The sequence below is a fragment of the Nerophis ophidion genome, linkage group LG08, assembly GCF_033978795.1.
Source record: "Nerophis ophidion isolate RoL-2023_Sa linkage group LG08, RoL_Noph_v1.0, whole genome shotgun sequence".
Lineage (NCBI taxonomy): Eukaryota > Metazoa > Chordata > Actinopteri > Syngnathiformes > Syngnathidae > Nerophis > Nerophis ophidion.
In genome coordinates this window covers 64475298-64547386 of record NC_084618.1, presented here as the reverse complement: position 1 = coordinate 64547386, position 72089 = coordinate 64475298, and the positions used below count along the sequence as shown (strand labels likewise).

Genomic DNA, 72089 nt, shown 5'->3' with positions numbered 1-72089 from the left:
TTGAATGACTCTTACCATAATATGTTACGTTAACATACCAGGCACCTTCTCAGTTGGTTATTTATGCGTCATATAACGTACACTTATTCAGCCTGTTGTTCACTATTCTTTATTTATTTTAAATTGCCTTTCAAATGTTTATTCTTGGTGTTGGGTTTTATCAAATAAATTTCCCCAAAAAATGCGACTTATACTCCAGTGCGACTTATATATGTTTTTTTCCTTCTTCATTATGCATTTTCGGCAGGTGCGACGTACACTCCGGAGCGACTTATACTCCGAAAAATACGGTACTCTTTGGCGTGCAAAGGTTCAGGAGTACAAGAGTTGTTTGACACAAATACAGTGATGTATTTCTAAGCTATTTAGAATAAGTAATCCTGTAAAACGCAATATAATTATTTTTTTTACTGGAATACAATTTTTTTTAATGTGTGGCGGATATAAATGAGGGTAGCGTTCATGCTTTTCACTGGACAATACACTTAAGGGTTGCGTCCCTTCAGTAAGCAAAATAAAGAGTGCATTCCAATAATTTGCAGAATATATGATGATTACCAGAACGCCCTCAATACTGTGAGGATAAAATGCAAAAATAATCACTAGCACATGCAGTGCGAAGACTAAAACTGCTCTGCGGGTGCTATTTTTGGGAGGATAACATGCAAAAATAATCACTAGCACATGCAGTGCGAAGACTAAAATCTGCATGCAAACTGCCACAGTTTCTTACGCACATGTGACAGTGAGAAAGGCGGGGATCACGCTGCAATGACAGCTCTCCCGTCCAAAGGCAAAACCTAGTAACTCACTTCTAGCTGATTTTGAGAAAACAAAGGAAAACCAATCTATCTTGATGCTGTCTTACAAAGATCTACAAATTCATCAAACGTATAGATGTTTTCTTGAGCTTTCATTTTCTTGCCGATTGAGCCATGGATTGAATCTGCTCTCATGAACGTGTGCCCTTTCTCCAGATATTTTATCACAATCTCGGGTGGGCCCCATTCTGCGTTTGCACATTAGGCAAGAGCCGTGTACAGCGTCCAGTTTTTATTTTGACCTCCACAGTTATCTGCCCAAAAGAGTATGCAAGGGGAAGAATCAAGAACAATACATTTAATGAAGGTGTTTGCAACGTCCTGGGCCAATCTTCCAAATATCCACTCGTGCCATAATATCACATAATCAGGTTGACCGTCGGCCCCCATTCGTGCAAATGTCTCATTAAAGACAATAAGGTTACTGACAAAGAAGCTCCAATTGGTCCCTTGAGATACTAGGTTTTTCTGTTGTATCTCCGCGGTTATGTGGTAGTTGCTAGGTCCTGCCATGCGCGTAACAGCTTGCTTACGGAACAAATTACAATATCGCATACACTAATGTGAAGCATATCACCTAGGAACTCCAAAATTATTATCAGCTCAGTTTTGACCAAAATTGAGTTACTGGGTTTTGCCTTTGGACGGGAGAGCTGAACAGAGAAGCCTTTGTCATACATGTGCATGTCAACATATTTTAGAAAAAAAACATATAATTGTATCATTTCATAGCTGCTAAATGACTTAAGGGGCAAATAAAAAATAATTAAGTTAGATGTCGTTTGGTTTATGCCGGTGTTCATTTAGGAAATAAGATATTTCCTATATGAAAAAAAATCTTGCATGTTCTTGTGTTTAAGTGCCTTGTGTTATTGCCGATTTATTATTTATTATTATTACTGTTTTTTTGTAATACTATCCGATTATTGCAACAGTGTAACTCCGACATACCTTTTCACTCGCCATATCTGACTTATTGTGTGAAAATATGGGGAAATAACTACAAAAGTATACTTCATTCATTATTGGTGTTACAAAAAAAATAAGTTAAAATAATACATAATGTTGGATATAGAGAACATACAAACCCTTTATTCATTGAATCAAAAATACTGAATTTCCATGACATAGTGAGTTTGCCAGCAGTTAAAATTATGTACAAAGCAAACTGTAACCTGCTACCCAAAAATATACAGCAATTATTCTCAACAAAAGAGGATAAATATAATCTTGGAGAAAAATGTAATTTAAAACATTTGTACGCACGTACAACACTTAAGACGTTTAGTATAACAGTATGTGGAATTAAATTACGGAATGGATTAAGCAAACAATGTACTAATATGAACCACTTCAAGAACTCTTCAAACTTAAAGTGTTTACAAAGTACAAAGGAGAAGAACCATGATAAACATTCTGAATTGATTTCATCCATCCATTCATTTTTTAGATAATCCTATTCATCTCACCATATGAAATATAACTTACTTCACCGAGAATTATTTATTTATTTTCATTGTTATTATTTCTGGAGTATATCGTGAATAAATTGAGAACAGGAAGCGAACAAAAGTTTTAGCAACTGCTATGTAAAAGTAAAGGGGTAGGATTAAATAAGCTCTGCTTCCTCCTACTCCTTTTCAAACATTTTGAATAGAGGAACTGGAAATTGTGATGCATCATGTTGTATGCATGCGTGTCCAAAATAAAATCAAACCCAAACTCATGGACACTTATATTCAATTGAGTAAAGAACGCAAAATCCACTAATGCTGCTATTATAAATACATGCACAGCACGTCTTATGAATTCAACCTTTATATACTGTACCTCATATTCCATGAGGTCATCCAAACAAAACCTTTGCTGCGCATGTGATTGACATACAGTATGCTGCACCCGACATACTGCTGTGACTTGTGTGTATTCAACCTCCATCTTTAGTGCCTTATTTAGTGGCTGTTAAACGCTGTTGCATTGGGATTCCATGTTTAGCGTGTGATGATGCGCCCCAATTTTAGGTCTCGCAAAGCTGACGCTCGAGGTGCGAGGGCGACAAGCTAACGCACTGCCTTTCAAAGTGAGAAGACGATCCCCACGCTGAATCCCCCCTTCGCATATCAAAGTCGGGTCTCGATGCCAGAGGGATGCCATCCGTAGTCCCGTCACTCAGCTTCATCCACAGGGGGTTGCTGCTCTTGAAAGCTATCACAGCCACACGCCAGGGCTCGAACCCCCTTGAGGCAGTTACCACAACAGCAAACACTCACACTGAAGCAGCAGTAAGGAAGTATTGTGTTTATACTGACAACCGCCCTGAGGTTGGATAGGTTGTGGGTTCAAACCCTGGCTGAGTCATACCAAATACTATAAAAAGGGGCATCAAGGGTTGAAATTGGGGGTTAAATCACCAAAAAATATTCCCGGGCGCGGCACTGCTGCTGTCCACTGCTCCTCACTGCTCCCCTCACCTTCCAGGGGGTGATCAAGGGGATGGGTCAAAAGCAGAGGAGAAACTTCACCACACCTAGTGTGTGTGTCCGTTGTGTCCTGAGCAAGACACTTCACCCTTGCTCCTGATGGGTGCTGGTTGGCGCCTTGCATGGCAGCTCCCTCCATCAGTGTGTGAATGTGTGTGTGAATGGGTAAATATGGAAGTAGTGTCAAAGCGCTTTGAGTACCTTGAAGGTAGAAAAGCGCTATACAAGTACAACCCATTTATTTATTTTATCATTTATTGAAGAAGGAATGGTTTTGAGGTTATAGAAGCCAAAAGACAATTATTTATTTAAGTACCGTAATTTGCAGACTATAAGCCGCACCAAATTTTTGGACAAATGTTATTTTTTTACACATTTCGTCCTCATCTTACGCTTGTTGTGTGACCTTGTGAAGCGCGTTCTTTGTGGTGGATTTCCATTCCTTGAGGTGGCAGTTTACTTTGGCTTTTGAGCTGCGTCTTGTGCATTTTGCTGTGTCTCCATGACGAGGTTAAGTCCATAATGCGCTAAATGGCCGACTGAATGATTGTGTGTGTGTGTGTGTGTGTGTGTGTGTTTTTCATTTAATATGAACAATTTCATTGGTCCACTGTGACCGATTCAACAATTTCAACTTTTTACCCCAGGCTGTAAGACTTATTACTGGACTGTCCACCATCCCCACCTACACACCAACATCTAAGTCACCTGTCAAGTTGAGATGAGGGTCTTTAATTTGACCTGCTGTCATACTCTGTTTCAAAGTGTCAACATGTGCTCATTGTTTCTTTACCATTATTGCTATGTTGTCTAATACCATTGTTGGTATTTTGTCTTTTACCATTGTTTGTATGTTCATTCTTTCTACATAGTTGGTAAAAATGTGGTAATTCCACTATGGTACAACATTTGTATAATCCTTAAACAACGTAACAGTGAAACTTTATGTATTAATCACTGAATTGAGAACTGGGGGGGTGGGATTGGATAAGTTATTTCTTTCCAGTCCCTTTCAGGCAAAACTGGACCATCATGCTTACATACTGTACATTACCTTTTGCATTATATTAATTTATATTATTTAGTGTTGTCAACCTTGTACTTTTTTTATGTCATTGCCTGAAATAAGTGAATAGAAAAAAAAATAAAGTGGAAACTGAATGAACTTGACTGTTTTGTATCTGATTTTATTTATATTTATTAGTTAGCTGTGGGGGTTCACGGTGGAAGAGGGGTTAGTGCGTCTGCTTCACAATACGAAGGTCCTGAGTAGTCCTGGGTTCAATCCCAGGCTCGAGATCTTTCTGTGTGGAGTTTGCATGTTCTCCCCGTGAATGTGTGGGTTCCCTCCGGGTACTCCGGCTTCCTCCCACTTCCAAAGACATGCACCCGGGGATAGGTTGATTGGCAACACTAAATTGGCCCTAGTGTGTGACTGTGAGTGTGAATGTTGTCTGTCTATCTGTGTTGGCCCTGTGATGAGGTGGCGACTTGTCCAGGGTGTACACCGCCTTCTGCCCGATTGTAGCTGAGATAAGCACCAGTGCCCCCCGCGACCCCGAAGGGAATAAGCGGTAGAAAATGGATGGATGGATAGTTAGCTGTGATAGTTGGATTTCATTATGATATATTCTATTTTATTAATGTTTTCATTCACGCTGTAGTCACTGACTGAGAAACAGAGTTGTGTTCCTTTGAGTATGTAAATGTATATTTATTTGACTTTTACATTTCGTTGCTATGATGCACTGAAGGCAGATGAATATTGTTATCATGGAAAAATCCATAAATTAGCTGCAACATTGAATAAAGCGTGAGAAAAAGTAGCAGTTTATACTGAAGTGAATTACATTTACATAGCGCTTTTTCTCTAGTGACTCAAAGCGCTTTTACATTAACAAAGACATTATCTCCATCTAAGCAACATTTGCACCAGCGTGGGTGACACCAGGGTCAAGGTGGGTGAAGTGCCTAGGATGGCAGAAGTTGGATTCGAACCAGGAACCCTCAAGTTTCTGTACCATCTAAGCCACATCACCCGTAAATCATGCCCGTTAATCGTGTATGTTTTGTTTTGTTTTTTCCCACAAAAAAAATATGTATTCTCAATAAAGTCATATACATGCATTTAGTTAAATTCAGGTTTAAATCGAATTGTATATACATTATTTCACATTTAAAAAATAAAAACAAAAAAAATTCCCCAATATTTCAGGGAGTTTTCAACCTAACTGTATAAAAAAATATTAGAAAAAATACTGTGGACTCATTTTTATAAGGATGACAGAAGGCAGAATATTTGAAAAATAAATATTTACTTAGATTATAATAAAGTCATGATACATTTAACAACGCACACACATCAATATATAATTCCAGAAAGCAATCTCATGTATACAATATAGAAAAAATATTCATCCAAAGCAGGGTTTCCCAAGGACTTGATAATTTTTTTTTTTTAATTTTTTTTAATCTTCTATTCTTTTCTGCCCCCCCCCCCCCCTCCCCCCCTGTTTACCTGTATGTCATCTTTTTTGTAAGGGGCGCTGGAAGCCGGCAGACCCGTCAGCGATCCTGTTCTGTCTCCCTGTAATGTTTTTCTGATCTTGAATGGGATTGTGCTGAAAATTGTAATTTTCCTGAAGGAACTCTCCTGACGGAATAAATAAAGTACTATCTAATCTAATCTAATCTAATCATTGCGGTAACATTAGCCAAACGCATGACAACCATGGTTAACTAAAATAAACATCCATCACATCTTTTGTTCATACATTTGTTCTTGTACAAATGTCTCTAATATGACATTAGTGTTATAAAATAAATAAATATACCCCCAGTCATTTAGAGAATCATATACTACAGCATTTTTGCTTTGACATTTCACCCAGTAGGACCCAATTTGGGTTGGCTTGGAAAACTCAGACCTAAAATGGAAATCTCAGACTCATAATAAACAAAATCATATAAATGTGGCGTTCATTCTGCTTTCTTTAGTAACGTGCATGAAGACTGGATCCCCATCCAGAACCCTGGAATAATCTTCTTCTCGATGTTGGTCTTGACCCTGTAGAGCAGCTTGACCTCCCTGTCGGCGCCCTCTCCGCTCACCACGTAGAAGCTGATGATGCCGGCGGGCTGGTCCACGTACACCCCGATGGTGGAGCAATAAGGGACGTGGTTGATGTCCTTGTTCACGCCGTTAAACCAGATCTGGTAGCGCGTTCCCGCCCAGCCCAGACCCCACGACTCCGCGTTCTCCCCAAGGCCGCTCGGCCCGGAGTTGGCCCTGCGTCCCGCTCCCTCATAGGTGGCGCCGATCACGACCCAGCCGGTGTAGTTCACTTCCCAGTAGGCCCTCATGTTCCAGATGCCCTCTTTGCTCAGCACCTTCACGTAAACGCAGCACCATTAATTCAAGTTGTCCCCACTTTTTGCAGTTTTCAATCTTACCTGTGGCGAGTACTCGTATCTCTCCGGGCGATCCAGGACCGGACAAACCTCATCAAGCCTGCGACGCGCTTTGGAGCCGTTGTCAGAAATCCATAACATCTTGTTGGCAGTTTTATCATCCAAGGACAAATTAATCCAGTCTAGACGGGAGGTAAAGTTGACATTTTGAGCATACAGTGCATCCTCACTTTTTATATTATGTGCTAGAATAATCATGTATATATATATATATATATATATATATATATATATTATCACACAACTTTAGTATACTTAAAGTATGTTGCTATAGTTATTAGCTATTGTGCTTAAGCTGTACTTTTTCTATCTGTGCAAGGACAAAAACTTCTTGTCCGAGGCATGGCCTCAGCCGCAGATGTTATCTTTGTTTTAGCCCGCTAACAGCCAAAGACTTCAAGGCAGATAAGATGACAGCACGCAGAGGAAGCAGAGACAAGGCGAAATCACAAGGCCCCAGCACATTCCGTCACTTATTGTGCGTCCTGGACCTGCTATGCATAATATATGTGCCCACTCCTTTTAGAGGCGGCCTTAGTGGTGTTGACTGTGGAACTCCTGAATAAATAGAGGGACACGGGAGCTGAACCTTAGATTGTAGGGCGAGACTGTGAGTAAGTGTGCAGCTCCATGCGTTATCCTCATGAGCTAAAATGAACTCTGTCTCTGCATGGTTCCTTGCTTCTTGTCTGTTTAATAGATGTCATCAGTGTTTGAACCTGACATTATGTTACAGGCTTATTCCAAAATGGAATAAATTCATTTTCGTACAAACTTGTGGTATCATAGTCAAAAGACTTGAGACTGGAATTTCTGTCAAAGATGCATCTACAAAGTATTGAGCAAAGTCTGTGAATACTTATGTACATGTGTGTTTTTTTTTTTTTTTTTTTTGGTTGTGTGAATTTTTCAAAGCATTCACACATATGGTTTCCTACACCAAAAGTCATCTATTTATCATTCAACTTTTTATTGTTATTCTTCTCCAGATTTTGGGGTGCTCTATCTTCCACATTTTTTACCCGATTCAAACCGTTCGAACTTCAGACTGTTCAGCCTATTTGGGAATTGGGGGTTTTCCCTTGACATATTAAAAAATAATCCCAGATTTCCCAGAACTTCAGGTTTTCTAGGACATTTTTCCCATTCAAAATGAATTGGCCATTTCCACATTTTTCAACCTATTCATACAATTCCACCTTCAACACATTTCATCATTCTGGAAATTAAAAGTAATTTTTTTCAAATTAAAACAAATTCTAGTATTTATCAGAATTCCTGGTTTTCCAAAGCCTTATTTGCACCCTTTTTTCTGGCGACTACTCCTCCCACATATTTCAACCCACTACCATGAATTGATTAACGTGGACCACGATTTAAACAAGTGAAACACTTATTCAGGTGTTACCATTTAGTGGTCAATTGTACAGACTATGTACTGTACTGTGCAATCTACTAATGAAAGTTTTAATCAATCAATCAAAAATCGTTCCACCATCAAAACATTTCTGGAAAATGGAAAACTGGAAAAAAAATCCAGATTTTCCCGAAATTCCATAATACTATTTCTCAATTCAAAAGGTTACTACTTCAACATTTCTCGACCGATTTGGAAAAAAATCCAACACCAACCATTTCAACTCATTTAGACCATTCAAGTTTTTTACCATTTAAAAAAAAAAAAAAAATCCAGATTTTCCCCAAATTCCCTCATACCATTTACTACTTCAACATATCTTGACCGATTTAAACAATTCCAACACCAACCAATTCATGCTCCTAATCATTTTTCAAAAAATCCCGCTTTTCCCAAAATTCCCAAATTTCCAGGACGTTCCATTTGAAATGAATGGGACATTTTTCCCAAGTTGCACAAATCCCACATTTTTCAACCTGTTCAAACCATTCCAACGTTAACACATTCCACTCATCCTGGACATTGAAACCAACACTTTCCCAAGTTACAAACCAAATTCCGGTTTTCCTGGAAATTCAAACTCTTCAACATTCAAACCATTCCAATATTCAAACCATTTCAGTGTTTAAACGATTTCAACATTTAAACTATTTCTACGTTCATCCTACATTTCATTACCATTTCAGTTCAATGTTTGCTCTTCAACATTCAAACCTTTCCAACATTGAAACTATTCTTACATTCATACTACATTCTGTCAACATTTCACTTCAACTTCAGCATTGGAGCCTTCACACGCAATTGCTTTGAGGAAATACCTCTTCTCGTTTTAATGAATTTTCAAAATGTTTAAAAAAAACAAAAACCGTTTCACATTGTCATTATGATATATTGTCTGTAGAATATTGAGGACAAAAATACATGTGTTCCATTTTGGAATAAGGCTGTAACATACCAAAATGTGGAAAAAGTGAATCGCAGTGAATACTTTCTGAATGCAGTGTCAGTCAGTGGAGCCGACAAGAAAAAAAATACCTGAAACAATGCCTTAAAAGTGTTTTGATGTTTCTATCGTTTTGTTTTTGACACTGTAGGTGGAAGTATTGCTACACATCGCCTTCCTGTTCCCCAATACGTGTCCGTCATGAATCTTCAAAGGGTGAGTAGTTAACTTTTAGTTTTACTTCACAGTGTTTAGCTCCACTTTATGCTCGAAGAGGATTGTGAGAATGAGATATTTTTAAGTGTTCTTTTTTTTAAATCCGTAATCATGTTTAAAGCAGCTAATATTTTCCTATGTAGTGTGTCTTCTCCTGATCTTCTTGCTTTTAACTTATGTCTGTTAGTAAACTCTATGCTTCACCTTGAAGGCGCTGGAAGGCCTTATTTGTTTAGAACGAAAAGCTGTATTTCTCTCTGGGCCTGAGGGGCTGTTTTCCCACTAAATAAGCTGACTCTTTTCATTTGAGTTTAGACCGCTTCTTGATGCTGTTATTATCGCATTGTAAGGGCTGGTCTCCTAAAGCTTAAGTAAAACTTGGCCAAGTGCTATTCTGCCTTTTTCCTCAGCATATATGTCATCCAAAAGAATTTGGGATTGACCAGTGTGTTTTATTCCCTGAGAGGAAGACTGGTCGCATGCAACAGGACCTATGAGGAATTTTGTCTTTTCGGACTGTTAGATAATGTTATTAAACAATGTTAAAGCATGTTAGCGTGTGCTTGCATGCAGTTTTGGATTCTATTATTCATTGGGTTTTGCAGTCTTTCTACACCGTGACGTCCCCGCAAGATGTTTGTTCTTATTTGAGCATTAAATAAAGTTCTCCGCCAGATCGGGAGGAGGCTTGCAAAATGTAAACCCAAGCATGTCCTATAAATATTATTTGGAACACAAAGAAGTGTTTTAAATCCAGATTAAAATCATCATATGCCTCCTTTAAATATAACATTTGCTAGTACAGTCAGGAAGGTATTCATATGGTGAGAAGAAGGTGTGGGGGTTGGGTTAATCATTTTGCAATGCAGTCTGCTGAAAATTATGGAAAGCGCTACTCTGCATGGCAACTGATGCTGTGGTCAAAGTGGAAATTTCCACAAAACACATTTTAAGAAATTTAACACTCTACTAAAATGGATAGTGAACCGCCCCAATTTGTCACGTTTCATGTGTCAGGTAAACCGCGACGAATGGGGCCATAGGAATCCCCTGTACATCTGTCAAGGTTTCATGATGGTAGCCATATGACAAAATAAATGAATTCACTTGACATTATTCACTGTGGGACATTTTGTTTTTAAGTTACTTGCCTCTATACGGTTATTTGTATTACTATGGAATTAAACAATGTAAAAAAACAAACAAAAAAAAAACCTTTACATTTCAGAAGTTCTGCTCTTCTTGTTGGCTCTTGGATATTGGGCACATAGGTTGTGACTTTTTCTGTAAAAACACGAAAGAAAACCCAAAAATCAGCACAGTTTATATTGGTATAAAAGTATAGTATAGAGCAGGGGTAGGGAACCTGTGGCTCTAGAGCCAGATGTGACTATTTTGGTGACTGCATCTGGCTCTCAGATAAATCTTAGCTGAAATTTGCTTAACATGATAAGTAATGAATAATTACTCTGGTAATCACAGTGTTAAAAATAACCACGTATCAACACCAGCAAAACGATGCAGCACCAGAAGTCGCATTAATGGTAAGAATCATTTTATTTATTATTAGTTATCTTCCGAATACCAATGTTATTAAAACGAATAAGAGACTTATACTCTAAACATGTTGGTCTTTCTTAAAATTGCATGCATATAGTTGTATTCAGTGTTAAAAAAAAATACTATATGGCTCTCACGGAAATACATTGTAAAATATTTGGCTTTCATGGCTCTCTCAGCTAAAAAAGTTCCCGACCCCTGGTATAGAAAATAGCAGCCAATATAATTACCTGTATTTGTCTTTTCATTCTTGTTTGACTTGATTTTCTTGCCTGAAACGGATAACATTTATAATAAATGCATACACTGTATTATAAGTCATGTATTTTTTTTAACAGACAACACAAGAGCTTCAGATGGAGAAAATAAGGGTAAGTTTTTAAACATACACATTTTATCAAAATTATACATGAGTATGGTAGATACTAATACTTTGGTACCGTTACTAAAATGTATTTGGATACTTTTCGATACTTTTCTAAATAAAGGGGACTACAAAAAATAGCATTATTGGCTTTATTGTAACAAAAAAAATCTTAGGGTACATTAAACATCTATTTGTTATTGCAATCAAATAACAATTTTTGTCCTTAAATAAAATAGTGAACATACAAGACAACTTGTATGCAGTAACAGATTGTGTCATTCCCCGTTCTATTATTTTGTCAAAATGATAAGAGACAAGCTCTAAAAATTGATTATACATCTTCTTGTTCATTTACTGTTAATATGTGGTTATTTTTCGTTTCAACATGTTCTATCTGGGGGCGGCATAGCTCGGTTGGTAGAGTGGCCGTGCCGGCAACTTGAGGGTTTCAGGTTCGATTCCTACTTCAGCCATCCTAGTCACTGCCGTTGTGTCCTTGGGCAAGACACTTTACTTCCCTGCTCCCAGTGCCACCCACACTGGTTTAAATGTAACTTAGATATTGGGCTTCACTATGTAAAGCGATTTGAGTCACTAGAGAAAAAGCGCTGTATAAATGTAATTCACTTCACTTCACATCTACACTTCTGTTAAAATGTAATAATCACTTGTTCTTCATTTGTTTGAAACTTTACATTAGTTTTGGATGATACCACAAATGTAGGTATCGATCCGATACCAAGTATTTACAGGTTCATACATTGGTCATAATTTAATTTCTCATGGGTCCAGGGGTGTATTTCCTGAGTTTATGAATATAATATGAATTAAAAAATAAAAATATTTTGTGACGATAAAAATTTTACTTGGTATCATTACAGTGGAGGTCAGGTGTAGATCCACCCATGGCATTTGTTTGCATTGTGATGCCAGTGAGCTATCATATCCTCCTACAACGTGTAGTGAAGCATGTTTAGCTATTCCTCGTCCTGCAGGGATGATACTTGTAGGAAACATACGTTATTTGTCAGCATGGAGGTGAGGACTAGTGATTTAGAAGATGCTAATGTGGATGGACATTAGCCGCTCTCTATCTAGCTCTCTTAAAACACCTCTTCCTGAGGGCGTTTCAGTTTTATAACTTCACCTTTATCGTTTGTTTTTAAGGCAGAATGCGTCCATTCCCCCCTTTCTGTCTGCACACTGTGTCTGCTTGTATGTACTCGGTGATTGTTTTCTGCCGAACATGCTCCTGTGCTCGTAAAACCAGCAATGATACGGCGTAAAAAAAATTGGACATACATGTTTTGTAGCAACGTTTGACACAAATGTACCAATGGTAAATCCCATGTCTTTTAATTGAGAAACATGATTCTCCTAATGATGAACTCACTAAATTTGAAGATACATTATACATTTAATAATTATTGTCCATGTCCAGTATGGTCAAAGGTTGTATTTCTATATCATCAACGGAAAACATCCAAAAATTTGGATATAACTACCATATTTTTCGGACTATAAGGTGCACTTAAAATCCTTTAATCTTCTCAAAACTCGACAGGTCACCTGATAACCAACCCTGTGCACCTAATGTACGAATAATTTTGGTTGTGCTTACCGACCTTTGAGCTAATTTATTTGCTACATGGTGAAATGATCAGTGTGACCGGTAGATGGCAGTCACACATAGGAGATTGATTGATTGATTGATACTTTTATTAGTATATTGCACAGTACAGTACATATTCCATACAATTGACCACTAAATGGTAACACCCGAATACGTTTTTCAACTTGTTTAAGTCGGGGTCCACGTAAATCAATTCATGGTACGTGAAGATACGTGTAGACTGCAATATGATGGCAGTCCCACATAAGAGATACGTATGACTCAGGTAAACAACAGCAACATTTTATATATTCCATTGAAAATATAGAATATTACACACGGCGCTCAAAAATCGATACAAATATCTTAGTACAACTTTGGTAAGCTATGTAGCCGCACCGCTTGATGGATTGTCGGTGCATTAAACATACGAGCATTATTATGATGTGTGTATAAGGTAAGACATAATGTCTGGCGTTTTGTTTCGCAATATTATGCAAAAGCAACTTTTCTTAACTGCTGATCTGTATTTGGGTCCTGAAAATTTGCACACGTCCGCCTTGGTTGTCCGTTTGTAGTTTATAAGCTTCTTCTTTTTCTCTACCTTCCTGTTATGGGAAATTCATCCTCTGCTGTTGCCATTTCTAATACAAAGTAGTGTAAAGTTCCTACTTAAATATGTCAGTAAACTCGCCATTAAAGTTCTAAAACATACCGGTCTAGTGAGTTTATATAATTCACCCAAGGAACTTTAGTTATTAGAACATTCCAGTCAGATGTTTTTTGTACGGGACACAATTCCGGCGTTGTAATTGCACTAGTGAAGAGATGCTGCTCCGTTATTGATTTGAGTAAAGTCTGAATGTCATTAAATTAGTTAACTCCATCTTTTGACACTTCTTCCACTCCCGTCCTTGCACGCTACACCGCTACAACAAAGATGACGGGATAATCTATGCAACATTTTGAAAGGAGAACCACCATTACATGTTATGTAGACCACAAGAAAGTGTTTTACATTAAGAAAAACATATGAATAATATGACTCCTTTAATGCGCCCTATAATCCGGGACGCCTTTTGTATGAAAATAGACCTGACTAGACCGGCAGTGCGCCTTATAATCCGGCGCGCCCTACGGTCCGGAAAATACGGTAAGTATGTATCTTTAATTTAGCGAGTGTTCTTAGTTAGAAAACAATAAATAATGCGAAACATAGTGCGATAACTGTAATGGGACGTATCGGTCATTAGTACCCCATCATATATCAGTATGAGATGCAGAGTTTGATAGTGTCCTGTACCTTTGCAAGTCTCATGCAGAATGATGGCGGATTTAGGTCTGGCAGGCATCTTGAAGGATGTGTCCGCATTAAGCAGCATTAGAGATGTTCTCGTTGATGCAAAGTGAAGGTGCACGGTGGCACTGTTGGACCTGGCTTTTATACCTCCTAAAGGGTGTCTCAAGCAGACGTTGAGGTCAGTGGAGCAGCTTCTCCACAGCGGGTAAAAGGGGCACCGGAGCCACTTGACATTGACGTACATGTGGATATAGGTGAAGACATACGACACAGGAGGAACTTTGGCAGAAACGTGTTGACAAGTCAGACTGCATGAACAGTAAAAAAAAAAAAAAAATGTAGTCTTACTGTACAGTGCCTGTTTCTAGGGCGGGTCAGCTTCCTTTTTCGTGTGATCAGTTGACACATGAGAAAGAAACGGAGAAGCCCAAAAGCTTCTGCAGTCTGACTTGATTCTAAATTAGACAACCAGGGCAGCCGGCAGGACTGTTGATCTGCGAAATAAAAACTATTTTTGGTTTGAATTTCCGTCTCGTATTTTACAAGCTGCATTATTAAAATAGAACAAATTAACATGCTGGAGTATAAAAATAACTGTGAGGTACAGTATTAGACCCGTGCTTATGATGTAGCAACTATTGAGATCACTAATAACACAAACATTGTCGACTCCCGGCTGTTTAACTTTTTTATTATTTAACCTATTTGTGACCTATCCATGACTTTAGGTGGATCGAATACCCACAAATTGTACTCAAGTAAGAGAACCTTTACTTTAGAATAATATAACTCAAATAAAAGTAACAAGTAATCATCAAAGCAAGTACTTCAGTGAGTGTGTCTGTGTGTGTGTGTGTGTGTGTGTGTGTTCTTGTATTTCTACCCTTCTTGAAACATCAACAAGGAAAATACCTTCAATATGAGGACCGGTGAACAAATTAAGACATAAATCATGGTCCCAATACAGAAAACCATTGCATCTAATGGAGAGCCAAATAGAGTCCGTGAATATTGCTTCAAAGTCAGGATTTTTTGTTGATTTAATGTGCATACAAAAGTAAACATTGACAGGTGCAAAGGCAGCAATATACGATAAAACAAGACGGCAGCTAAAGAAGGACTTCCCTATTCGTCCCCGGAAATCCCCGCCAGGTGAACAGCTGATTTCACAACTTCTGTTGCTGACGTAAGACAACCCGCGTCGTATATGTGACCATAGGATGAACAAATAGACTACAGTACGAAGACTATAGTGGCTATTAGCAGTTAGCTTCTACTGCTGGGTTTCTCAAAGTGCGGCACAGGGGCCATTTTAAAGCACATTACAAAAAAACTATAAAAAAAAGATCTAATTTGCACCCCTGGTGGTTAAAATCTATAAAAATGAGGGTGTGTCGGTTTTAAAAGTGCTCCCCCTCTGGTCAACACTGAAATAACAAGTGTGTGTAAAAAAATTGAAATGCTCCCCCTCTGGCCAACATATGTAATATCAAGTGTGTGTAAGAAATTTAATTTTGCCCCTTTTGCCAAAATTAATAAAAAAAAATAAAAAAAGATATGTATATAAAGACATACTGTATAACTTGAAGTAAATAATGAAGATTAAAAACCAATTACACACGCAAACAAAACAAATAAATAACTAAAAGCTTACTTTTTTATATTTGCATAGTTTGTATGTATTATTAATGATGTAAATACTAATTAATATTCATATACTGTATCTAGAAAGGGTGGTCCTAAAGACATAGGCATTTTTCGGAAGTCTCAAGAAGGTAACAAATACAAGCGTGTGTATGTATGTGTGTGTGTGCGTGCGTGCGTGCCTGCATGCGTGTGTGTGTGTGTGCGTGCGTGCATGCGTAATTTTTACAATTGACTGCAACATGTTTTTTTCTAGTTGGAAGTAGAATTATTGTAGGCTAAAACGTGAACAATTCTACTGACACAGATGACAGCACATGATATAATTGTTCTTTTAACTAGTTTTAAAGCCCAGAATTTTTTAATAATGAATGAGGGAAAAACGGAAATTTTAGTTTTTGGTCCGGCCCTCACTGACTTGGGACCATTGCAAAATTATGTGCGTCCCAAAGTCACCAGCCTTGGCGTCACTATAGACAGCGATTTTAAACTAGACAAACAAGTCAATGGCGTTTTAAAATTGTGTTTTCATCACCTTTGTCTTTTAGTAAAGGTTAAACCGTTTTTATCTTTTAACCTTTTTGAACAAGTCGTGCATGCTTTTATTTCAAGTCGCCTGGACTACTGCAATGCACTGGCATTAGCCAAAAAGCTCTCTCCCGGTTGCAGTTAGTCCAGAACGCGGCAGCACGACTTTTAACCGGGGCCAGGAAACGCCAGCATATAACCCCAATCCTTGAGAGTTTGCACTGGCTCCCTGTTCATTTTAGAATTGATTTTAAAACATTGCTGTTTGTTTTTAAATCTTTACATGGACTGGCACCTCAATATATCTCGGACCTCATCCAAATTTACATCCCTGCACGCGCTCTGAGGTCCGAAAGCCAGTTCCAGCTCGTGGTGCCCAAGACCAGACTTAAGACCAGGGGAGACAGGGCCTTCTCTGTGGTCGGCCCTAAGCTCTGGAACACTCTGCCGCTCCATGTTCAAACTGCTTCCACAGTGGAGTGTTTTAAGTCTCGTCTTAAGACCCACTTTTATTCTTTGGCTTTTAACACTACGTGAGTTGTGTGGTCCTCTGTCCTCTGTTGTCCTCTGTGTTTTTTATACACTTTTATTTTTATTTTACTGTTTTAATTGATTTTACCCTTTAAAATAGTTTTTAATCATATTTGTTTTTATATTGTTTTTATTGGTTTTATTTTTATTAATTTTTTGTTTTATTTAGTCATTGGTGGAGCATAATATTGTTTTTAACATGGCTGTGCAGCACTTTGGAAACGTTATTGTTGTTTAAATGTGCTATATAAATAAAGTGAATTGGATTGGATAAAGAAATCATTGAATATTTTTTGCTTTATTGTCCGACGTTATGTCACTTTTTACAGTCAGTACATTTCTAAATTCTAAATTAGTCAGATTTTTCGAATAATTCAGTGTCTTCCAATTTCACAACTGCATTTGAATTTTTAGTTTCAGCGCTCTTATCGCTATTGCGATTGAGATTTTGGTCATTTCAGATTGTTTAGCTGTGTTAGATGCTTCACGGTGGAAGAAGGGTTAGTGCGTCTGCCTCACAATACGAAGGTCCTGAGTAGTCAGGGTTCAATTCTGTGTGGAGTTTGCATGTTCTCCCCGTGAATGCGTGGGTTCCCTCTGGGTACTCCGGCTTCCTCCCACTTCCAAAGACATGCACCTGGGGATAGGTTGATTGGCAACACTAAATTGTCCCTAGTGTGTGAATGTGAGTGTGAATGTTATCTGTCTATTTGTGTTGGCCCTGTGATGAGTTGGCGACTTGTCCAGGGTGTACTCTGCCTTCCGCCCAATTGTAGCTGAGATAGGCACCAGCGCTCCCCTCAATCCCAAAGGGAATACGCGGTACAAAATGGATGGATGGATGTTAGATGTAAATACAGTAGAATACGATAATGTTACATGCTAATGAGCTAGCGCTAGTAACTTTAAAGATACGAATCTAACAGGTAAGTACAACTTTCCACTGCTTTTTTATGTTGTTGGTAAAGTTTTAATGTGTTTAAAGCAGGGGTCGGCAACCTGCGGCTCCGGAGCCGCATGCGGCTCTTTGACCACTCTGATGTGGCTCAGCCGCATACTTGCCGACCGCCCGGAGAAGTCCGGTAGATTTTCAAATTTCAGTTTCTCTATCAGAAATCTCCTGGGTAAACATTTTTCGATTTTCACCCAGACATCAACTTTGAGGCCGTGCCGTGATGACAATGCCTATAACACCTTTTCTACATGTCATCGCGCCAGGATTTTCACCGTGCTATCTATCTGCATGCCGGTCGGCCGGTCACATATTGGATGCAACCTCTTTCGGAACGCATACGCTACTGCAAGTCATACTTGCTCAACAGCCATACAGGTCACACTGATGGTTGTGATATAAACAACTTTAACACTCTTACTAATATGTGCCACACTGTGAACCCACACCAAACAAGAATGACAAACACATTTTGGGAGAACATCCTCACTATAACACAACATAAACACAACAGAACAAATACCCAGAATAATCCCATGTATCCCTGACTCTTCCGGGCTACATTATGGAGTTAACTGTTTTAATGACATTCAAATCAATAACGGAGCAGCATCCTCTCATCCCGAAACAACAACACAGGAAATGTGTCTGGTGAGAAAACGTCCGACCGGAACTCTCTAATAATTAATGTTCCTTGGGTGAATAATATAAACTCACTATACCGGTATGTTTTAGCGCTTTCATGGCAAGTTTACTGATAGATATAAGTAAGAACTCTACACTACTTTATATTAGAAATGGCAATAGCGGAAGGTGAATGTAACATAACAAGAAGATAGGCTTTTTATTTTTATCTATCAACTACGGTGTCGGCACAGACTAAAAAGGCTGACTAGCACACTTTTTCAGGATTTATACCGATCCAAAATACAGATCAGCAGGTACCAGAAGGTAAGAAAAGTTATTTTTGCATAATAATGCAAAACAAAACGGCAGATAATATATCTTACATTATACACACACCATAATAATACTCGTATGTTGAAGCACATCAAGCGATGCGGCATCAGAGCTTACCAAACTTGTACTAAAACATTTGGATAGATTTTTGAGCGCCGTGTCTAATGTTCTATATCTTCAATGGAACTTAATAAATGTTGGTGTTGTTTACCTGAGTCATATTGCCATCATCGTGCAGTCTACATGTATCACTTATGTTTGACTGACATCTACTGGTCACACTTATCATTACACTATGTACCAAATAAAATTGTTTCAAGGTCGGTAAGCAAAACCAGAAATATTCCGTACATTAAGTGCACCGGGCTATAAGGCTCACTATCAAGTTTTGAGAAAAAAAATTAAAATTTAAGTGCGTCATATAGAAAATACGGGAATAAATATCAAAGATCGTAATTAATCTCAATGTAACAGAGTAATAGGAGCGTTTTCTCTTCTCAAAAATACTCAAGTAAAAGTATGTTATATTAAAACTGCTCGTACAATTCCTCCAAAAAGTTACTTAAGTAAATGTAACCGAGTAAATGTAGTGCGTTACAATCCACCTCCGTCCATGACACTTCCTTGTTGTGCTTGATGCTAAACGCAAAAATAATGCACACAATCAGATCCGTTAGACTTTTTTTATTACTACCACTATCATATGTACAGTACATCCACAACAAACATTTAAAAATGATAATGGAGGAAAAAAACACAGTATACAAAATACAATTAAATCAAACATCAATTAGTTAAGAAAAAAGTATGCAGTGTAATTTGAAAGTTGACACTTTATGCCATACTTGACAAGCTTGCAGGAACTCATTCCACTAACATTATCTATTAACTCTCTTTAGAAATTTAGTAGTCGTTCATCCAAAAAGCGTATGCAGTGTAATATGAAAATAATATGATGAATGTATTTTTTTTTTTTTTCACTTTAAAAGATCATTCCATTTAACTAATATACGCTCTGTGTTAAACATTATCAATAATAGTAATATGCTCTCTGTGTTAAACACTTCTATATCGTATTTTCCGGACTATAAGCCACTGTTTTTTTCCCAAGCTTTGCACCCTGCGGCTTATACGAAGGTGCGACTTATCTATAGATTTTTCTTCGCCCACGGCTAAATTATGGAATGGATTACTCAAATAAATGATACAATGTACTAAAATGATCCACTTCAAGAAACTGTTCAAACTTTAATTATTTACAAAATACGAGGAAGAAGAATCCGTATCCTTTCAAAGGCCTACTGAAACCCACTACTACTGACCAAGCAGTCTGATAGTTTATATATCAATGATGAAATATTAACATTCCAACACATGCCAATACGGCCTGTTTAGTTGACTAAATTGCAATTTTAAATTACCCGCGGAGTTTCTTGTTGAAAAGGTCGCGGAATGATGACGCGGGCGCGTGACGTCACGGACTGTCAGGAGATATTAGCTCAGCACCAGTTACGGCTAAAAGTCGTCTCTTTTCATTGCATATTACACAGTATTTTGGACTTCTGTGTTGCTGAATCTTTTGCAATTTATTCAATTAATAATGGAGACTATAAAGAACAATGCTGTTGGTGGAAAGCAGTGTATTGCAGCTGTCTTTAGCACCGAGACACAACCGGTGTTTCTTTGTTTTTAACACAGAGCGGTCAAGCGAACCTGTTTCTCTACGTCAACCAGCATGTTTTTGGATGGGAAAATCGTGATTATATATCTTACCGGAGACATCATTGGATTATTCGTCCTCCTTCAGTAGCTGTTTAAAAGGCAGCTGTAAGCTTGGCTCCTCGGCTTCTCTCTGAGACACTGCGTGTTCACTGCAGCCATCCGACCTCGAGGTATGTCTTTACAATCTCACTAAAACACTATTAAAACAATAAGCAGATAAGGGATCTTCCAGAATTATCCTAGTAAATGTGTCTAATTACATCTGAAACGCTCACACTGCCGCCGCCCGGAGCCGTCGCTTTTTATTTATTTATTTATGTTTTATTTTTTTCTAGTCCTTCGCTATCAATATCATCATCCACAAATCTTTCATCCTCGCTCAAATTAATGGGGAAATTGTCGTTTTCTCGGTCCGAATAGCTCTTGCTGCTGGAGGCTCCCATTAAAAACAATGTGAGGATGTGAGGAGCCCTCACCCTTGTGACGTCATCGTCTGCGACTTCCGGTAAAGGCAAGGCTTTTCTATCAGCACCAAAATTTGCGAACTTTATCGTGGATGTTCTCTACTAAATCCTTTCAGCAAAAATATGGCAATATCGCGAAATGCTCAAGTATGACACATAAAATGGACCTGCTCTCCCCGTTTAAATAAGAAAATCTAATTTCAGTAGGCCTTTAAACCTTATTGAAAAGGACGTTTTATTTATCTCATAAATGATGAATAAGGACATGAATGATTTTTCGTTTTTGTTTGATCAGCCTTTTTACTGCCGTGTCACAGGCACCGTTTGGAAACAATTTAGGTACGTAAATAAACTTTTACAAAATCTTTGCTTGTAAATAACCCATTTCAAAACGTAGCAGGTATTTATATGCGGCTTACTGTCCGGTGTGGCTCACGTTTGAACAAAAATGTTTCCCATTAAAATTAGTGGGTGCGGCTTATATACCAGTGCGGCTTATGGTCCGGAAAATAGGGATTATGATAAAAAATTTTAGTCTATCCATAAAGTATGCATATCCTTTCTTTTAGTGTATCCATAAAGTCAGTCCTTTATTCCTCCCTCCTTCGGACCACACAGTGCGAATCGACCCCCAGCCAGACCCCTGGCAACATCTTCTCCCTAAAGCAGCTCTTTATGCATTGCAGGAGTTTCACCTCCTCCTCCTTGTCCTCTTTCTTTTCCACGGCGTAGAAGTTAAGGATCCCGGCAGGCTGATCGATGTACACGCCTAACACGGAAGATTTGGGAATCTCCGGGATCACGCGAACTTGACCTTCATGCCAGGCGTGATAAGAAGAACCGCTCCAGCCCAGACCCCAGGAATCCTCATTGTCTCCGAGGCCGCAGCAGCCTTGCTTGTTCCTCCTTCCGGCGTTCTGGTAGGCCAGACCGACCACCACCCAGCCTAAACACTCCACCTCCCAGTATGCTCGGAAACCTTCGACGCCTTCCTTGCACAATACCTTTAAAAGAATTAAAGAGTGGATTTAGAAACAATCTCCAGTAGATTCACCACAGGATGCTTGACTTCAAATAAACACAACGAGCAGCCTGTGTCTGCTCATGCTTGTTTTCATCGTCTCAGATCTCAGGCACTTAGTCACCATGCTGACATATTTATAGCTCTCTAATCCGTCTTACATTAAGTAATATTTGATCTGTTTGTGCCAATACTTCCAAGTACCTGAGGCATATACTCAAATCTCTCCGGTCCCTCCAAGACGGGACAGGTGATGTCATCGGTCAAGCGAGCCACCTTAGCCCCGCCCTCTGATACCCACAGCTTCTTGTTGGCCGTCCGCTTATCAAAGGTAATGTTCATCCAATCTGACAATAAAAAGGGAGAAATTAGTTTAAAAAAAAAAAAAGTATATATATACATATATATATATATATATATATATATATATATATATATATATATATATACATGTATATATATATATATATATATATATATATATATGTTTATGTATATATATATATGTATTTATATATATTTTTTTTTATTTTTATATATATATATATATATATATATATATATATATATATATATATATATATATATATATATATATTAGGGGTGTGGGAAAAAATCGATTCGAATACGAATCGAATCGTTTACGTTGTGCGATTCAGAATCGATTCTTATTTTTAAAATCTACTACTCTGCATGCATGTCAGCAGACTGAGGTAGATCCTGCTGAAACCCTATGCATTGAATGAATACAGAATCGTTTTGAATCGGAAAAATATCGTTTTTGAATCGAGAATCCAATCGAATAGAAAAAAATCGATATATTATCGAATCGTGACCCCAAGAATCGATATTGAATCGAATCGTGGGACACCCATAGATCCACAGCCCTAATATATATGTATTTGTATATGTATGTGTATATGTATGTACTGCATGTATATGTATATATGTATATGCTCACATTTGATGAGTTCAGCTCTGCATTTCGGTTCGGCCATATTTTCCTCGAACGCCGGGGTCTTTTCTGCTATAAGGGACATTAGTATTTGCTTTCACACATGAGAGGAAAACATAAAATAGGTTGAAAAAGAGGCATTTTGCCTACCTGTGTTTGCTGCATTGAAAGATATGTTATATGAAAAACAACATTGATTATAAAGTAGAAAATGGAAAAAAAACTAACTGAAATAAAATAAAATTGCTTGAATTAAAATAAAAATGCAAAGTAAAAAATACCTTTTTAAAAGTAAAATGGAATGAGTTTTTCCCTGATGTATTACTACCATTATTAACTCTCTTAAGAAATCCGGGGGGCTCCTCGCCACTGCTCCTGACTGGCATCTCTGAGTTGACCTGGGAAGGCAACTCAAGTTCCCAGGTATCATCGCTACCACTTCACTCCGCCCAGACATGGTGTTAACATCGGAGTTAACTCAGAAAGTGGTGCTACAGGAACTGACTGTCTCTTAGGAGGACCAGATTGGCGAACACATTCGTCCATTCACACACACATACACACAGTGATGGCGGGAGCCATGCAAGGCGCTCACCAGGACCCATCAGGAGCAAGGGGGAAGTGTCTTGCCCAAGGACACAACAGATGTGACTAGGATGGTAGAAGGTGGGGATTGAACCAGCAACCCTCAGATTGCTGGCACAGCCACTCTACCAACTTCGCCACGCTGTCCCCTGGAAAACTGAACTTCCGCACACAAAGTTCCTCATTTTATCTGTGTACCATGTTCTCCCAAACCCGGTCAACCTGCACACATGGGCCATAGCAGGTACTCCAGAGTGCAATCTGTGCCAGAGCTGGTGCCAAAAGGCACTAGGGGAGGAGTAGTATCGCTGGTGCCACGACCAAGTTTCGAAATCTTTGGCAGATTCCATCTGCACAGCAATACACAACAGCAAGTTCCAGTTTGCGCTGAAGCAGTCGATTGCCTTCATCAAAGCAGGGCAGAAGGAAAGTCACCAGCCCAACTCATTAGAGGGCTTACTCTCCATTGTTCCTGACTGGTAAGGCAACTCAAATTTTCTGGCCAACATCGCTACCACTTCACTCCGCCCAGACATGGTGTTAAACATCCGAGTCAACCAAGCAAGTGGTGCTACTGGAGCTGATTGTCCTGTAAGAGGACTGGATTGGCGAAGCCATTGAGCGCAAAAGGGCCAAATACTCCGAGCTCGGCGGAGAGTGTCAAAACTGTGGTAGGAAATTTCGCTGCGAATTAATCAACGTCGGTTGCAGAGATTTCGCAAATTAATCAACGTCGGTTCCAGAGGTTGCGCAGGTCACTCCCGACAGCGAGTGTTCAAACTCCTTGGCATTAGAGTATTGCCGTCAAGAAAAGCCACTAAGAACATCCTCAAGGCCGCAGAGAATGGTTGTGGATCCATTGGGGGGGATCCGTAGTAGTGAAGTGAAGTGAATTATATTTATATAGCGTTTTTTCTCAAGTGACTCAAAGCGCTTTACATAGTAAAACCCAATATATACGTTACATTCAAACCAGTGTGGGTGGCACTGGGAGCAGGTGGGTAAAGTGTCTTGCCCAAGAACACAACGGCAGTGACTAGTATGGCGAAAGCCGGAATCGAACCTGCAACCCTCAAGTTGCTGGCACGGCCACTCTACCAACCGAGCTAAACCGCCCCGTACGCTACTTGGAAACAAGTCGCCCGGGCGAGGGTGTCTGATGAAACACCCTATGACCCCGGGTTTATCACTGACGACGTGCCCAAGTATCCCCGTCAGGTGTATTTCAGTTCTAGTAATTAATCCCCACTGCATTTTAATAGGATGAGGATTCAAGGGGAACTACTGTATATTAGAGTAGAATTGTGAAAAACATCCTATAGTCTTTGTCTCTTGTAGTCGAATTGAGAAAAAAAAATAAAGTCATTGAAAAAAATCAAAGTGCAGTGTAATTAAATTTAAACTCACTCAGTACTTCAACAACCTTTGCCTTTAAGGTGAAGTTAGTTGTGTTACCAGTTAGTTGTGTTATATATAGTGGTGTAACGATTTGTTTAAAAAATTATTCGATTCAATATTTGTGGTTGCCAATACCATTCAGGGACGATATCCTTTTTTGTTTTTTTAGAATGACACGATCCAAAACTAATCAGTGTGCTGGAATCGATTAAAACTAATCCAGCAGTGTGACTGTGAAATAAATACTGGACACTGCAGGGGAGGTTTTCCTGTTATTTCTTGTAAGGGAACTATGTATACATGAATTATGGATACAAACAAGCAATTAAACAACAATTAATGGCTAATGCATTCACATTTTATTTAAATAAAGTGCAACCAACACTTTAGTTTGAATTAACAAGAGGAAACCTTTTCCGTTCTCATTTTCAACATTCAAGCATGTTTGTTTTCTTTGCAGTCAAAGTACAGTAACCAACGTCTTAACAGTAGATTTACCTGCTAAATAAAGCCGGCCATGCATTATTTGTTCTCTGCCCTTGTGTTGTCGATGAAGGAGAGCGTACCAGGTGTGTGGAAGCATGTATGCTCCTTCATCCCTGTTGATGGTGTTGGCCCCTCACTTCCTCATTCATCCATCTCTTCTATGTATTTCTTTATAATGAAATTACTTCTCCTTGGCTGCTGGTTGCATGTCATTGTGTTCCGGGTCAGTCGCGTCCTTTGTGGCTTAAAGTTGAGATGTGGTTTTATAGTATCGTGTTGTGTCATCCGTCTTTATAGTGGCTTTTGCAATTGTGCTGTAGCTAAAAGTTGTTGTGTTGTAAATTATGATATTGTCTTGTAGCTTTTGCATTTGTTGTTTCTCAACCAACAGAGCTATTTGCCTTTTTTTGATTTGATGATGCATTATCATTTACAATGCTAAACTTCTTATAAAGTGTGCTGTTCTTAAAGGCCTACTAAAATGAGATTTTCTTATTCAAACGGGGATAGCAGGTCCATTCTATGTGTCATACTTGATCATTTCGCGATGTTGCCATATTTTTGCTGAAAGGATTTAGTAGAGAACATCGACGATAAAGTTCGCAAATGTTGGTGCTGATAAAAAAGCCTCGCCTTTACCGAAAGTATCAGACGATGACGTCACAAGGGTGAGGGCTCCTCACGTCCTCACATTGTTTTTAATGGGAGCCTCCAGCAGCAAGAGCTATTCGGACCGAGAAAACGACAATGTCCCCATTAATTTGAGCAAGGATGAAAGATTCGCCGATGATGATATTGATAGCGAAGGACTAGAAAAAAAAAAAAAAATTAATAAAAAGAGACGGCTCAAAGCGGCGGCAGTGTGAGCATTTCAGATGTAATTACACACATTTACTAGGATAATTCTGGAAGATCCCTTATCTGCTTATTGTTTTAATAGTGTTTAGTGAGATTGTAAAGACATACCTCGAGGTCGGATGGCTGCGGTGAACACGCAGTGTCTCAGAGAGAAGCAGAGGAGCCAAGCTCACAGCTGCCTTTTTTGACAGCTACTGCAGGAGGACGAATAATCCACTGATGTCCCCGGTAAGATATATATCACAATTTTCCCATCCAAAAACATGCTGGTTGACGTAGAGAAAACATGTTCGCTTGACCGCTCCGTGTTAAAAACAAAGAAACACCGGCTGTGTCTCGATGCTAAAGACAGCTGCGATACACCGCTTTCCACCAACAGCATTGTTCTTTATAGTCTCCATTATTAATTGAACAAATTGCAAAAGATTCAGCAACACAGATGTCCAAATTACTGTGTAATTATGCGGTGAAAAGAGACGACTTTTAGCCGTAACTGGTGCTGAGCTAATATTTCCTGACAGTCCGTGACGTCACGCGCACGCGTCATCATTCCGCGACGTTTTCAACAAGAAACTCTGCAGGTAATTTAAAATTTCAATTTAGTCAACTAAAAAGGCCGTATTGGCATGTGTTGCAATGTTAATATTTCATCATTGATGTATAAACTATCAGACTGCGTGGTCGGTAGTAGTGGGTTTCAGTAGGCCTTTAAATCCAATGTTTTCCCTTTACTAGTACTGATAAAATCGATCGGTCGCCAAAGAAACTTGCCAAGCACGGATCAATTTAATTGAATGTAAGGAATATAAATCGATATATCGATTCATTCGTTACATCCCTAGTTACAAAATGTTACCTTAGCTTAAGTTCAATAGTATTTTGCAGGTGTATCTGAGGTCAGGAATTTAGAAAAGCATTTATTTCTGGCAACAACATCCCATCAGTAAGCATCTAATGTTTGGAGCTGTTTTGGCTGCCATGATGGTGCTTGGACTGGCTTCAAGGCCATCACTGGAGAAGATAAACATTCTTCAGGATGAGGGAAGTGAGCCAATCGGTTTATCAATCACAAGTGGTCTTTTCAAATCCAACAAATAGCTTATTTATAGTTCCAAGGATGCTGCGTGTGTTAATCCTTCATTTTAATATCACAAGGGATCATATTTGGCCCGATGACATTTCCGTTAAGAGACGATTGGTCAGTCGCTCTGTGTCACACAACAAGCTCGGCGCTAATAACAGTTTCATAACCCGTTGCAATCTTTTATAGTTCAGGAGGAAGGACAGGACATTCATCCTGAGAATGTTACGATGCAATCATCAGCAACCATGCTGTATTTATTTATACCACAGAGATTTGATTCCATGCAAAAATAAATATGACACAGTTATATTACGTAAAAAGGTGCCAGTCTCAAACACAAACCGGGCCAACTAGCTCATCACTGGTCACATTTTTGCAAATCATTGGTTTATTTTAACACCAGGCATCGTGTGTTTAGGACAGCTGTTTTTTCCGAAGTGAGGAAAAGAAGCGCTGTGTTTACATAAGTTACACCTGCAAAATCGAACGACAGCATTGACAAACATCAATCAAAATTCTCACTTCAATATTATTTGAGCAATGTGTTTAATATTGTGGTGTGCAGTAGTGTCATAATGAGGCAGGATTCCAATATTTTGTTATGGATTTGTGCAGGTGTGCCTATTTTAAAAGGTACATGTAAATGTGTTATACTCAAGTAATTTCAATAATTAAAAAAAAAAAGAAATATAAGACTACATACCATGTCTGAAAAAAGGTGGGAAGAAGCAGATCTAATAATTCAGCCATGTCTCAGCAATTACTGATAAAGTACTTTGTTCACTTTCAGTAATTAACACGCAATACTTTTTTAATAATGTAATATTATTATAAAAGGACCCCACTGAATGTTCTTGTATTCATTCTTTTTTCTCCCAATGTACACATAATTTTTGAACTTTTCAACCATTGTTATTTTTATTAAAATTGTTGCTACATTAAAATTACTACTACTTCACTAATAATGATAGCAAATACAATTAATACAATTTGTACTATAGTTTTTTTCTGTACTCAATACACTATCCCTCTGCTATACCACATTTTTTGTGTCTCGATGCTACATTAACATTCTACCACTACTCCTATTAATAATGTGTCAAAATATCAATCAATCAATCAATCAATGTTTACTTATATAGCCCTAAATCACTAGTGTCTCAAAGGGCTGCACAAACCACCACGACATCCTCGGTAGGCCCACATAAGGGCAAGGAAAACTCACACCCAGTGGGACATCGGTGACAATAATGACTATGAGAGCCTTAGAGAGGAGGAAAGCAATGGATGTCGAGCGGGTCTAACATGATACTGTGAAAGTTCAATCCACAATGGATCCAACACAGTCGCGAGAGTCCAGTCCAAAGCGGATCCAACATAGCAGCGAGAGTCCCGTTCACAGCGGAGCCAGCAGGAAACCATCCCATAATAATACTAATATAGCTAGTATAGTTATTATTAATCTTCTTAATTAATCCTTCTTCTTATTATTTTCATTATTATTATTAACTTTATTCAATATTACAACTTCTCCTATTAATGATGTGTTAAAAATTATACTAATATAAATAGTAGTTATTATTGGTATTATTTACTATTATTATTAATATTTATTTTTTTCATTATTACTACCACTCCTATTAATAATGTGTCAAAAAAAATAGTAATACAATTATTATTGTTATTATATTTATTATTTACTATTATTAGTATTATCTATATTATTATTCGTTGTCATTATTACTACTAGTCCTTTTAATAACGTGTCAAAATATCAATCGAAAGTAAGTGCATGTCCAGCATTATACATAGAAATTATTTATTTTAAATGTTCTATAAAAAGTAAGCATACTAGTAAGCATACAAACACCATCCTTTTTTCCTGATACAAAAAATGCTTTGGTTTTCTATAGTGGCGCCTCAAATGTACATGTTGTGCAATGCATGTAAAAAAAAATATGATACAAATTTGTCATTGCAATTTGACCCCTAAATTGCACTTGGCATAGAAAGTGATGTTAAAGTACAAACCTGTGTCGGATGCAGCAGGAGTTAGTTAATTAAGAGCTTTTTTTGCCGTGTAAAACAAAAGAAAAAAATCCCACCTACTGTATCTCCGACCTCGGCGTGTTGGAGACGATTGTGTCAGTGTCAGGCATCTCGACAGTTTTCCGCTCAGCAAAGCACCGTGACGACTCAATGTCGCGCTTTTATACTTTTTGATAGGCCACAGAGGTGATGTGGGGTCATGAATTGACTCATCTGATCAGAACGATGTAACCAGAGTCTCGTTTTATGATGTTTTCATAAAAAGGCCTCATAAATGCTTGGAATATGGCCTTGGGGGCTCTCGCCAAAACAACCCTGTCCCCACACCCACCCCTGTGTGGCAACACCGACCTTTGAAGGTGGCACCGTGACAAGGTGGAGGACACTTAGAGCCTGATTTACTCCGATCCAAATAAGACACGCTAAACAGTGTGAACTATATACACAGACCGCCTTATTTAAATGAGGATTTTGAGTGAATGCAGGGTTTTTACCACGGAGACGATCATTTTCTGTACATATGTGTGCGATGTGCTGGACCAGCGGCACACATTTATAATCTGTAACACCTTTTCTAAAAAGCAATTTCGACAAAATAAATATGTGCACACTGACACTTCATTCTGTGCCAGAGGCCATAAATCGCATCACCAGCGCATTCGGATGTCTGGAATGACTCAAACGCAAGAAAATGCACAATGAAAAAAAAAAAATTTTTCTTGTAGGAGATAGACTATAACAGTGGTTCTTAACCTGAGTTCAATCGAACTCTAGGGGTTCGGGGAGTCGGCTTCAGGGTTTCGGCGGAGCCTCCGCCACAAAGGTAAAGACACATCCGACTTATCGTGTAAATAAAAACTACTCCCTATCAGCGTATTATGGATACCGCCAAACAATGTTGCCTCTAATTTTCCATCTAATTTGCCGGTTGTTTGATTGATCGATTGAAACTTTTACCAGCAGATTGCAAAGGAAGAGAATACATTATATGAAACAGTACAGTTTACACAGTACAGTACATATTCCGTACAATTGAACACTAAATGATAACACCTGAATAAGTTTTTCAACTTGTTTAAGTCAGGGTCCACGTTCATCAAGTCATGGTAATGTGTGTAAGGTGTGTAATTTGTTGTGAGTTCATGCACTGTGTTGGTTTTGTTCTTTGAACAAGGCGATGTTCATGCACGGTTAATTTTGTGCATCAGTAAAAAAACATTTTATTTTTCAGTATAGAAGGGTTCGGTGAATGCGCATATAAAACTGGTGAGGTTCGGTACCTCCAACAAGGTTAAGAACCACTGGACTATAGTCATTTTTTTCCTGAATAAACAAAAACAAAAACGCCAACAGACACCAAATTGCATCAGTTGAATGTGTTTTCATCAGCAGCTGTACGATTATGAAAGGAAATTGCTGAATACACAATATATCGAATATTTCTTATTTCTGACCATCCATTATGTTGGCACCCAAACGTCTGTCCATCGTCCCTTTTAGCAGCGCACACACTGATCCTGCAGACACGTGCTAAATAAAAAAGCAAATTAGTGCTCGCAAAAACAAAGATGAGTGTTGATAAATCACATTGCGTGTGCTAAATAATTATTTTTGTAAATTATCCTTCCATCACTGTAGGTGTTTTAGTGCTCAGCATAAAATTCACATATTAATGAAGAATGGATTGCACGTCTTATTATGTTCACATTACAGACACAATCCATTTTCTGCACGTTTTATAGATCAGATTTACGTGAGTGATCATTTTGGCACGTGTTTTCGTACATGCAAAAACTTTAGTAAATCATGCCCCAACTGTACCATTCATGGTTTTGCCTCTGCTGAATGCTCTCATCCTGCTTATTAATAGAATCCCCCCATTATTTTTGCATGCCGGTCCAATATTGATATCAGATATCGGCAAAATGTAAGTATCAGACGATATTGGCTGGCATCTAAAATCTCTGATTTAAGCTCCGAGACAAGCAGCCCTGCAGCGTGTTTACTTGTGCAAAGCTGGGGAGCCAATGTCTAAAGGTTGGTCTTTTCTTGTATTTCAGTCAACTCATTCACAAAAAGTAAACATGGTAGACTATAGGCTGCTAGGAGCAAGCAGCCACACATCAGCTAAGCGCACAATAGCACACATGCTTACATAATAAGTGTCCACAATTGAACAATATCGCAAACACGACATGTGTCAACATAAATAATTATCAAATAATTACAGTCTCATGTTACACAAGGTGGAAGTATACTCGAACGTATCTAGTAACAAAAGTGTCCGCATCATTCAACTTACTGCGTCATGTGCTTAATTTATTGAATTATCGTGACCGTTTGGTGTCCCCAAAAACCAAATTACCACTCCACTTCAAATGTATAAATCTATCATAGGGTTAGAGCTTGTCATACCTACTTTTGTTGTACGTGTAATCAAGCCTTTTTCTAACGATCCACAGTACAAAATGATACAAGTATGTCCTATAAATCGTGCAGATATTGTATCAGATTAGTATCTGTATCGACCACTATTCAATGCACCGATATTCATACCAGATCGTAGTTGAAAAAGTTGTATCAGGTCAATCCTAAATAATTGATGTTAGAGCAGCAATGCTATCGGTTTTAAGTTGTACTTAAGAAAACTGCACCGGTAGTTATGTTTTTAATTGAAATTTTACTAATTCTTTATGGTATCATGTTGCGTTATAGCAACAACACTATTGTTTTGAAAAAAAAAAATCATATTTATAAGAAAAAAAAGAAAAATGTTTTTGTTTTATTCGACCTTATACTCATTTTTCAGCTAGTTGGAATTAAAAAACATCGAAACATGTTTTTGTCACTTATGTTATATCTTTAATTGAGCTTTTATTATTTATGTAGGTATCATTCCATAATGTTTGAGCGATAGCCCTATTTTTTTTTTTTTTTTTTTTTTTTCAGACAGGGGGCGGAAGAATATTGTTTTGTATTAGAGCAGCAATGCTAAAAAAAGAATACTAAGACAAAAAAAAAGAATATGTTTCTGCTTCTCTTTGTGTCGTATCATTAACCTTATAGATTTTAACTACATCCATCCCCAAATCCCTGAGGAAGCTAAAAAAAAACAAGGAGTGAAAACAAAATAATGTTGCTTTTCATGTACATTTTTTACCTTTTTTGTAGCTATTATTCTTTGATGTTAGGGCAGTACGCCTTTTGTTTTTTACAATAATACCTGGAATAAAAAATAAAGACTGTAGAGGGGGGCGTGGCCTGCAGGCCTGCCGCGGAACGAGTTGTGTCAGGACAAGCTTTGAAGACACAGACAGGTGCGTAGATGACCCAGGTGGGCCTTGTTATCTAATCACCAGTCGCCTTTATTAGCAGCAGCCGTGATGAGTGGAGTAGTTGGAGTCGGAGGTGCTGAGGAGAGACGCAGACAGGGAGAAAGACACTTTGCTGAAAAGCAAAAGACTTTGCACCATTTGATGAAAAGAAAACATTGTTATACCCAGAATTCCGGGCTCTCCTGGTGTGGAGAACCCACTAAAAGGGCAACCTCTACAATGGCTATTGATTTTTATATGATTTAAGGGTCAAATAATTTTTCACAGAACTTTTTGGGATCCTGTGACTGTTTCATGTTACTGCATTTGCCCCATTGATTTTAAAACAGGGTTCTCAAACTCAATTTACCTGGGGGCCACTGGATGCAGAGTCTGGGTGAGGCTGGGCCGCGAGAAAATATATCTTTAAAAAAAATGTTACATACTGCTCAGCATGTCTAGTTGTATAATGACGTTTCAAATTGTTGCAACGCAACTTTCTCTGTGCAAATAAGGCATGTCGGGGTGCCCCTGTGCTCAACAAATAAATATTGCATCTCCCACTTTTCCTGGAATTGTCACAAACCTTTCTCTTCACCCCGGGCTTTGCAAAAGACGTGTTTGGGTTTGTGGAATATATTTGTATTTAGCCAACGCACAGTGAATAATGTTATTTCCACAATGTGTGTCGTTCCACTTTTCCTCCCTACAGCAACACGGCGGGATAATAGCCGTGAAAGTACCGGGATAGCGAGCGCAAAAAAGTGACGGCTCGCTACATATAGAAATATATGTAGTGTCAATCGTGTGAGGTAATGCAAATTCAACAATAAAAAAAAACAAAAAACGGTTTGAACTTGTCCAGGTTATCAGGGACTGTTATTACTGACGGACAGGTGTCGCGTTGTGACTGCAGCCAGGCACGTAGGAAAAAACCCTCGTCTCCAAGGCAACGTCTGTCGCTTTCACTCATTTGCCGCTTTTCCACTGACGCAGGGGTAGGCAACCCAGAACGTTGAAAGAGCCATTTAGGACCCAAATAACTCAAAGATGTCAAAAGCCATTTATATAAAATTTGCGGGCCGCACTAACATTAAACTTTCATACTAAGGTGGGGGCCGCAAAATATAGCTCAGTTGGTACAGCGGCTGTGCCAGCAACTTGAGGGTTGCAGGTTCGATCCCCGCTTCTGCCAACCTAGTCACTGCCGTTGTGTCCTTGGGCAAAACACTTTACCCACCTGCTCCCAGTGCCACCCACACTGGTTTAAATGTAACTTAGATATTGGGTTTCACTATGTAAAGCACTTTGAATCACTAGAGAAAAAGCGCTATATAAATATAATTTACTTCACTTATTTTGCCGCAATTGGCCCGCGGGCCGCGTGTTTGAGACAACCTGTTTTAAAGGGCAACATTATCACCAGACCTATGTAAGCGTCAATATATACCTTGATGGTGCAGAAAAAAGACCATATATTTTTTTAACCCATTTCCGAACTCTAAATGGGGGAATTTTGGCAAATTAAACGCCTTTCCGTTTATCGCTCATGTGGTGATGACGTCAGAACGTGACGTCTCCGAGGTAATACAGCTGCCATTTTCATTTTCAACACATTACAAACACCGGGTCTCAGCTCTGTTATTTTCCGTTTTTTCGACTATTTTTTGGAACCCTGGAGACATCATGCCATCGTCGGTGTGTTGTCGGAGGGTGTAACAACACTAACAGGGAGGGATTCAAGTTGCACCACTGGCCCGAAGATGCGAAAGTGTCTGCCGCCAGACCCCCATTGAATGTGCCGGAGTGTCTCCACATTTTACCGGCGATGACAGACATGGCACAGAGATGTATGGATAACCTGCAGATGCATTTGCAATGATAAAGTCAACGAAATCACAAAGGTGAGTTTTGTTGATGTTGACTGCCAGCTAATCGATGCTAACATGCTATGCTAATCGATGCTAACATGCTATTTACTGGCGGTGCTAAAGCAGACATGGAACAGAGATGTATGGATAACATGCATATGTATTTCCAACTATATTACGTTTCCTTCCACCCACATTTAATGCGAAAAAAACACTTACCAATCGACGGATTTAAGTTGCTATAGTCTCACGAGAGGCGAAAGTCCTGATCGTTTGGTCCGCACATTTTACCGGCGATGCTAACGCAGCTATTCGGCCATGCTATGGCTATGAATAGCGTCAATAGCTACTCGCTCAATAGCTTCAGTTTCTTCTTCAATACTTTCATACTCCAACCATCCGTTTCAATACATACGTAATCTGTTGAATCACTTAAACCGCTGAAATCCGAGTCTGAATCCGAGCTAATGTCGCTATATCTTGCTGTGCTATCTGCCATTGTTTGTTTACATTGGCAGCACTGTATGACGTCACAGGGAAATGGATAGTCGCCTTGCAAATAGCGAAAATCAAGCACTTTAAAGCTTGTTTTAGGGATATTACGGGACCGGTCAAATTATGAAAAAAACTTCAAAAAATAGAACAAGCCACTGGGAACTGATTTTTATTGTTTTTAACCCTTTTGAAATTGTGATAATGTTCCCCTTTAAAACCATGCCTCATCCAAAATGTTTGCAATGTCGATGCTCAAAAAAATTGCATTTGCACATCTGTCGTCACTGTCACAAATAGTTTTCTCAAGTCCTCTTCCAAGTTTGGCCCATTTTTAGCGCAATCCTTCTATTGATTTTGAAGAGTGGCACACATGTAGTAAACATGAAAAGGGCTTAAACCAGGACTTATTATTTGGTACTTCGGTCACAAATCCACTGAAGCCACACCTCGGTACTGTTTAATGTTACCGCAATAATCCTATTGATTTTGAAATGGTACCGATTGCTTGAGGTAGCTAGGGTTAAAGGTCAAAATTAGACGTAGTCGTGCTGCTACTGTTTGAAACCTATTCGTTTTGGGTGAAGAATGGACCGACCCAACGACTGATGTGTTTGAAACCATGTGCAAACATGGTAGCGTACGAATATAAGCAACCTAAATACTGAACCCTACAGACAGCTCACATGCTGAAGAGGCGACCTGACCTACATGGCTGTCATGTCAGGCGTTTAGCATCCTATTGCTTTCATGCTTGCAAAGCTCACGTGCGAGAGGTCGTAAACGCTCCTCTATAGGTGGTGTAGAGTTTGGGCACGCCGACAGTCAATGCTGTCATGTCCCACTGAGGCTGACCCACTGGGACATGAGGCCAGAGTGCTAAACATTACGTACAGCACAGCGACATGCAGAGATCGGGCGAAGGAATGTTTGGAGTTCTTTCTTCTTAGCACAAATCACTTGCACCTTTTGCAACGCTGCTGACAGACGAACTGATCCTGGATAAAAAACCGTGACCTGCTTTTTTTTCTGGGGGGGGGCATTTAGGGGTACAACCTCTCTGTGTGTCTTGCCATGTCCGCATATATATTTGATGTTATCAAAATAGGTCAAATTGTCATAAACACATTTTTGTATTGGATAAATATTTTTTACATTAGCGCACAGCATCTATGAAGCTCCACTGCTTTGTGCTATAACTCCCCCTTGTGGCTGTGAGCAGTATTGGATTTGATCTTAGGTCTTTGAAGTGACGTCAGTGTGACATTTTTGCTTTGTATTTTTCCTTGTGATTTTAATTTTAAAAAATATTATGGAGCTTCCCATCAATGGTGGCACGAGTTAACATTTTTGTTCGGACTTTTTAATATTTTTTTTTAGGCCGGGGGAGAAGTTGTGACACACAAACAAACACCTGGCTGTCCAAGTAACACCATACTGACCAACAGTAGAATACATCCATCCATTTTCTACTGCTTATTCCCTTTTGGGTTCGCCGGGGGCGCTGGCGCCTATCTCAGCTACAATCGGGCGGAAGGCGGCGTACACCCTGGACAAGTCGCTTACTCATCGCAGGCTCCAACACAGATAGACAGACATCACTCACACTCACATTCACACACTAGGGCCAATTTAGTGTTGCCAATCAACCTATCCCCAGTACCCGGAGGGAACCCACGCATTTACGGGGAGAACATGCAAACTCCACACAGAAAGATCCCAAGCCTGGGATTGAACCCAGGACTGCAGGACCTTCATATTGTGAGGCAGACGCCCTAACCCCTCTGCCACCGTGAAGCCCAGTAGAATACAGTAGCTAAATATTCATTACAAATAAGGAGATTTTTTTTCAATCAGTGCACTGTGACATTACACACAGTTTGAACAGTAACATCGTGTTTGAGCATTTCATTAAGATATTCTTTGGCGTACCACTTGATGGAGCCCAAATTAAGTTAAGTTAAACTACTACTGAGTGTCACACACACTAGGTGTGGTGAAATTTTTCCTCTGCGTTTGACCCACCCCCTTGTTCACCCCCTGGGAGGTGAGGGGAGCAGTGAGCGGCAGTGGTGGCCACGCCCAGGAATCATTTTTGGTAATTTAACCCCCAATTCCAACTCTTGATGGTGAGTGCCAAGCATGGAGGTAATGGGTCCCGTTTTTTATAGTCTTTGGTATGACTCGGCCAGGGTTTGAACTCACAACCTACCGATCTCAGAGCGGACACTCTAACCACTAGACCTCTGAGTAGGTTAAATACCACTGTTTGATAATCACTTGCCTATAGGAGGGGTTTCCAAACTTTTTCCATTAAAAAGTAAAAGCATGCAACAGCCATTTTGATATTTTTTTTATTTTGTAAAAGTTAAAAACAGACTTTGTGCCAACTTTGTGTGTGTGACAAAGAGTGTTATTATTTTATTATTATTATTATTATTATTATTTTTAGTACTAAAAGTTCAGCTTCATCATTTTTCTTACATGTTTACTTTTTGTTTGACTTTATTTCAACAATTAAACCTGAGCTATGGGCTACAAATGGCCCCCGGACCACATTTGTGACACCACTGGTTTAGAGTAAAGGTGTGATGATAACCATAGAACAATAAAAAATGCTCTTACTTACATAGGAAATATGCTAATACATTAGTTATAATCAATCAATCATCAATCAATGTTTACTTATATAGCCCTAAATCACTAGTGTCTCAAAGGGCTGCACAAACCACCACGACATCCTCGGTAGGAAAACTCACACCCAGTGGGACATTGGTGACAATAATGACCCAGTGGGACGTCGGTGACAATGATGACTATGAGAACCTTAGAGAGGAGGAAAGCAATGGATGTCGAGCGGGTCTAACATGATACTGTGAAAGTTCAATCCACAATGGATACAACACAGTCGCGAGAGTCCAGTCCAAAGCGGATCCAACACAGCAGCGAGAGTCCCGTTCACAGCGGAGCCAGCAGGAAACCACCCCAAGCGTAGGCGGACCAGCAGCGCAGAGATGTCCCCAGCCGATACACAGGCGAGCAGTACATGGCCACCGGATCGGACCGGACCCCCTCCACACGGGAGAGTGGGACATAGAAGAAAAAGAAAAGAAACGGCAGATCAACTGGTCTAAAAAGGGAGTCTATTTAAAGGCTAGAGTATACAAATGAGTTTTAAGGTGAGACTTAAATGCTTCTACTGAGGTGGCATCGCGAACTGTTACCGGGAGGGCATTCCAGAGTACTGGAGCCCGAACGGAAAATGCTCTATAGCCCGCAGACTTTTTTTGGGCTTTGGGAATCACTAATAAGCCGGAGTCCTTTGAACGCAGATTTCTTGCCGGGACATATGGTACAATACAATCGGCAAGATAAGATGGAGCTAGACCGTGTAGTATTTTATACGTAAGTAGTAAAACCTTAAAGTCACATCTTAAGTGCACAGGAAGCCAGTGCAGGTGAGCCAGTACAGGCGTAATGTGATCAAACTTTCTTGTTCTTGTCAAAAGTCTAGCAGCCGCATTTTGTACCAACTGTAATCTTTTAATGCTAGACATGGGGAGACCCGAAAATAATACGTTACAGTAGTCGAGGCGAGACGTAACAAACGCATGGATAATGATCTCAGCGTCTTTAGTGGACAGAATGGAGCGAATTTTAGCGATATTACGGAGATGAAAGAAGGCCGTTTTAGTAACGCTTTTAATGTGTGCCTCAAAGGAGAGAGTTGGGTCGAAGATAACACCCAGATTCTTTACCGTGTCGCCTTGTTTAATTGTTTGGTTGTCAAATGTTAGAGTTGTATTATTAAATAGAGTTCGGTGTCTAGCAGGACCGATAATCAGCATTTCCGTTTTTTTGGCGTTGAGTTGCAAAAAGTTAGCGGACATCCATTGTTTAATTTCATTAAGACACGCCTCCAGCTGACTACAATCCGGCGTGTTGGTCAGCTTTAGGGGCATGTAGAGTTGGGTGTCATCAGCATAACAGTGAAAGCTAATACCGTATTTGCGTATGATGTCACCTAGCGGCAGCATGTAGATGCTGAAGAGTGCAGGGCCAAGGACCGAACCCTGGGGAACTCCACACGTTACCTTAACGTAGTCCGAGGTCACATTGTTATGGGAGACACACTGCATCCTATCAGTAAGATAAGAGTTAAACCAAGACAGGGCTAAGTCTGACATACCAATTCGTGTTTTGATACGTTCTAATAAAATATTATGATCGACGGTATCGAAAGCAGCGCTAAGATCGAGGAGCAGCAACATAGATGACGCATCAGAATCCATCGTTAGCAATAGATCATTAGTCATTTTTGCGAGGGCTGTCTCCGTGGAGTGATTTGCCCTGAAACCGGATTGAAAGGTTTCACATAGATTGTTAGACGCTAAGTGTTCATTTAACTGCTCCGCAACAATTTTTTCAAGGATTTTTGAAATAAAGGGAAGGTGAGACACCGGTCGGTAGTTTACCATGAGGTCAGGATCGAGGTTAGGTCTTTTAAGAAGAGGATGAATAACCGCTTTTTTGAATGCTAGGGGAACAGTGCCCGAGGAGAGTGATAAGTTTATAATATTTAGCACTGATGGACCTAATAATACAAAGAGCTCCTTGATCAGTTTCCCAGGAAGAGGGTCAAGTAAACATGTTGTCTGTTTTATTCCATTTACACGTTGTAACAATTCCTCTAATGTTATTTCCTCAAAACGAGAGAAAGTATTTTGGAGGGCAGTATCCGCCGTATATACAATCGTGTCAGTGTTAATAGAACCCCGTTGTAGCTGGGACGCATTGTCTTTAATCTCCTTTCTAATGACTTCAATTTTCTTACTAAAGAATTGCATAAAGTCATCAGCTGAGTGGGTTGAGCTACTGGAAGGAGTCCCTTGTTGGGTTAGCGATGCTACCGTATTAAACAAAAATTTAGGATCGTTTTTATTACGGTGGATGAGATTTGAGTAATATTTAGCTTTAGCTAAGGTAAGCATGCGTTTATAAGTTATTAAACCATCACTCCATGCTTGATGGTGCACCTCAAGTTTAGTCGTGCGCCATTTGCGTTCCAGCTTTCTACATAATAATTTCTGAGCTCTAGTGTCTTCTGTAAACCACGGGGTGCGCTTTTTTGGAGCCTTTTTTAACTTTAGCGGTGCTATGTTATCAATGGTTTCGCGCAGGGCGTCGTTAAAGTTGTTAGTGAGGTTATCAATAGAGCCCACATACTTTGGGAATGGTGCCATTACCGAGGGCAGTAGGTCAGCAAGAGTTGTCGTTGTGGCTGTATTAATGTTGCGGCTGCTATAGCAGTTATTATTATTATTAGTTTGACGAACATGCGTCTGAACCTCGAATTTTATAAGGTAATGATCAGACAATACTTTAGTATACGGGATTATCGTAACTTTGGAAACGTTGATGCCCCTGACAAACACTAGGTCTATCGTATTACCGTTGCGATGCGTGGGTTCATTTATTATTTGTGTGAGACCACAGCTATCAATTACAGTCTGGAGCGCTACGCACGGTGGGTCCGATGGGGTATTCATATGGATATTAAAGTCCCCCATTATGATTATATTATCGGCGTGTGTCACTAGATCAGCAACGAACTCTGAGAATTCATTAATAAAGTCCGAATAGGGCCCTGGGGGGCGGTAGATAACAGCCAGGTGTAGAGGCAGCGGTGTGACAGTGCAATAAAACATAAAACATTTAAAAATGCCTATTGGATGCCACACATTCCCATTCCCTTTCCATAATGTCTCTCTCTATGAAGGCGCCTTCTAGTGCAGTGTCTAGTCGCCGGGGGGTGTGGCCTAAACAACGCAAATAAACCACAAGAGCAGGGGTGTCCAAGCAGTATGGCATCTTTAATTTTGCCTGGAAGACGGCGCAAGTTTAGTAAGCAATATGGTCAGGATAGAAAACAATCTGATAGCTGCCATTTTGTCACCATCTGGTCGTTACTGAAAGTACCTCAACCATTAACTGAATCTGTCCGAACAACCTTCCCTAGTCATGGTGCACAAAAATACCCAGCAACAATTCAACAAACATGGTCACACATAATTGAACCTGCTCATTGAACTTTGCGGATATTATATAAAAAAAAACTCCAATCAACATAAAAAAAATAATAATAATCTAAATTACACCTACTTAAATTAATTACAAGTGATGATGGGAAAATGAAAAACACTCTCCCCACACTTATAATGTTTGGCACATTTAACTGCTTGATTTTTCTGATTGATTAAACAACTTTAAGGCGGTTGTCACAGAATTAAACAATGTGGGAGTTGAACTTTCACATACTGTTGATAACCAAATATAATAATTGTATAATTGTTCATTATACATCCATTATATTAACATAGTTTGTACTCATATACTGTATGTAAAAGCCTTATGTATATATATATATATGTATATATATATATATATATATATATATATATATATATATATATATATATATATATATATATATGTATATATATATATATATATATTATAGCTGTCGAACAATTCAAATATTTAATCGCAATTAATAGCATTGTTCATAGGTTCGCTCAAAATTAACCGCGATAATCCCAGATATATATGGTAATTGGGTTATACTTGTATAGCGCTTTTCTACCTTCAAGGTACTCAAAGCGCTTTGACACTACTTCCACATTCACCCATTCTCACACACATTCACACACTGATGGCGGGAGCTGTCATGCAAGGCGCTAACCACGACCCATCAGGAGCAAGGGTGAAGTGTCTTTTTCAAGGACACAACGGACGTGACGAGGTTGGTGGAAGCTGGGGATTGAATGAGGAACCCTCAGGTTGCTGGCACGGCCACTCTACCAACCGCGCCTTACCGTCCCCAAAAATATAATTTTCATTCATTCATAAGTGTACCCTAGACAGATCATTTTTAAGTTTTACACCATGAGAGGATACATGTATTTGTTTTAAATACATCTTTTAAACATTATGCTTTTTTTTAACACAAAAAGGACAAAAATGATTTAATGACAATAAAAAAATTGCTTGAGTGTTGGTGTCTTGCCAGATTTTGTCTTTTTTTTAAATACAGAAGTTATATTCCTGCTTTAGAAGCACTAGCATTCAGAGGAGCTACACTTTGTTTTTGTTTCGATAGCAGTTTCACACATTAATAACACAAAATGTTTATTGTTCTGATGACGCTTTCGTTGCCAGAGATGTTTTTGTAATATCCATCCATCCATTTTATACTGCTTGTCCCTTTTTGTGGTCACTGGGGGCTGGAGCACATCTCAGCTGTAATCCATGATATTTCTACCTGAATAAATGCTTTTGATATTCTGTACATTACATGTTGTACAAGTTACTGGACTCCATATTGCTGCATGGCAATGTTTTAACCTTTTCAATTAATTAATAACTTTTAATATTCAGCCTGCTGTTGTGTTTTATAATTTCCCTGCCTTCTCTTTAATTGCGATGGCTGTTTTCTTCAGTTCATTAGTCCCCAGCGAGGGGCAGACACTAAGTCACCCCTGCAACCAATTTCAACCTCAAAGTATTTAAGCTCGTCACTGACAGCTTGGTCTTGCTAGTTATGGTCTCCTGGACCTCCCAAGTTCATGCGCCTGCTTCACCTCGTCAGTCCCGGTACGTTGTCTCTCCTTAGTCTTGTAATTCCTCACCTTTTTGTGTTTGTTTCTTAGCCTCCCTGAGGTAAACAGGATTCTGTGTTGGACCTTTTGCTGTGCTCAGTGTGCCCCGGCCTTTTCTCCTGCCAACCCCTTTTTGGACTTATTACATTTTTCCCTTTTTGTAATTCAACCTTGCCTCCTGTCTCTGCATCCTGGGGTCAACTCCTTGATCAGTTCTTATCACTGCTAATAATTTTATAATAGATTATATATATATATATATAACATATATATATATATATTGCACACTATATTGTCAAAAATATTTGGCCACCTGCCTTGACTCACATATGAGCTTGAAGTGCCATCACATTGATAACCCACAGGGTTCACTATGATGTCGGTCCACCTTTTGCAGCTTCAACTCTTCTGGGAAGGCTGTCCACCACAAGGTTGGGGAGTGTGTTTAAAGGAATTTTCGACCATTCTTCCAAAAGCGACCAACAACACTGATGTTGGTCGAGAAGGCCTGGTTCTCAGTCTCCTTTCTAATTCATCCCAAAGGAATTCTATCGGGTTCAGGTCAGGACTCTGTGCAGGCCAGTCACACCAGACTCTGTCATTCACGTCTTTATAGACCTTGCTATGTCCACTGGTGCACAGTCATGTTGGAAGAGGAAGGGTCCGGCTCGAAACTGTTCCCACAAGGTTGGGAGCATGAAATTGTGCAAAATATTTTTGTTTCCTGGAGCATTCAAAGTTCCTTTCACTAGAACTAAGGGGCCAAGCCCGACTCCTGAAAAATAACTCCACACCATAATTCTTCCTCCGCCTAATTTCACACTCGGCACAATGCAGTCCAAAATGTACCCTTCTCCTGGCATCCTCCAAACCCGGACTCGTCCATCAGATTGTTAGATGGAAAAGCATGATTCATCACTCCAGAAAAGGTGTCTCCACTGCTCTAGAGTTCAGTGGTGACGTGCTTTATACCATTGCATCCGATGCTTTGCATTGGACTTGGTGATGTATCCCTTAGATGCAGATGCTCGGCCATGGAAACCCATTACATGAAGCTCTCTGCGTACTGTACATACAGTATTGGATTTTCACACTAAGTTTGGAGCTCCATAGCAACTGACTGTGCAGAAAGTCTTTGCACGATGCGCTTCAGCATCCGCTGACCCTTATCTGTCAGTTTACGTGGTCTACCACTTGGTGGCTGAGTTACTGTTGTTCCCAAGCTCTTCCATTTTCTTATAATAAAGCGTTTGGAATATTTAGGAGCAAGGAAATTTCACGACTGGATTTGTTGCACAGGTGGCATCCTGTGACAGTTCCACGCTGGATATCACAGAGAGTGGCCCAAGCTTTCACAAATGTTTGTAGAAACAGTCGCCATGCCTAAGTGCTTAATTTTATACACCTTTGGCCAGGCCAAGTGATTAGGACACCAGATTTGTATCTTTGCATGCTGTTGTCTGTTTTTTTTAAGCCCAATGCAACCCCCCAGTCAAAAAGTTTGGGCTCTGCTGCACTAAAATCTCGATTAGTGATGGATCAAAACACGTTGGCTTTAACCACTAAGCCAGGAAGTTATGTCTTGGCCGGGTTTTTTTTTTACTTGTCTGTTGGTTCGTTAGCAACATAGGTCATAAAGTTATGGGCGGATTTTTAAGAAACTATCAGAAAGGGATTCGATTTCAGGGGTGATCCGGAACACAACCCGGATTCAGGATTTTTTTTTAAGGATTATTTGTCACGCCTGTAAGTTTATATTTTGGTTTTGGTCAGGTTATGTTTTGTTTTTTGGACATTTAGTTCGGTCTTGGCACTTCCTGGTTTGTTCTCGTCTCCATGCCAACTCTTTAGTTTTCACCTGTCATGTCACGTCCCTGTCCTCAGCCTCACACCTGTTTTCACTAATTATCATAGCTACTTAAATCACTCTTTTTCTTGTCTTCGTTCTGGGATCTTCACACTCACACACCCTACCCCTGCTGTTCCAACCTTCATGCCCTTGTCCACAGTTCCGTGCCGTGTAAGTTTTGTTTTTTATGCCACGGTGCTAGTTTTGTTTTTTCATGCCAGAGTGCAAGTGTTTTCTTTTCATGCTTGTAGTTTGCAGCATTTATGCTAGTCTTTTGTTTGTTCATAGCCAAGTGTTTGTACCTCCTTGTGGGCGCCCTTAGTTTGTTTATTTTTTATTATAGTGTTTAAATAAACAAAGATGTACTCACAGTCACGTCTCGTCCGTGCAAATCATTCTCTGCATCGAAGAAACAACTTTAATCCAAGCCAAGTTATGACATAATTAAATATTTTACTTTTTTTTTAAATCATTTGCTTTCAAATATATTCAGTGACAATTTTAGTGTCATTTATTCATTATTCAAGCTTCATTCCGGACACAAACATGGTGCATAGTGGAGTAAAAACGACAACAAAAGACAACATAAATTTAATTCTTAAATTAATACAAATAAAAAAACTATTATTTACATATTAATCTATTAATTTATTAGTTTTATTTTCATTTAGTTGTCCTGTACTATTCCGTGGTTAATTTCTCATGACACTTGTTGGCAAAGTGAAAACATCCCCTGCAGAATTAGGCTGCTTGCATTGATTGGTGTCCATCTCCATCTTCCTATAGATAGATAGATACTGTAGATAGAATGGCTGCGAAACTTTGGGTGTCCCACGATTCGATTCAATATCAATTCTTGGGGTCGCGATTCGATTATATATCGATTTTTTTCGATTCAACGCGATTCTCGATTCAAAAACGATATTTTTCCGATTTCAAAACGATTCTGTATTGATTCAATACATAGGATTTCAGCAGGATCTACCCCAGTCTGCTGACATGCTAGCAGAGTAGTAGTTTTTTTTAAAAAGCTTTTATAATTGTAAAGGACAATGTTTTGTCAACTGATTGCAATAATGTAAATTTGTTTTAACTATTAAACGAACCAAAAATATGACTTATTTTATCTTTGTGAAAACATTGGACACAGTGTGTTGTCAAGCTTATGAGATGCGATGCAAGTGTAAGCCACTGTGACACTATTGTTCTTTTTTTTATTTTTATAAATGTCTAATGATAATGTCAATGAGGGATTTTTAATCACTGCTATGCCGAAATTATGACTAATATTGATACTGTTGTTGATAATATTCATTTTTGTTTCACTACTTTTGGTTTGTTCTGTGTCGTGTTTGTGTCTTCTCAATTGCTCTGTTCATTGCAGTTCTGAGTGTTGCTGGGTTAGGATTGGTTTTGGAATTGGATTGCACTGTTATGGTATTGCTGTGTGTTGTTTTGTCGGATTGATAAAAAAATGAAATAAATAAAAAATATATATTTTTGAAAAAAAATCGATTTAAAAAAAAATGAGAATTGATTCTGAATCGCACAACGTGAGAATCGCGATTCATATTTGAATATATTTTTTCCCACACCCCTAATAGATAGATAGTACTTTATTGATTCCTTCAGGAGAGTTCCCTCAGGAAAATTAAAAATCTAAGGTTGGTCCTCACTTAGCATGCTGTGTTAGGGATGCTGCCCATATTTCCATATTTGCGATGAGAATATAGTGTCATCGTTAATGAACTGCACATCTTCTGAGATAAATATGGGTCATCGGATCGTCGATGTGACGATCCCACTTTGGCAGCCGGTGCCACAAGCCCATGAGAGAGCTCATTATCCCCACATACCTTACCAAAATGTGGTGCTGGATGCCCCCCAAGGAACACAACCGAAACCCTCTTTCCAGGGAGTGTGTGTGTGTGTGTGTGTGTGTGTGTGTGTGTGTGTGTGTGTGTGTGTGTGTGTGTGTGTGTGTGTGTGTGTGTATATATGAAGTCGCACTTTGCACCGTTGCTGCAGAACGCCGCTGACAGAGGTGAAGGTAGTTAAGAGATGATAAAGATGCCTACCAGTGCTCCCACTACAAGAATCCTGCTGGCGGCCAGGCGACCTGGTGAGTGGACTTTATACATGATCGTTAACATTCTCACCAGTGTTTGCACTGATTCTGTTATTTTTATGTTTACAGGCAAAAAATCCAAAAATGTGGTTCTTCTTAAAGGTGCGTTTTGAGCAACATAGGGGCCATCATAAGCATGATGGCTTACTTTCCTTACAATTTGCTTATTTAGTCCAAACTTTTTGACTTGGGGGCCACATTGGGCTAAACAAAATTGGCTAAGGGGCTGGAAGTACATATATATATATATATATATGTGTATATGTGTATAAAAAAGTATTTAGACAGCCACCAATTGTGCAAGTTCTCCCACTAAAAACGACGAGTTGAGTTTATACCAAAAAGTTCTATTTGGGTTTCATCTGACCACATGACATTCTCCCAATCCTCTGCTGTATCATCCATGTATCCATTTTGGTATAAATTCAACTCGTCGTATTTGGAGGAAGAAGAATACTGAGTTGCATCCCAAGAACACCACACCTACTGTGAAGCATGGAGGTGGAAACATCATGCTTTGGGGCTGTTTTTCTGCTAAGGGGACAGGACGACTGATCCGTGTTAAGGAAAGAATGAATGGATTTTGAATGAGATTTTGAGCCAAAACCTCCTTCCATCAGTGAGAGCTTTGAATGGTTGACCAAATACTTATTTTCCACCATAATTTACGAATAAATCATATAAAATTCCTACAATGTGAATTCCTGGATTTTTTTCACATTATGTCTTTCACAGTTGAGGTGTACCTATGAAGAAAATTACAGACCTCTGTCATCATTTTAAGTGGGAGAACTTGCACAATCGGTGGCTGACTAAATACTTTTTTGCCCCGCTGTGTATATATATATATATATATATATATACACAGCGGGGCAAAAAAGTACATATATATATATATATATGTGTGTATGTATGTATGTGTATATATATTTATATATATGTATATATACGTATATACTGTATATATATATATATATATATATATATATATATATATATATATATATATATATATATATATATATATATATATATATATATATATATATATATATATATATATATATATATACTGTATATGTATGTATGTACGTACATACGGTTTGGGCATACCTTCTTCTCATTTAATGCGTTTTCTTTATTTTCATGACTCTTTACATTGTAGATTGTCACTGAAGTCAAAACTATGAATGAACACATGTGGAGTTATGTACTTAACAAAAAAAAGGGTGAAAGAACTGAAAACATGTTTTATATTCTAGTTTCTTCAAAATAGCCACCCTTTGCTCTGATTACTGCTTTGCACACTCTTGGCATTCTCTCAATGAGCTAACTTCTTCAAGACTGTTGGAAAATCATTTCGGGTGACTACCTCTTGAAGCACATGAAAATCAATGAAACATATTGAATGATAAGGTGTGTATATCTATCTATCTATCCATCTATCTATCTATCTATCTATATCTGATTGGTTTTTGGAGTATGTGAAAGTTCGACTCCTACCTTGTTTACTTCTGTGGCGACTTTCGTAAGGTTTTGTAATCAATCATAAATATCAAGCAGCTAAAAGATGCCAAATTTGAATAAGTGTGGAGAGCGTTTTGCATTTTTCCAATCATGCATTGTATTGGATTTAAATGGGTGTAATTTTGAATTATTTTATGGTGCTTGGGCATTTTTTTTATACCATTTAGAAAGTTCCGTGAGCAGGCTGTGTTATGTGTGACCATGTCTGTTGATTTTTTTGGACACCCTTGTCCAACGCCTTCGCCACGTCTTATTACTGATTGCTGAAGGTTCCTCTCCATCTTACTTTAACTTTTCATTCTTGTTATCCAGAAAAGATTCCAGACTATGATCCCAACATCCCGGAGCCGACAAGCCGAGCGGAGCTCCTTAAATGTAAGACGAGCCTCAAAGACTAGGATTTCAAAAAAAAAAATGTATGCACCATGATGTTTTAGTAAGGACTTTTATGATTTATATCTCTTCATTTTGGGGAAAATAGACTGGATCAACCTTTCTCTGGATGACAAGACAGCCAATAAGATGCTGTGGATCACAGAGGGTGGAGCCAAAGTGGCCCGAATGACAGATGATGTCACTTGTCCTGTACTGGACCGACCAGAAAGATATGAATATGTCCCTCAGGTAGGTCTTCAACTCAAACACTACTCTTACTGTACACACACGATCAATACAAACTGTACACTGACTACTCCGAAGCAGTGTTTCTTCAATTCATCAATTATATCTGTTTCTCAGCTGTGATCCGTATGAACTGCAGCTGTACTTAACTGTAATACACGTTTTCACCACTTGTGGCAGTAACAGCAATCTCAAACCAACAGAAGAAGTCTGGAGGTGAAGTCCAAGGGGAAGTTTCTTAAGTACAAAAAATATGACTAAATTGATGAAGCAGTATTTTCATCTGCACTCAAATTGTATTTGCAGTATAATTGAAAAATATATTCATTGTTATTTTCACTTTATTTTAGCGCAACATAATTATATGTCAGTTATTTGTGAGCCCCTTCTTATGCAGTGTATTTGGTTGGTACTTATTTTTCTAATCAGCCTGACCTAAGCCTAAGGTTTCGATTTTACATAAATAATATTTGTTTTTGTGATTAACGATTTGTTTTCATATCATCAGACAATGCTGTAAACTGTAAGTAGGCTAGGTATAATTATTGAATATGATTAAAATCGAAAAGTAAAATTAATAATTCTTTGTTAATATTTGACTGGGTCACGGATCTTTCTGGGGTGGAAAAGTTGAGCCCCACGGTCAAAAAAGTTAAGAACCCGTGCTTTATAGGACGTTTTATGGTCAACTGATTTTCGTCATTGTTCTCTATCTGAAGGTTCTTTGCAAAGAAGGAATCTTGGGTTTCCGGGCCTACTGGGAGATCAAATATTCAGGCTGGGTGGTAGCCGGGGTAACCCACGAGGGCGCAGGCCGCAGGGGAAGCGACGGACCTTGCGGCCTGGGTGAAAACGAACAGTCCTGGGGTCTGGGCTGGGGCGGATCCCACTACCAGGTGTGGTTCAACGGCATCTTCAACGAAATCTGGGACATTCCCCAATTCAGCACCATCGGCGTGTACCTGGACCACCCGGCAGGGGTGGTCAATTTTTACGCCGTGGAGGACGAGGAGGGCAGGCGGGAGGTGCGACTCCTGAGGCAGATCAAAAGCTCCTTCAAGGGGAGGATGATGCCTGGTTTCTGGGTAGGACAAAAGTCCTCATGTATGCTGAGTAAGAAGGAATAGACCATTTGTTTTTTTTTTTGTTTTTTTTACAATTTCCATTTTTATACATTTCCATTTGTTGATAAAAATGAAATGGGTGGGGAAGTGCATCAGTGATCTGTGCAGAAAGTTTGTATATACGCCTTGTATTCATCAAGAAGCATTTGTGTGGTATGTACAGCCAATATTTTACAGTTTTGTATCACTGTGTGTGGTATAACCATTTTGCAATGTTTTGTGCAATAAAGTATAATTCAATTGTTAAACTTCATTTATTTTGTATTCTTCATTGTGTCACCTTCCTAAAAAAGATTTTTTGACTAAAGTGTTTTTGTATTGCCTTAATCCAGTGTGTTTCAACCACTGTGCCGCGGCACTTGTGTACCGTGAGATATTCTTTGGTGTCCCGTGGGAGCTTATGTAATTTCACCTAAATGGGACCCCAAAGGGAATAAGCGGTAAAAAATGGATGGATGGATGGGTTAAAAAAAATGTTTTGCAAACCAGTATGTGACAGGTTCTCCTGCCGTCATTGTGTGGGTCGCAGTGACCATCGATGCAAGACGCATGATAGCAGGTTTGACTCCCGTTTATTCTTTCAACAAACACGTTTTCTTGCCAGATCAATCATGCCAATTTCTAGCACGCTCTCCTTTCCTGCTCATCGCGGCGCGCCTTTCGGTGGCCGGTAGCTGCGTCTTCCGCGGGGTGGCATCTTGCTCTGGGTCGCTCTCGTCGCTCTCGTGGTCTTTGTTGCCGGTTGTTTCCTCTCCTACTTCTGCTACGATTGCTCCTCCCTCTCCCCTCTTATGCTGCAGCAGAAGATGCAGGGATTGAGAGCAGGTGTGTTGTATACGTACCTGACTCTGATGGCTGCAGTGTCGCTCCAGGCGTGCCCCGCCTCACCATTCTGCTGAATGCTCTGCCTCCTGGCTGCCATCTTGGTCAGGACCGCTGTTTGTCCTCGCCCGCTGTCGACTCGTCTGCTCCGTCTCTCCACACAATAATTATAATAATAAAAAATAAAAATCATTAATTACATTTGTAACGCACTTTACATTTGTAAAAATCTTAAAGTGTTACAAAGAATAAAAAAATAGAGTTAGAATATATAATTAAAAAAATAATAAAATAGAAATTAAAACATGACACACACTAGATAAACATTAGATAAAACAGAGATAAAGATAGAAATAAAAGCATGAAAGCACTGGATAAAACAGATTGGCAAGCAGTGCATTAAAAAACAAGATGGCAGAAAATAAGATAAAAGCTGTGCTAAAAAGATGGGTTTTTAGTCCCTTCTTAAAACTGTCGACCGGCTGTGGTGCTCTAAGATGGTTGGCGAGCGCGTTCCAGAGTTCGGGTGCGGTCGAGCAGAAAGCCCGATGGCCCATTGATTGTAACTTTGTCCTGATGGGTTTGAGGAGGTTAGTATTTTAGGAGCTAAGGAGATTGAGGGGAAAGTAGGTCCTTGAGGTATGAGGTCACGTTGCTGTATTTGCACTGATGAGTTAGCAGATTAATCTTGAATTGGGTCCTGGATGCAATAGGGAGCCAGTGGAGTGATTTGAGGATGGGTGTGATATGATCACGCTTGCGCACTCTCGTCAGGATCCTCGCGGCGCTGTTTTGGATGTACTGGAGCTTTTTGATGCTCTTTTTGGGGACCCTGACGAGAAGTGCGTGGCAGCAATCAAGCAATTGTGCCGTTGTTGAGTGTCTGTGCTGTAGAGCTCGGCAGAGTAACCGTGTAGTACTCTTCCAATCAGTTGGTAGCAGCAGGTAGCTAATTGCTTTGTAGATGTCAGGAACGACGACGATGGTGTGCAGATAAAATGGTATCTAATGCTTAAACCAAAAATAAACAAAAGGCTTGAGCCACTAAGAAAAGGCATTGAAGCTTAGGGATGACTGTGCAAAACTAAAACGGAACTGGCTGCGAAGTAAATAAAAACAGAATGCTGGACGACAGCAAAGACTTACAGCGTGTGGAGCGGACGGCGTCTAAAAAGTTCATCCGTAAATGACATGACAATCAACAACAAAATAGGAGCGCAAGACAAGAACTAAAACACGACACAGAAAGACACCAAAAATCTCAAAATAAGTCACAGCGTGATGGTACAACTACTTTGAGACAAGAGCTATATCGATGCATGCTTGGTTATGGTTTGAATTCACGAGAACGACTTTTTATTGTCAAAATTGGCTGCTGAGTTTCATTATGTAATGTTTTTTGCAGGTGGTGTGCTTCGGAATTTTTTTAATGAAAAAAATGTGCCTCGGCTCAGAAAAAGTTAAAAAACACTGCCTTAATCAAACCCCAAAAATAAAAATACCTTAAAAAAAAACCTAAATTGTTTAAAAAAAAACAAATATATATGTATGTATGTATGTATGTATATATATATATATATATATATATATATATATATATATATATATATATATATATATATATATATATATATATATATATTTATGTAGGTGTGGGAAAAAAATCACAAGACTACTTCATCTCTACAGATCTGTTTCATGAGGGGTTCCCTCAATCATCAGGAGATTTTAATGGAAGCATTCACATACAATGGTTTATATAGAGCACAGAGTGGGTGGGTACAAGCAGGCGTAGGGTGTGGTGATTGGCTCATGTGTTACCTAGGAGGTGTTTCCGTCTATGGCGGCATGTTGAAATTATTTCACTGCGCTTGTTGAGGGATGATAGATCTGGATGATATATAATAAACAGTTTCTCTTTTAAGCATAGGTTGCATCTTTTATTACCACTGTTGTAAGGTGTGCTGGATGCAAGAATTTGCCATGTTATTGAATATTCAACATTATTGTCTTTGAGGTTCCAAATGTGTTTGCTGAGTTCTGTAGAATTCTGCAAAGTCTGGTTTCTAAAGGAGGCGTTGTGATTATTCCATCTTGTTTTGAACGCTCCTTCGGTTAATCCTACGTACGTGTCGGATGTGTTAATGTCCTTGCGTATTACCTTTGCTTGGTAAACGACTGATGTCTGTAAGCACCTTCCGTTGAGAGGGCAATCAGGTTTCTTGCGACAGTTACATTCATTATTGGTTTCAAAGTCGTTTAGTCTGGGGGTAGGCAGTCCTTTTGCAATTGCTTTGTTGTGGTTTGAAATTATTTGTTGCATGTTATTCATACAGCTGTAGCTCAATTTAATGTTGTTCTTGTTGAATATTTTTCTTAAGGTGTTGCCTTTGGGGAAGTGTTTGTCAATCAGAGTGAGGAACTTGCGGCCGATGTTGGTTGAGACGTCTTTGCTGAATGGCGGATTGTACCAGATGATGTTGTTTCGTTTTCTGCTCTTTTTTGGTTGGTTTCCTGGGGTGGGTTCATAGGTGAATGTAACTGTCGCAAGAAACCTGATTGCCCTCTCAACGGAAGGTGCTTACAGACATCAGTCGTTTACCAAGCAAAGGTAATACGCAAGGACATTAACACATCCGACACGTACGTAGGATTAACCGAAGGAGCGTTCAAAACAAGATGGAATAATCACAACGCCTCCTTTAGAAACCAGACTTTGCAGAATTCTACAGAACTCAGCAAACACATTTGGAACCTCAAAGACAATAATGTTGAATATTCAATAACATGGCAAATTCTTGCATCCAGCACACCTTACAACAGTGGTAATAAAAGATGCAACCTATGCTTAAAAGAGAAACTGTTTATTATATATCATCCAGATCTATCATCCCTCAACAAGCGCAGTGAAATAATTTCAACATGCCGCCATAGACGGAAACACCTCCTAGGTAACACATGAGCCAATCACCACACCCTACGCCTGCTTGTACCCACCCACTCTGTGCTCTATATAAACCATTGTATGTGAATGCTTCCATTAAAATCTCCTGATGATTGAGGGAACCCCTCATGAAACAGATCTGTAGAGATGAAGTAGTCTTGTGATTTTTTTCCCACACCTACATATTGCGCTCTACCACGGTATCGAGCACTATTCTCTGGATAATCCAATCAAGACATATATATATATATATATATATATATATATAACATTTTCCTTTTTTTTATTATTATTTTTAAATAAAAAAAACAAGCTAACTAATGTTGGTCTTTTTAAAGTCGCCCATGCCACACGTGCCATTAAGAGTGTGCGAGCATTAATTAATTCCAGAATTTGCAGTGCCACGCTTGTATAATGGGGAGGTGATAAGTGGAGCTTTATAAAGACTGGATCACAGCAAAGTAATGTTAATCTATCAGTGTCACATGACGACTCCCTTTTTACCGCCAGCTGCTCTCTACTTTCATTCTTCACATGCATTTTCTGAAAAACAATCAGAACACCAGTGGGGAAAGTAATGATATATTCAAACAAATACAGTATTGAAAAATGTGTAAAGAAATTCGGAATCAACTTTATTGGCCAGGTATGTTCAACACGCTTGGTAGACCGTGCTCTCTTTGTTCCATGTAAACAACAAATATGAATAATTAAGTACAAATATAAACAAGTACTTAAATAACTAACACTCTTTTTGGTCACTGTCATCTCCACAGTGTTGAACGGGTTCAGCTTCAAAGAGTTTGACAGAAGGGTCCCCTGAAATGCAGTCATTGGAGGTAGAAGAGCAGTGGGGTAAGAACACACCTCTAGGTTTAAACTATTTTACTGTCATCCTAAGTATGTCAAATAAACATGAACTTTAACACAACATACAGTACAGGCCAAAAGTTTGGACACACCTTCTCATTCAATGTGTTTTCTTTATTTTTTAATGACTATTTACATTGTAGATTGTCACTGAAGGCATCACAACTATGAATGAACACATGTGGAGTTATGTACTTAACAAAAAAAGGTAAAATAACTGAAAACATGTTTATATATTTTAGTTTCTTCATAGTAGCTACCCTTTGCTCTGATTAGTGCTTTGCAGACTCTTAGTATGCTCTCGATGATCTTTAAGAGGTAGTCCCCTGAAATGTTTTATTTTACTTCACATGTGTGCTTGTAGCTCATCGAGAGAATGCCAAGTTTGTGCAAAGCAGTAATCAGACCAAAAGGTGGCTATTTTGAAGAAACTAGAATACAAAACATGTTTTCAGTTATTGCACCTTTTTTTTGTTAAGTACATAACTCCACATGTGTTCATTCATAGTTGTGATGCCTTCAGTGACAATCTACAATGAAAATAGTCATGAAAATAAAGAAAACACATTGAATGAGAAGGTGTGTCCAAACTTTTGGCTTGTACTGTATATACATTATATTTGAAACACAAGATTGTCAAATGTTGAGTTTGTCTACATCTGCTGGCTGTTATTATTATAACAGTAGTTAGCACCGCTACGAAACAGCCCACTCGTGTGGTCGAACACAGTACTGCACCCAGCATACATTTTGTTGAACGTTTTTTTGTGCGCGGCAAACTCAAATGCGAAACACAGTAATGTAAATTAAATAATCCTAAACGATAGCACTAAAATATTTGTACTTCTGCACTTAATTATTAGACTGATTAAATTTACGACAAAAATAATTTGTTATGCAGAGAACTGAATAAAACACAGCATTAAATGAATAAACAATTCCTTATATACATATTTAAATATATCTATTGTAAAATGCATGAATATGCTATGATATAAAATATGCACAATATATATAATTGTAATTTACAATTAAACATGATATTATTATACCAAAAAAATATATAGCTGAGAAAAATTGCTATTGTTTATTGGAATTAATTACATAATTCATCAAAATAAAATTCCATCCATCCATTTTTTTCTACCGCTTGTCCCTTACGGAATTTTATTTAAAAGCAGTTTCCAAAAAAAAAAAAACACAAAACATTTTATAACCAAAAGTCTGAGTGCAGTAGTTCCACCATTGTAGTAGCAGTAGAATCTATTTATGTTGTACATGTATACATTTATTGTATAGATTCACATTTAAAAAATCATATTTGTGTAAGTGTTGCACTATTACAATACATTAGAAAAATGTTGGATAAGTGGAGAATACTTGTTAGAATAATAATAATCATAATCTGACTGAATTTGACTCTTGGGATTTTAATGATTTTTAATTATTTCAATGGACAAACTTAAATTGAAGTTGATGTAACAGTGATACAAAACCACAAGAGGTCGCCATTGTGTCGAACATCGAACCTAAATGAGTTGGAATGACAGCAAGAGTTGTTTTTTCCTTAAACCATTTGTCAATTTTGAAAATAAACCATATATCACGTCCAGGTTTTCACAAATGTCATGTGACAATGTGAATTATAATGTGAGATTTTACAGAGAAACCAAGATTTTCCAAGTCACAATCATTACTACAAAACATTGTCCCAGTCTAACAATGTGCTTTACTTTGTTCTTTACAACATTTTTAATGTGTCTCAGAGCAGAAACAACACCTACAGTTGTCTCAAAAGCAACAGCTCACCTCATAAAATCTTTAAAAACAAGGTCACAAATGTGGACCAGATTATTTCTGTAGGGTAAACAAAATGCTGTGCATCCTTACAAATTATCTCCCGACTGTCTCTTAAATCTACTATCTGCAAAAGTTGCTGGTTATTTATAGTTGTCCTCCAATTCAACAGCATTATCAGATGATAACATGGATTTGTAAGCGGGCTGTAAAGCACTGCAATTTATTGCGGCGTGTCACAAAGTCACAAACACCTTGGTCGGTCAATTCTGCTCCTGGAAAACACCATGAAATCCTGGATTGTCCACAAACGCAATAAATTGTCTCTTCGCTATTGACTACGGAAGAATAAAAAGATGCTGGGATCTCCTGCAGATTTATATACACATAAATATAATGTGTATATTAACCCCAAAACAGTCAAGTGGAAGAGTTAGGACACCCTAGATCAGTGGTTCTCAACCTTTTTTTTAGTGATGTACCCCCTGTGAACATTTTTTTAATTCAATTACCCCCTAATCAGAGCAAAGCATTTTTGGTTGAAAAAAATAGATAAAGAAGTAAAATACAGCACTATGTCATCAGTTTCTGATTTATTAAATTGTATAACAGTGCAAAAATATTGCTCATTTGTAGTGGTCTTTCTTGAACTATTTGGAAAAACAGATATAAAAATAACTAAAAACTTGTTGAAAAACAAACAAGTGATTCAATTATGAATAAAGATTTCTACAGATAGAAGTAATCATCAACTTAAAGTGCCCTCTTTGGGGATTGTAATAGAGATCCATCTAGATTCATGAAATTAATTCTAAACATTTCTTAACAAAAAAAGAAATCTTTAACATCAATATTTATCGAACATGTCCACAAAAAATCTAGCTGTCAACACTGAATATTGCATTGTTGCATTTCTTTTCACAGTTTATGAACTTAGATTCATATTTTGTTGAAATATTATTCAATAAATATATTTATAAAGGATTTTTTAATTGTTGCTATTTTTAGAATATGTTTTTTGAATCTCACATACCCCTTGGCATACTTTCAAGTACCCCCAGGGGTACGCGTACCCTCATTTGAGAACCACTGCCCTAGATTGTTGCATGTTCAAAATAGACTGCATCGTTGCTATATTCGAATGTCTAACATTGACATTTACTCAAAATACTTTGAAAGACATGCGATCATTTGATAAATAATCACTGACTAATGGAGAATGAATTGCAAGGTTGATGTTTTGGTGCATGGCGGCCATGTTTTTCAGCCAATCCTGCTAAAGATTTTCACACTAAACCTTTGACATTAGTTGCCCCAAACATAGGATAGGATAGGATAGGATAGGATACACTTAATTAATTCCATAATGCGTTCGTTATGTCTCGTCTCGATTACTGTAACGTTTTATTTTCGGGTCTCCCCATGTCTAGCATTAAAAGATTACAGCTGGTACAAAATGCGGCTGCTAAACTTTTGACAAGAAGAAGAAAGTTTGATCATATTACGCCTGTACTACTCACCTGCACTGGCTTCCTGTGCATTTAAGATGCGACTTTAAGGTTTTACTACTTACGTATAAAATACTTCACAGTCTAGCTCCATCCTATCTTGCTGATTGTATTGTACCATATGTCCCGGCAAGAAATCTGCGTTCAAAGTACTCCGGCTTATTAGTGATTCCCAGAGCCCCAAAAAATTCTGCGGAAGTTAGGGCGTTTTCTATTCGGGCTCCAGTACTCTGGAATGCGCTCCCGGTAACATTTAGAGATACTACCTCAGTGGAAGCGGTCCCCTCCAATGTTTCTCATTGTATCCCATTGGGTTGAGTTTTTTTGTTGCCCTAATGCAAGGGCGCTCACACTTTTTCTGCAGGCGAGCTACTTTTCAATTGACCAAGTCGAGGAGATCTACCTCATTCCTATTTATAATTTATATTTATTTATTTATGAAAGAGACATTTTTGTTAACAAGTTAATGGTGTTTAATGATAATACAAACATGTTTAACACACATAGATTCCTTTCTTTCATGAAGACAAGAATATAAGTTGGTGTATTTGATTCTGATGACTTGCATTGATTGGAATTAGACAGTGGCGCTGATAACGTCCGCATTTTCAAATGGAGGAAAAAAAAAGTCCTCCTTTCTGTCCAATACCACATGACAGTGGTTGGATTTGGCATCTCATTTGTCCAACTTGCATACTCGTTTTTAAACACTTTGTTATGAGAGTAGCATATGTGTGTGGCCCTTTAATGTCTGGCAGCAGGTGAGTGACGTCAGTGAGTGTGCGGGTGGGCAAGCAAGTGAGAAAGCGGTCGCTGAGGGCGGGGGAGAAATACATTGGCATCAAACTCCGTAGCTCGCTAGCTTGTGCACGCTAGCTTTCTGAGACTCTTATTTTGTTAGCACAAGCAGGATGAGACAGGTCTTTTATGGTGAAGACAGGAACTGTGCAGTCGGTCTTTAGAGTTTTGACAATAGGTACGGAGTCTCTAGAAATAAAATGTGTTTCCCTGCGTCCGCCCTGTTAGTGAATTTTTTCTTAAATATGAACTCGCAGCAGCCAGCATCATCTCACAAGATCCTCGGGTGCCGAGAATGTCAAACAACTGACGAAAGTGAAGTCTTGGTATGATTGATGATTGCTCATTTTTATGTCTATTTTTTAATGACTGTCCTGAGATCGACTGATACACCCTCCGAGATCGACCAGTCGATCGCGATCGACGTAATGGGCACCCCTGCCCTAATGTGTAATTTCGTTGTGGCTTGTGCAGCCCTTTGAGACACTTGTGATTAAGGGCTATATAAATACACTTTGATTGATTGATTAATGGCAAAAGGGGAATTATGTCTTTGGAAAACGTCCACAAACAATAAGGTTAACTTCAAAGTTAACGACACGTTAACTATAAGTTCCTTTAGGGGCGCACATTTTTTTAACGCTCGATTAATGCGAATGCGTCCTGACTCCTTTTTGACTATTGGTCCATTCCGTAGCATAGAAAATGTAACAGTGTTCAGTTCCTGTTGGGCAACACTCTTCAAAATAGCGAGCACAAATGCACAAAGAAAAGGGGAGTTTATGGAAATTTCAGATCCAAAACCTTGGAAAGTTATTTTCCCGAAGAGACTGTTATCTTCAATCGCCATAAGATGACATCTTTGGCTCGCACTTGCTGCTTGTAGAGGTTAAGAGCTTCACATTCGTATTTACATGACAGTTGAGTGCATTGATGAGATGACATAAGATGTACGATGGAATAAAAGTGTGACAATTCTTTTGCGGCAGGGTTGCCGGTGTTGTTCTTCCGAGGATGCGTCGAAGGCGATGAACACAACAAAGGTAAGATGTAACAGATTTATTAACAAAAGGGGAGCTCTGAACAGAAACACTGGAGCTAATAAAAAGGGAAACAAAAGACACTAGCGTGAGAGCTAGGATAAACAACTAGGAAACTAAAACTGGCACGTAGGCACAAAAGAGAAAACAAAACATTCAGCATGAGAGCTGGAATATCAAGTGGCTTAGCGTAAGAGCTAGCGAGAAAATACATACGGTCGAAGGATGAGAGTCGTCACTGTTGCGCGTGGTCAAATTAGGATCCGGGAGTGAACAAAAAAAAAGAGGAAGGCTTATATAGTGACGGTGATTATTAGTAGCAGGTGTGCGGCACCGTGAGTAGCAAGTGAACTATTGAGTAACCATAGTAACAGACTAACACAGGAAATAACAGGGTCCAACGGAGAATGAAAACAAAGATGGAAAAATTAACAATAATATGTGAAGATCCGAGTAACGGATCTTAACAAAAAGCTCAGAAAAAAAGAAAGACGGGAAGCAGGATGTCTAAAGTCATTTTTTTTATTGGAGACTTTCACAACATCAAAACAGGTCAAGATACCGCTTCTCATAATTAACACAATATGATCATGCTTCGTCAAATATCTTTTGTAATTTAATCTGTGATATTTCTACCTAAATATTTTTTTTTTCTGTCAGATTTTAATAAAGTGTATCTTCTTTTATAACCTGTTTTGATTGATAGCCCACATTTACAGAATGTTTAACAGGCGGAATATAACATGCTAGTAAAGAATAGAGAAAGTTAAATCTTTGTCATGCAAATAAATGAATACCATTAACTTCAACAACCTGTACAGAATATCATAAGAATGCATTCAGATAGAAATATCACAAATTACATTTCCAAACATCTTTGACAATCCAAAGCATGATTGTAACAATCCACAGTTTGTGTTATTAATGAGTGAAAATGGTATCTAAACATGGAAGAGTGACTCCTCTCCTCTGAATGCAAGTGCTCCTACAGCAAAATACAACATCTGTCAAGACACCAACGCACTGCAGGTGGGGTTGTTTTTAAATTCTCTTTAAATGATGTCCTTTTTGTGTTGAGCTGTTTACAAAAGCATAATGTTTAATAAACATTTAATTAAAGTAATTAAACCAATTGTCTAGTAACTGTAATGAAACGTTGAAAACTATTTGTCTGGGGTACATTTAAATATAATGAAAAATTCTATTTATCAGCGATTAATCACACAGGACATAAAAAACATAAAGGAGCACAAAGCTGATGCAACCAGCTGACACTTCAGTGGCGCCATTTCTACATACAGAAACAAACGTAAAACACAATGAAAAAACTAAACTGAACAATTTGTGATAAATAATACATATTGCTCACACATTTGGACCATGCCTAGACATATGGCCCACGTATTTTTGGATTGTTTTTGAGCAATAGATACTTAATGTTGAATTCAAATGTAGTAAGTTAAATGACTGTACATTGAACCAAATCAATTGAGGCATTGTCTTTGATTCAGGACCAAAAATGCATCCAATAATGGGAACTCTGACCTGGGCTACGTCGGCCATTTTGTGTCAGGTGTCATTCCGAGTCAATACACGACATGAAAGTGATGGGGCTCTCCTTTTTTATTTACGGTTTTAGTTAAAAAAAGAACCTTTTGCCATTTGCCTTGACCAGACGGCCCACAACGACAGCTGTATAAGGAGCCAGAATGAGATAACAGCTGAGACAACGAGCCAACCATCATTTTAACAAACAACCACAAAGAGAAGACTGCAAATAAAACCAGAACACAAGTGAACAAATGTTATTAATAGGTTGTGTTTTGTGCTAGAAGTTTGGAGGCCATTTGTTTGGAGTAACTAAAGTAACACCTGATGTAAGATGGAAAAGAAGGGGTACTTCTGAACACTTTTATGTGTTTATTCCACCAAAGGCTATGCGGCGAATGAGGAAAGCATGATTTTAAGTGAAAAATACGAATATAAAAATACCATATTTTTCATTCTTCTACCGGAAGCTCTGAGGCTGTTAGCTGTATTTTCGTTGACTACTCAAAGGGCACTAAAATAAACAAAACAACTTTAACTTAATACATATTCTAAGATTCCGTTTTCAGTATTTTGTTTCAGCGAGAAGATATCAGAATCAGAATCAGAATTAGAAATTCTTTGATTTCATTTCAGCACAATCCCATTCAAGATCAGACAAACATTACAGGGAGACAGAACAAGAACGCTAACAGGTCTGCCAACTTCTGGTGCCCCTTGCAAAAAAGTTTAGAAATAGGTCTAAGCCTGGGTCCCTGGAGACGGAATCCAGACTGAGGCCAAGAATAAAAAAATAAAAAAACTAATAGCCATAGCACACATAAACTTGTGTGTAATAGGGAAACATCGAATAACACCAAGGACAATAAAGACATTAAAATAGCAGAGCTGATGCAACCAGCCACTTCTACACACAGCCACAAAAGTAAAAAAAACAACAACAAAAAAAACAAAGATTGTTGTGGCCTCTGCGGTGTTCCATGGCCAGAGACAGGAGCAGACCCAACAAAGCAACCAAGAGAGCCGACTCCACCCTCGGCCGCCCACCATCTCTCGGCCAGTGTCCGATACCTGCTCATTCAGCCAATATGAGCAGCTGTGAAGCACGAGCGGAAAAACAGGCAGTTGAAACAATACTCGAATTTTGCAAAACTCAGGTAAACTTTTTTTTTTTAATTGCTTAATTTTACACTTATTGATATCGACACAGGTCTGAAATTAATATGTTAAAAGTCTGTTTCGAAGCATAATGTTGCTTTATGTTTCTCTACAGCAGGTGTGTTCAAAGAGCAAATAGGTATGATGAAACGAGATAATGTTGCAACATGCACAAAAATGCCATATACGTAGATAGTTGTTTTATTTGATTTTTTTTTACTTTAAAACAGTCATTGCTCAAAATAATGATAGAAACACTTTAATCAACGGATAGATCTGAAGTTGATCTAGAGCCGTGGTTCTCAAATTTCTATTCACCAAGTACCACCTCAGAAAACACTTGGCTCTCCAAGTACCACCATAATGACCAACAACAAAATACAGTAGCATCGTGTGTCTAAGTAATCTTTAAAAACAAGGCAGATGTTTTATTTAACAAGTATATTTAACATTTTGGGCCACTGTGACATGACACACAGTTTGAATGGTGACACTGTGTTTGAATACAGGAAAATAAAACTCTACACTAAACTAATGAATCAAATGCAATTAATTGCACATACGATATTTAATTAAGCGATTATTTGGCATACCACTAGATGGTGCCCATGCACTAATCCTGGTACGCGTACCACACTTTGAGAATCACTGATCTAGAGATTTAGGTGATGGAAGTAAAAATAATATATATTGATAAGACTAATTTTTAATACTTTTATTCGTTGGGGACTTTTATTTGATTTTTTTTTTATACCGTCATCGTTCAAAAAATAATAATGATTTAAAATCAATCTTGTTATGAAATATTTTTCTTCATAAAGATCAAATTACTTCACACCAAATATTTGAAACATTTTGGGAGGAAAAGTATATCCATCCATCCATCCATTTTCTACCGCTTATTCCCTTTCGGGGTCGCGGGGGGCGCTGGCGCCTATCTCAGCTACAATCGGGCGGAAGGCGGGGTACAGCCTGGACAAGTCGCCACTTCATCGCAGGGCCAACACAGAAAGACAGACAACTTTCACACTCTAGGGCCAATTTAGTGTTGCCAATCAACCTATCCCAGGTGCATGTCTTTGGAAGTGAGAGGAAGCCGGAGTACCCGGAGGGAACCCACGCATTCACGGGGAGAACATGCAAACTCCACACAGAAAGATCCTCAACCTGGATTTGAACCCATGACTGTAGGATCTTCGTAAGTATATGTTTTGTGTTTTTTTCTATTAAATAAGGAAGAAGAGGGCATAACACATAAAATTGACGGATCAGAAGTTGATTTAAATATATTAAAGCATTGAAAGTTTAAAAAAAAATATATATTAGTATATGATTCATTTTTAACACTTCATTGATTGAGACCCTTTTGGGTGTTGGGGACCTTTAACATTCACCAAAATTGAGGGAAGGCCGAAGCCATGGGTCTGCAACCCAAAATGTTGAAAGAGCCATATTGGACCACAAATACAAAAAAGTAATTAGTCTGCAGCCGCAAAAACAAAAAAATAGAAGACTTACGTAAGTGTTATAATGACGACAACACATGATGTAATTGGCCAGTTAGCTATATTAGCCTACTATCTAAATGACTATGTGTCGCAGGCTGAAGCAAATCTTCTTTGACAGAAATGTTGAAATGTAGTATTTATTCTACACATTTTTACAACATTGAAAAACATTATTAAAACTTCTCAAAGGGTGATATAACTCCTGGAAATTACTAAAGGTATAGATGTGTGTGTCCATGTTAAAGGAAATGGCAGGCTGTCTTCTTCTAATGGGTTTATTACAATCTTTGCAAGCTGCGTAACATTTGCTGTGGTCTGGAACAACATGGCACACAAACAACTATCAGAAATGCAGCCAATATTACATATAGATAATGTGTCAAGAAACATGAAAAAATAAACTGAATACAGTAAGGACATAATTAACAGAACTTAAATGATCCCAAATATACCTACAAACGAGGCATAATGATGCAATATGTACATACAGCTATCCTAAATAGCATGTTGGCATAGATTAGCTTGCAATCATGCACTGACCATATATGCCTGATTAGCACTCCAACAAATCAATAACATCAACAAAGCTCACCTTTGTGCATTCACACACAGCATAAAATGTTTGGTGGACAAAATATGGCAAAGAAAGAGTGGCATAAAACATGGCAGTGTCAAAGAGAGTTATACATGTCAACAAACTGTTGAGTCACAGTCCACACAACGTAGAGTTCAAGGGCCGCTGAAAATAGTAGGACAAAACGGCGCTTGCCAAAAACTGTCATCAGTGAAGCATAAACACAAACATATTAAAGAGTGGGCTTTCTAACATTTTAGGAAGGTTTGTGTCGTTTTTGTCCTTGTACAGAAACTGTATTACAACAAAAAACATATTTTTCACCCCATTTCTTTTCCATTTCCATACATTTAAAAAAAAAAGCCCAATGGAGCCACCAGGGCGCCGCTAAATAGCCACGCGTGGAAACCATCCATCCATCCATTTCTACCGCTTATTCCCTTTCGGGGTCGCGGGGGGCGCTGGCGCCTATCTCAGCTACAATCGGGCGTAAGGCGGGGTACACCCTGGACAAGTCGCCACCTCATCGCAGGGCCAACACAGAGAGACAGACAACATTCACACTCACATTCACACACTAGGGCCAATTTAGTGTTGCCAATCAACCTATCCCCAGGTGCATGTCTTTGGAAGTGGGAGGAAGCCGGAGTACCCGGAGGGAACCCACGCATTCACGGGGAGAACATGCAAACTCCACACAGAAAGATCCCGAGCCTGGATTTGAACCCGGGACTACAGGACCTTCGTATTGTGAGGCAGACGCACTAACCCCTCTGCCACCGGGAAGCCCGCGTGGAAACCAATTGGTTTCAAAACCAATTGGTTTTCGAAATGGAAAAATATCAAAATAGAACCCCATGCTTTCATTTTTCAGTGTGTGGTCCTCAGTGGTAAACGTTTGGACACCACTGGTCTACAGGTTAAAATGTTTCATCTACAAAAATATACACTTCCATGCAGTTATCTCAGTATTATTTGGATTATGTTTCAAAATATATCAGTATATTACTACCCTGCATGATGTGTTTGTACTACACAACGTCACAATGTGTGTAGTTGGACCATCAATTAGACATGCAGTCTTTAGAAATATGTATACGTCACCTCAGGAACAGAAGATTCCATGTTACTCTCCGATAGCCGTCGTTCTTCTTAGCTGGGAACATTCCAACCATGTAGACTGTAAAAGGCTGGCGATGCACGTGCACGGCACTGGCAGTCCTCCTTTCACAGATTGACCTCCGACCCTGAAGTGGCTTCCGCAGTGTTGACACGTGCACATTGCAGACGAGTGAAGTAGGAGACGACAACGGGTAATTAAGACTGGCGGTGGCGAGGGCTGACATCAACCATATAGCACTTCAACTCTAAGGGCCTGCTTTACTAAGATCCAAATAGGAGGGTTGCATATGACATCACATCCGTTTTTCTTCTCCATCCATCCATCCATTTTCTGCCGCTTATTCCCTAAGGGTTCGCGGGAGGCACTGGTGCCTATCTCAGCTACAATCTAACGGCTTAATTCCCACAATGGGCAAACAGCTTGAGCGTAGCATCAAAACAAGTGAGAGTGTGGAGTTTGATCAGAAAATATCCTGTTGCTTTTCTGTTCTTTAGTGTTCCAGTCGTTTAAAGGGGAACATTATCACAATTTAAAAAGGGTTAAAAACAATAAAAATCAGTTCCCAGTGGCTTGTTGTTGTATTTTTTGATGTTTTTTTCAAAATTTTACCGGTCCCGGAATATCCCTAAATAAAGCTTTAAGGTGCCTTATTTTCGCTATCTTCGAAACCACTATCCATTTCCCTGTGACGTCATACAGGGCTGCCAAAACAAACAACATGGCGGTTACCAAAGCACGATATAGCGACATTAGCCGGATTCAGACTCGGATTTCAGCGGCCTAAGCGATTCAACAGATTACGCATGTATTGAAACAGATGGTCGGAGTATGGAGGCAGATAGCGAAAGCGAAATTGAAGAAGAAATTGAAGCTATTGAGCGAATAGCTATTGACGCTATTCGGCCATAGCATGGGTGTACCTAATGAAGTGGCCCATAGCATGGCTGCCTTATTAGCATCGCCGGTAAAATGTGCAGACCAAACGATCACGACTTTCGCATCTTGTGACACTGGAGCAACTTAAATCCGTCGATTGGTAAGTGTTTGTTTCGCATTAAATGTGGATATCTAGTTTCAAATGTACATACAGCTAGCGTATATAGCATGTTAGCATCGATTAGCGTAGCATGTTAGCATCGATTAGCTGGCAGTCATGCTGTAACCAAATATGTCTGATTAGCACATAAGTCAACAACATCAACAAAACTCACCTTTGTGATTTCGTTGACTTAATCGTTGCAAATGCATCTGCAGGTTATCCATACATCTCTGTGCCATGTCTGTCTTAGCATCGCCGGTAAAATGTGCAGATACTGGCAAATTCAATGGGGGTCTGGCAGCAGATTTCTTGCCACTTTCGCATCTTCGGTGCAACTTGAATCCCTCCCTGTTAGTGTTGTTACACCCTCCGACAACACACCGACGAGGCATGATGTCTCCAAGGTTCCAAAAAATAGTCGAAAAAACTGAAAATATCAGAGCTGAGACCCGGTGTTTGTAATGTGAAAATGAAAATGGCGGGTGTATTACATCGGTGACGTCACGTTCTGACGTCATCGCTAAAAGACTGATAAACAGAAAGGCGTTTAATTTGCCAAAATTCACCCATTTAGAGTTCGGAAATCGGTTAAAAAAATACATGGTCTTTTTTCTGCAACATCAAGGTATATATTGACGCTTGCATAGGTTTGGTGATAATGTTCCCCTTTAAGTAGAGGGATAGAAAAGAGTGTTCATAGAGTCCTGAAAGAAGTAGTTCATAAAGGTAATAACGTCAGGAAAAATTTCCCCATTGTGGGATTAGTAAATCCTATCCTATTTTGTGTTTTTAAAATTGGATTATCTGGTTTGGCTGGTGACTCTTGAGAAAGATCAGCTGACAAGAAGGGAAAATCCTTGTGACGGCAAGCAGACACAACTGGCCGGAGGGAATAGACCGTACTGGGATAGTCATCGCTTAGCTGCCTATGTCTGTAGACTCACGTGCTTCACACCATACTGGAAACACACGCCCTTGCTCAAAAAGTCTTAGAAAGAAAATACCCCCAGAGTCTGTGATAAGATAACTCATGGGCTGATAATATTTAACAAATGGAGCTGAGTAACGGAAGCACAGGGCAAAGGAACAGCACAGAAATAGTCAGAGAAACAAGCTGCACTTTTGCCTGGGAGGATTCTGTGGATGAAGCATACAAGCGAAAAGACCCGCCCTTTGCCGAGTCAACTGCTGAAGCACAGCATAGACCAGTGGAGGTTGGATGTGGAGCAGGGAGCGAAAAGGTTCAATCCGACCTGTGAGATGAGTTTGCTCAGTGTAAAATTGAGCTGCAGTTTTAAATGAAAGAAACTGCTGTTCCAAATGAGTCCACTAAATGTTGCAATAGAAATTCTGTTAGGCAAGCAAATAGTTTATACCGAGGCGAGCAAGTATACCAAGCAAGATGTACACGGTTGAGTATTAAACTGTGAGACTGGTTTATTAGGATATTGACCACGTTGGGGTTCTGGTCAGAGAACACACAGTCATCAGTTGGACTAGTCAAGCTTTAATGGTGCATATTTCAGTATACACTAATTAAACAACAATCTGCGTCTTATGCTTATAGATCTGTTTAAAGTATATATGTACTAGAGAAATAATATAGAGATCAGAAAACATACATGCATAGTTTAAATGAGTCTTATACAATCATCAATATTCTCACATCGTCAAAAACTAGAGCACCGACTGAACGTGGGAGAGAGAACAATTTACCACACATTAACACAAGTCAAAAAGGAAGTGGAAGTGACACCTACAGGAAGGAAGCGGACGTGACACCGTCAAGAAATGCTTCAAAATAAAAGTCTCTGGAAACGTATATAAAACATGGAGAATTTTTAACATACATGGTAAAGCGGGGTTGGCCTCCTCTCCCTCAACCCAACGTAACACAGACAGGAGCAAAATAAGCAATTGGACAGATTTTATTTTTCTATCAATACAGAGTGATGCTTCCAAGAAGGGAGTAACTCAACCATCCTGAATAGTTTCTACCCCTGTGTGTGTTTCGTTTGCTGAGTTAGCACAGGATTATTATGTGGAAATGACAAATGAGGTAGTTGATGCATACCATAACATACCATACCAAAACATACCATACCATACCATACTGTTATGATCCGCTGCACAGATCATATTCTGTTTGGGTTTTTCGGGTCACTCGTGTATTTCTGTTAGTGTTGGACTCCGTTTAGTTCCTGTTTATGAACCTCTGAGTTTGTTACCATAGCAACTTATTACTTTCACCTGCCGCTTGGGTTCCTGACGCACACATGTTTGTCATCACTGAGATTATTATTTAAGCCTGCCTTTGCCAGTTAGTCCATCTGGCTTCTTTGTTTTGCATCACGCAACTGCCACGTAATTCTATCTTGTCTCCTAGCCCCTGGGAGTTGTCTTAGTCTGTGCTAAGTGTTAGCCTTAGCTTCCGGTGCGCTCGGCACCTCAGCCATTTGGTTTGTTTTCTGATTTTGTACTAGTGTTATTTTTTCCATTAAAACAAGTCCTTACCTGCAAGTCCTGTCCAGATTGTCCTTTGCATCCCTGGGAAAACAAAATCCCGCATCATCATGCCCCCCGCACTGGACACGATACCATACCATACCAACTTTATTTATAAAGCCCTTTAAAAACAACCACAGTTGAAAAAACAAAGGGCTGTACACCGCAAAGAAATACAGGCAAGGGACGGACTAAAAAAATAACATTTAAAATAGAGGGAAAATACACATTGAAAAAGCAAATACAAATTATCTTAAGAAACAAAACAGTTAAAAAGTCAAAAACCGTCAAAAAAGTTAAAACAGTTTAAAGTCTCATGGTGGGTTAAAAACCAGTGAATAAAAAAATTGGTTTTAAGAAGAGTCTTAAAAGTAGCCAAAGAATGTTTATTTCTATAGTTCTTAATCACAAGTGTCTCAAAGGGCTGCACAAGCCACAACGACATCCTCCGCTCAGATCCCACATCAAGGCAAGATCAAACTCAACCCAATGGGAACAACGAGAAACCTTAGAGGGGGACCGCAGAAGTGGGGGACCTGCCCCCTGGGCGACCGATGCAATGGATGTTGAGTGGATCTAGGTAATGGTGTGAGAGTCCAGTCCATAGTGGGGCCAGCAGGGGATCATCTTGAGTGGGGACAGGTCAGCAGTGCAGAGACGTCCCCAACTGACGCACAGATGAGTGGTCCACCCCGGGTCCGAACTTTGAGCAGCTTGCGCGTCATCTGTGGTCACCAGAAAACCTCTCCACGTAGGGGAGGTGGGCAGAGCAGAAAAGAGACGGCAGATCAACTAGTCTAGAAATGGGGTCTATTTAAAGGGGAACAATATCACCAGACCTATGTACGCGTCAATATATACCTTGATGTTGCAGGAAAAAGACCATATGTTTTTTTAACCGATTTCCGAACTCTAAAAGAGTGAATTTGGCGATTGAAACGCCTTTCAATTATTCGCTGTCGGAGCAATGACCTTTCTTTTCTCTTCATAGAATGTTCTTTCAATAAAGAAATAAAGTGCAAAAATGTCAAAGCATCATAACAGTTATGTCAAATAGTAGCAGAAGTGCACTTTTTGGAGAGCTGTATTATTTTCAGTTTTGTGCCCAAGGGACTGATTTTATTTAACACTATATTATTATTTATACACCTATAGTGATCACAGAGACAGGTTGTTTTTGTGTTACTGTATATATTTGTTTTTTTGAAAAATCCCACTTAATATACTTTGGGTAACAACAGTCAATATTTATTTATTTTATTTTATTTTTTTCAGGGGGGGGGGGGGGGGACAGTCAATATTTATTAGATTTTATTTTTTTCGGGGGGGGGGGACAGTCAATATTTATTAGATTTTATTTTTTTCTTAATTTTATTTTTTTCTTATATAATAAAAGTGAGCTTTTGTTAAACCAAATATTGTTTTTTTTTTCCATGTACAACAACAACCTATCTGGACTCGATAAGAGAATCAATAAGGAATCGGTTCGATAAGAGGATTCGATAATAGGCTCGAACTCGATAATTTCTTATCAAACATCATCCCTACCAGGGAGCAGCATAACGAAAGGCTTTTTTTTTTTCCAAGTTCTGTGTTGGCTCTCGGAACCAACATGTGGAGGGCATCCTGTGAGCAAAGGCTGTTATGACTGGAGTTCTCTACACACAAAGGAACACAGCTAGGTGGAGACAAGTCCAAGAAGAGACATTTATATATAAATAATATCCATCGAGAAAGACTTCGGGCAGTTATGATGGACAGTTTGCCTTAGCATACAAAGTGCAAAGTCTTAGTTGCATTTTTAAGTTATTATGCCATGATTTTACCCGTCTGGCCCACGTGGGAATAGATTTTCCTTCACACGGCCCCTGAGCTAAAATTAATTTGACACACCCGATGTAGAGGGGTTGTGGCAGTTCAGGGGCCAGAGCCAGTGCATAGCCATCAAGTGTGTGTCAAAAGGCAGCAGAGAGAAGCCACCAAAGACTCTGAATAAAGAGGAATGACTCCTGCTGGGCTGAAATGGAACACGCCAGGAGGTTTGCGGTCAGCTTAGGTTTGACTCAGAAGGCAGGATGCCCCTGCCATGCATAGTCCCCTTTACCTAAAATCAGTGCAACTCATGAACAATTGTGCATGAGACGCAGGCTCAGGACTAATCACCCTGCAGCTCACCACCTCTGGTGAGAGTTTATAGTGTCAAAACATCCTATGAGCCAGGGGTACTGAGAAAGTGTCTTAAATTTCACTGCCTAAAATCAACCTTCCTAGGACCTATTCACTTTTGTTCATGCTTGCACAAACGATAGCAGCTTCTGATGCCGTGTTCTCGAAGTCTGACTTACTCAGCTTAAAATGAGCTAAAATCGTGCCTATAAACTGCACTAAAATGTCTTTGTGTCCATTTTGACTATTAAAGTTAAAGTTAAAGTACCACTGATAGCCACACACACACTATGTTCCACCCCCTGGGAGGTGAGGTGAGCAGTGAGCAGCAGCGGTGGCTGCGCTCGTGAATAATTTAGGTGATTTAACCCCCAATTCCAACCCTTGAGTGCCAAGCAGGGAGGTAATGGGTCCCATTTTTATAGTCTTTGGTATGACACTCAGCATCAAGGGTTGGAATTGGGGGTTAAATAACCAAAATAATTCCCGGACGTGGCCGCCGCTGTTGCTCACTGCTCCCCTAACTTCCCAGGGGTTGAGGGTGATGGGTCAAATGCAGAGGATGATCCCACCACACCTAGTGTGTGTGTGACTATCAGTGGTACTTTAACTTTAAACATGCTTTACTGATGAGAGTATTTGGCGTTTTCCATTTTGTCCTAAATTCGGAAGTCCTTGAAC

At 39.0% G+C, this 72089-nt stretch overlaps 3 protein-coding genes across 4 annotated transcripts; 1 reads left to right on the top strand and 2 right to left on the bottom strand.

Annotated features, from left to right (window-relative positions):
* Positions 1–5812: 5812 nt before the first annotated feature.
* LOC133558168 (tripartite motif-containing protein 16-like protein) lies at positions 5813–14857 on the bottom strand. 2 transcript variants are annotated; one of them, XM_061909342.1, is made up of 5 exons: positions 14191–14703; positions 11139–11180; positions 10570–10632; positions 6755–6894; positions 5813–6691 (listed from the first exon to the last, which is right to left on the bottom strand). In XM_061909342.1, exons 1-5 carry the CDS (start codon positions 14429–14431, stop codon positions 6281–6283), a joined length of 897 nt encoding a protein of 298 aa, XP_061765326.1. In that variant the 5' UTR covers positions 14432–14703; the 3' UTR covers positions 5813–6280. The 2 variants fall into 2 exon arrangements, with proteins under 2 accessions (XP_061765326.1, XP_061765327.1); XM_061909343.1 differs by lacking the exons at positions 10570–10632; positions 11139–11180 and having other exon boundaries at positions 14191–14857.
* Positions 14858–19471: 4614 nt separating this feature from the next.
* On the bottom strand, positions 19472–29537 carry LOC133558169 (tripartite motif-containing protein 16-like protein). Its single transcript, XM_061909344.1, has 4 exons — positions 29485–29537; positions 22971–23033; positions 22214–22356; positions 19472–21992 (listed from the first exon to the last, which is right to left on the bottom strand). Exons 2-4 carry the CDS (start codon positions 23005–23007, stop codon positions 21579–21581), a joined length of 594 nt encoding a protein of 197 aa, XP_061765328.1. The 5' UTR covers positions 23008–23033; positions 29485–29537; the 3' UTR covers positions 19472–21578.
* Positions 29538–46047: 16510 nt separating this feature from the next.
* LOC133557107 (stonustoxin subunit beta-like) lies at positions 46048–50259 on the top strand. The gene is made up of 5 exons (XM_061907357.1): positions 46048–46730; positions 46806–46838; positions 48576–48638; positions 48745–48887; positions 49604–50259. The coding sequence occupies exons 1-5, from the start codon at positions 46670–46672 to the stop codon at positions 50009–50011; spliced, it is 708 nt and encodes a 235-aa protein (XP_061763341.1). The 5' UTR covers positions 46048–46669; the 3' UTR covers positions 50012–50259.
* Positions 50260–72089: the final 21830 nt, after the last annotated feature.

Excerpts from the sequence above, each read along its gene's own strand:
- LOC133558168 (XM_061909342.1), bottom strand. The coding sequence starts at position 14,431 with ATGTACGTCAATGTCAAGTGGCTCCGGTGCCCCTTTTACCCGCTGTGG. Across the intron at positions 10,633-11,138 it reads GAATGAAAAGACAAATACAG|AAAAAGTCACAACCTATGTG; the intron begins GTAATTATATTG and ends GTGTTTTTACAG. Across the intron at positions 6,692-6,754 it reads GATACGAGTACTCGCCACAG|GTGCTGAGCAAAGAGGGCAT; the intron begins GTAAGATTGAAA and ends GTTTACGTGAAG.
- LOC133558169 (XM_061909344.1), bottom strand. The coding sequence starts at position 23,007 with ATGGCCGAACCGAAATGCAGAGCTGAACTCATCAAAT. Across the intron at positions 22,357-22,970 it reads CAGAGCTGAACTCATCAAAT|ATTGGATGAACATTACCTTT; the intron begins GTGAGCATATAC and ends TTTTATTGTCAG. Across the intron at positions 21,993-22,213 it reads GATTTGAGTATATGCCTCAG|GTATTGTGCAAGGAAGGCGT; the intron begins GTACTTGGAAGT and ends ATTCTTTTAAAG.
- LOC133557107 (XM_061907357.1), top strand. The coding sequence starts at position 46,670 with ATGATAAAGATGCCTACCAGTGCTCCCACTACAAGAATCCTGCTGGCG. Across the intron at positions 46,731-46,805 it reads GCTGGCGGCCAGGCGACCTG|GCAAAAAATCCAAAAATGTG; the intron begins GTGAGTGGACTT and ends TTATGTTTACAG. Across the intron at positions 48,639-48,744 it reads CCGAGCGGAGCTCCTTAAAT|ACTGGATCAACCTTTCTCTG; the intron begins GTAAGACGAGCC and ends TGGGGAAAATAG.